Source organism: Myodes glareolus, chromosome 14 (assembly GCF_982192425.1).
Source record: "Myodes glareolus chromosome 14, mMyoGla1.1, whole genome shotgun sequence".
NCBI classification, from domain to species: Eukaryota; Metazoa; Chordata; class Mammalia; order Rodentia; family Cricetidae; genus Myodes; species Myodes glareolus.
In genome coordinates, this window is record NC_142039.1 from 70267761 (window position 1) to 70336858 (window position 69098).

At 51.1% G+C, this 69098-nt stretch overlaps 3 protein-coding genes across 6 annotated transcripts; 2 read left to right on the forward strand and 1 right to left on the reverse strand.

Moving 5' to 3' along the window:
• Positions 1-1230: 1230 nt before the first annotated feature.
• On the reverse strand, positions 1231-8967 carry Sncb (synuclein beta). 2 transcript variants are annotated; one of them, XM_048447823.3, is made up of 6 exons: positions 8713-8967; positions 7977-8106; positions 5347-5388; positions 5076-5194; positions 2219-2308; positions 1231-1861 (listed from the first exon to the last, which is right to left on the reverse strand). In XM_048447823.3, exons 2-6 carry the CDS (start codon positions 8095-8097, stop codon positions 1829-1831), a joined length of 405 nt encoding a protein of 134 aa, XP_048303780.1. In that variant the 5' UTR covers positions 8098-8106; positions 8713-8967; the 3' UTR covers positions 1231-1828. The 2 variants fall into 2 exon arrangements, with proteins under 2 accessions (XP_048303780.1, XP_048303779.1); XM_048447822.3 differs by lacking the exon at positions 8713-8967 and adding an exon at positions 8237-8347.
• A 9087-nt stretch (positions 8968-18054) lies between these two features.
• Eif4e1b (eukaryotic translation initiation factor 4E family member 1B) lies at positions 18055-24748 on the forward strand. Of its 2 annotated transcripts, XM_087896708.1 has the most exons (8): positions 18055-18381; positions 20053-20258; positions 21190-21356; positions 21786-21881; positions 22442-22505; positions 23087-23200; positions 23296-23435; positions 23725-24748. In XM_087896708.1, the coding sequence occupies exons 2-8, from the start codon at positions 20223-20225 to the stop codon at positions 23837-23839; spliced, it is 732 nt and encodes a 243-aa protein (XP_087752834.1). In that variant the 5' UTR covers positions 18055-18381; positions 20053-20222; the 3' UTR covers positions 23840-24748. The 2 variants fall into 2 exon arrangements, with proteins under 2 accessions (XP_087752834.1, XP_087752835.1); XM_087896709.1 differs by lacking the exons at positions 18055-18381; positions 20053-20258 and adding an exon at positions 20988-21065.
• An 853-nt stretch (positions 24749-25601) lies between these two features.
• On the forward strand, positions 25602-34155 carry Tspan17 (tetraspanin 17). Of its 2 annotated transcripts, XM_048447820.3 has the most exons (9): positions 25604-25861; positions 28526-28576; positions 28648-28794; positions 29156-29326; positions 31290-31415; positions 31543-31590; positions 32088-32204; positions 32278-32339; positions 32829-34155. In XM_048447820.3, exons 1-9 carry the CDS (start codon positions 25775-25777, stop codon positions 32971-32973), a joined length of 954 nt encoding a protein of 317 aa, XP_048303777.2. In that variant the 5' UTR covers positions 25604-25774; the 3' UTR covers positions 32974-34155. The 2 variants fall into 2 exon arrangements, with proteins under 2 accessions (XP_048303778.1, XP_048303777.2); XM_048447821.3 differs by lacking the exon at positions 32088-32204 and having other exon boundaries at positions 25602-25861.
• Positions 34156-69098: the final 34943 nt, after the last annotated feature.

A 69098-nucleotide genomic window follows, 5' to 3' on the forward strand; every position in this document is an offset into this window, starting at 1 on the left:
CTATATTAAAGGGCCGCAGCGTTAGGAAGGTTGAGAACCATTGTTCTAGAAGATAGCGGATTGTAAGTACTGTAACTGAGCCAGAAGGCGTCTCCAGCTCCTACCACTCTCAGTCATCCAAGCCCACCAGTTTGTTTCACGCGGTAATCTGTTAGCGGCTTCTTGCTTCCAGACATGAAGGCCCAGGTGACCACAACACACGGGTCTCCCACAGGGTTAATGGCCTTCCCAGACTTGCCATCTCCTCTCCCTCCAACGACTCTCGGGAAAGGGGAAAGGGGCTGACTAAATACGCAAACTGCTTTCAGCTACGTAGCTGGACTTCAAGGCGAGGTTGAGGGGGCTTCTCTGCTGTAAATCTGGCAGGCGTCTGCCAAGCGTACGCAGACAGGACCAGGTTTCTACAGCAAATGGGAACGCCACACAGATGGGGCGGAGCCTTGAGCCAGGCGCTCTGTGCCAATAAAGGCGGCGTTTTCCTACTTGCAGAGGCGGAGCCTCTACGCAATGCGGGTCTTTTTGAGGTTCTCTTCTTACTCTGAGTCGGCGGGGGCCCCCTAGTGCTGATCCTGGTTTGCTCCAGGTGTCTGGCGGGCTTCCCAGTTTCCTGCAGACCCTCTCCTACTCCAGCTGAAACTGGAAGCGAAAACTTTCAGTGGTGCTTCTGGGAGGGGAGAGTACCGCCTGCCGGGAGCTGTGCCCTCTACTAGGCCAATGTCTCCAACGGTTTTGTTTGCGTTGGGCAGGTGTGCGTGGATGTGTCTGTACAGGACTGGAGTGGGAGGGGTCTGCTAACGGCTAGCGACGTCTTTCTGCGACTCAGCTGCAACAGTAATAGAGAGCGCAGGTCTGCACGAGCGCTCTGTTTGCACTCTCGCCGGGTGCTGACACTCGGGCTCGCGCGCGTGCACGTGCGTGCATGCGTATTTACGATGCCAGTGCTTTTTTTTTTTTTTTTTTTTTTTTTTGCTTCTCTTGGCCTGCACCCCTTTTCCTGCCAGGAGGTGGCGCCCGATGCTAACTTCCCGCCTCCCAGTCAACTTTAGTCCCAGCACAAGTAGCGGTGGGGGCGATCACCCTCCCTCCGAGTCTTGGGCCTGCTTGCAATAGGAGATGGATAAACTGAGATCCCAGGTAGTCAGCGATGTGCCTGTGTTGAGTGTGCCAGACCCAAAGAGCGGAGGGGCAGTCCGGGGCCCTGAGGCCCAGCCCTGCCCATGCGGCGCTAGCTACAGACAGATTGGCTTTATTCATGGACACGCTGGGGGGCGGCTGGGCCGACCCACCCGGGACACGCTCACACGGTGGGTGGGGGGCTCTCCATGCCACAATCACAACACACGACGCCCGCGCTTGGACCGAGCGGGCTGAGGGAGGGGGCATGGCACGAACTGGCTCCTGGTTTGGGTTAAAAAAAAAATATTGTAGGGGTCGAAGTGGGGCTGCCCGGGGGGCCCCTCGGAGAACCTCTGTTGGGATGGGGAAGGAGCCATAGCTTTCCCATCTTGGTTTAAAAATACATAGAACATGCTACATCCGCGCAGACACTGGACCAGATGGAGGGTGAGGGGTATCACTGGTGAGGCAGAGCTCCCAGCCGGGCCTCTGCGCGACTCCAGTTCACTCCTCAGGGATGAATGCGGGCAAGTAAAACAGACGGAAGGGCAGGGCAGACTCTAACACAGGCCCGACGGCGGTGCCTCGGAGCCGAAGGAAGATCTTGTGTTTGGGGGGAAAAGGTAGAAGGACAGCCCTGGTTCTGGGGATGAGGGATGGAACAGGGGCAGGGAAGGAATTGTGCTGCTGGTGCCGGGGCCCTCCTGGACCCTTACGCCTCTGGTTCATATTCCTGATATTCCTCCTGCAGCGGGGGAGGGAGTGGAATAGAGAAGAGCATAAAGGAAGGGTTGGAGACTGAGTGGTCAAATGCAGCCCACCAGTTTCCTCCCCAGCAAGGAGGAACAATGTTTGCCCCACCCCCAGGGTAGGAAGAAACCTGGAGTTGGGTCCCGCTGCCGAGGTAGTCCAAGGCAGTTAGTTGTGCCTGGGTCCTAGTATTAGACACCATCTGCCATCTTTCCGCTCCTCTCTACTTCCACCTCCTGGAGCCTGAGTTATTGAAGCCCCCAGTTCAACTTCTTACATTGGGGACCTCCCACCCTGCTAGGGGTGACGTCATCTTCAGGGACGCCCCCTCCCAGCCCTGTGGCCCCCTCACCTGCGGTGTTCCCTCATAACTTTCCCCTTCAGGTTCCATCAGGGGTTCAATCAGTGGCTCTTCAGCGGCTTCTTGGGCCACCTCCTCTGGCTGTGGACAGAGGAGAGCAGGGCTGTGTGGGCAGCTGGACACTCCTTAAAATCTCATGCTAGCATGACATGGGTTGCTTGGAAGAGTGAGGTAGACTAGGGTAGCTTGGCAGTGCAAGGGATGTTTGGGCGAGGTGTCTATTTGGAGATCTTAAAAAGGAGAAGATGCAGGTGTGACTGGTGAATTCCCACCCGATCATCAGGGGAAGCTAGGAGTGTGGAGGGAGGGAGGGTTGAGCATTCTGCTGCTCAGCCCAGCACCTGACAGCCTCTACCTCTATCCCTGAGACTGACAGCTGATGGGTCTCCCGTTTAGGCTCAGTCAAACTGCTGGACTAACTATAGGACCCAGGAGAGAATTCCGGAAGCTCCCAGCTCAGGCAGAAGGGAGCTGCAGGCTCAGGTCTGGGGCTGGAGAGGGGCTCTGTGCCATTCCCTCCGCAGCCTTCCACCCATCCCTCCCTCCCCCAGGCTGAGCTTGGCCTGATTTCTTCACTGTAGCTATTTTAAGATAAGCTGGAAGCAACAGCTCATGGAGTTGCTTGGATGTGTGAGCTAAGACTCTCCCCTCCCCCCCTGCATCTGCTGCCCAGATGGGCACAGACCAATGAACATTCAGGTAGAGGTCTGCTAGACACATGGCCCGCCACCTGCAAATGAGCACACATATGTAAACACGTGATAACTTGGGGTGTATGCATGGCTGTAGAAGACCACATGTGGACCAGAACATGCCTAGGACCCTGGACCTGTGGGACTGAAAAGTTGGCGCTTCCAGTTGCCTTAGTCCCATGGGTGGCTTCAGCTCCTTGGAGTCCTGTCTACCTGCACCCTTTAGGGTTTTTCACCCCTTTGAGGGCTTCACGTCTCCTGTAAATAAGGATGGCGGCTCAGTCCTCTCTTTGTGGGGATGACCAGAGAGATGAGAAATATTAGTTTGTCTCAAGTTACCCAGACACGACTGGAATCCAGGAAAGACACAGCTCAAAGTCCCAGCTTGAGGCCTTCAGGGTATAGCTTCATGCTAGAACCTGTGTCTAGTGTGCTAAAGGCCTTGGCTCAAACTGCAGCACCCACATCCCAAATAAATCCCAGCTTGAGCCCTTTGTGTGGAAGCGAATACAGCAGGACAGTAGAAAAGGCTCAGCACCTAACCACAGTGGAACATGGATCCCTGGGAATGGAGAATGGGGGCACAGATCGTAGCAGGCTTAGAGGTCACACGGTGGATTAGGCAAAGCAGAATACAGAAGAGCTTGCCCTCTTCCTGATGACATACTCATGAGATTAAAAAAGCACCCCACAAGTCTGCAGTGATGGAAGTCAGGAGGCAGGTGCCTTGAGGGGGTAGGCAGGGCTTGGACTGAAGGGAGCTAAGGGAGTCCCTCCATGATCCAGGCACATCCTAATGCCTCATGTAGGCCTGGCTAGAAGGGACCCTAAAGGCAGCGTAGTGCAGGAATTCTGGAGGCTGGTGTTTTGTGTCTTGAGCCGACTGTTGGCTTCATTGGAGAGATCCCCTTCCAAAATGCCTTTCTTTTGGGGGTGTGTGTGTGTGTGTGTGTGTGTGTAGTTAAAGCCGCCTTTAAAAAAAGATTTTTTTTTTTGCTGGGCAGTGTTGGTGCACACCTTTAATCCCAGCACTCGGGAGGCAGAGGCACGTGGATCTCTGTGAGTTCGAGGCCAGCATGGTCTACAAGAACTAGTTCCAGGACAGGCTCCAAAGCTACAGAGAAACCCTGTCTCGAAAAACCAAATACATACATACATACATACATACATACATATATATATATATATAGTTATATAGTTATATAGTTATATGTATGAGTGCTTGTCTGCATGTATATCTTCTATATGCCATGTGTGGGCCTGGGTCCTAAAGAGGCCAGAAGAGGACATTGGATCCTTTGGAACTGGAGTTACAGATGGTTGTGAGTCACTATGTGGATGCTGGGAACCTAACTCAGTTCCTCTGCAAGAGCAACAAGTTCTTTTAGCTGCTGGGCCATCTCTTCAGTCCCACAAGAAAAAGTCTTACATACTCCTGCCAGGCCACATGTTCACTGCTGGCCTGGTCGTGAGCATTCACCGTTTGCCGGCCAGGCTTTCTATCATGGTGGCTCTCAAGGTGGGGTCTCTAGACCTATAGCGTTACAGTCACTTGTGTTTTTGTCTCCTGACTTCTGCCTCAGGACCTTTGTGTTTCCTGCTCAGAACAGCTTGAAATACAGCTCCGGCACATCTTCTTGGGGCTGTCCAATGGCACCTCCCCAGGGAAGCTCTCCTAGCTCAGGTAGTCCTGTCACAGTGCTTTGCCCCATCACAGCGTTCTCTTCACTGCGCATGCGTACCCCGTCTGACACGCGTGCGCACTGGCTGGTTTTGCGCTGTGATCTCTCACTATCTCAGTAGCGTGAATGCAGGGCCCCACCCACTGTGGAGCCACTAAGAACAGGTCTTCGCTGGCACGGACATCCATTCAATGAAAGGAAATGACTGAACAAGCCGAGGCATGTTCAGACATGCCCAGGAATATCTGAACTCATGCTGGTAAGCGGGCTATGCACTCACAGCCCCTTCTGGGTCCCTTCCCAGGGAGCATGGCATCTATGCACACCTCCCCACTGCTTCATTCTGAGCCCAGTGTAGCACAGACTTGTAGGAAAGGAGGCAAGCAAGCGTGTGCCCCAGGCTGGAGGACTAGAGGTGGATGGTGGCAGGCATGTGTGCCCAGCATGCCCATCATACGCTGGGGGATCACTTGCCTTCAGGTCTGTGGGGAACTCCTCCTTCTTCACCAGGCCTGTGGCTGCCGCAATGTTCCCAGCCCCAGAGAACACAGCTCCTCCCAGATGTGATGCCTGCTCCTTGGTTTTCTCAGCCACTGGAGCAGGGAGGTATTGGGGGAAGGGTTCAGTGCCAGGAGCCCCCGACATAGTGTCCCGAAGTCTTCCTTCCCCAGGGGCAACCCCACAAAGAAACCTCAGGAGCCACCATACCCCTCACCCCCCTAAAGTCCTAGGACTGGTCTGGTACCTGAGGCCACACCTTGTACCACTCCCTCTTTGGTCTTGCTTCCTATAGGAAGAAAGGAGCATATTTCAGAAGTCTGTGCATAGCGAGCAGAGATTCCAACCCAATGCAATGGGTCCCCTGAACTGCCTCCCTGAACCCCCACATCCCACAATTCTCACCCCCACGCTAATTACACTCAGTTCCTACACATATTTGCTCAGGCCTTCTGCTCCCCTGCCCCAACACCCACACTCCCCAGTGGAGGCTGTCTGAATGGCGGTGCAAAGCTTGTAACTTCTGGTCTGCAGCCTGGGCAGCGAGAGGAGGGGTGGTATAGCTCTCTCTCTTTACAGTTGGAAACCAGAAGCTCAGTAAGGGTCTGCAATTGGTTAGGAGCTGAGTGAGCAAGCATTCAAAGCCGACTTAAAACTCCTGCTCTCAGGTGCCGTGTATATGTGTAGTCCAAGATGGGAGGTGGTGCTGGGAGGAGCAGAGCCAGGTGTTTGGAAGATGCCCTTGGTGCCCCGTGTATGTCTCTCATGAGTGGCTCCTCCAAACAAGGGCCAGTTCTTCCTTTGGACTAAAGCGGAGAGTGTTAGGTGCAGGTGAGTCTAACGGTGATGTTCAGACTGTAGAAGGCACTCATGACACTGACTGGGTCTTTGTCAGATGCCGACATGGTACTGGAAGAGGCAAGAAGTTCCGACCATGGGGTGTGTATCCTCCTGGGCCTGGGCACCCTGCCATGTGAAGACTTAGCAGCCAGACAAAGGCTAGTAAATCTAGGCTAAGGGTCAATACGGAGAGGGCGAGACTAGGTTAGCCAGAGTCACGGGTGAGGCCCGGCTGGAATGAAGTGGACCCCAAACTAAGGCCAGCCAGAAGTTGGAGGTGGAAGGGACAGGAGTCATGCCACGCGTTATTTATTCCCTCCTCAACAAACTGTTTGTACATTTTATGTGCAAGGCCTGTCAGACTGTCTGACGGGCCAGTGGCCCATTGTCTCACCTGGAGTGGTAGGGAAAGAATATTTAGACTGCAGGGACTACAAGAGGTGGGGACACCGCCTGGGACTTGAGATACGGGGAGCACACTGATATTCTAAAAGGAGACTAGCGAGGGAGAACCAAAAACGTGGAACCAGGCAGGCAAAACACCACCCGAGGACCAGGAGCATTGGGCATGGTGAAAAACAATGCTGGAAATGCAGGCTGAGGAGGGCCACGAGGGGTACTGCATGCTAGGCTACAGGAGCCGGGGTCTTAAAGCAGAGGTTTCTGGGAAAGGGAAGACTAGAAAGTAAGTGTCTGCCGAGGAAAAAGCCTCCGTGGCTTGGAGAGGCAGAGCCTATTAGCAGAGAGACAATAGTGGGGTGCCAGGGGTTTAAGAAGCAAAAGACAAGGAAGGAGTAAAAGGGGGGCAGAACCTGGCTAGGCAGATGTGGGCTCACGGCTGGGCTTACCTACCGCTGCTCTTGCCTCTGGCGGCAATACTTCCTGGCCTCCCTGCAATTTACTCGTCCCTGTAGCTTGGAGGGACAACTGTGAACTGGTCAGATCATGTCAGTCTCTCACGTACAGCCTTTAATGGCAATTACAAGGATGCTCCAGCCTGACTCACAAGGTCTTCTTGTGAACTGGCTCTTGCCTAGCGACCTGAGCTCGTCCTTCGCCGTGACTCTCTACGGTCCTCGTCTCCCGCCTTTCTGCCTTCCCAGGCTTCTTGGTATTCAGGCCTGTTCCACACACACCACCCTCACAGGTAGCTCCCCTTTGGCTTTCTTTCCCCCAAATGATTCCCACACTTGATGCTTGATGCTAGATCCATCCCGGAAATGCTGTGCCTCGCCACGAGGAATTCGCAGTTTTGTCCCCTTGCCTCGTCACAGCTCAGCATCCACACAATGCTTGGCACAGAGTATGTTTTTAATGAGCATCCAAATTTGCTATGACCTTGGGCAAACTGTCCGGCTCTTTTATATCTTTTTCTACAAGAGCAAGCCCTGGCCCACCATATGAGCTCCAAAACAAGTCTGCTAGCTTCCATTCCCAGCCTTATGGAAAGACATTAACCTCCTGACCTTTGTCCTGATGCCAGCTGACCTCTGAGAGGAGGGTGAACTGGAGGAACAACGGGGTAAACCCACAGGCAGTGTGTGTGGGGGGAGCAGGTAGCTGGAGAGAGCCCGCCAATACCCAGGGAAGGTGGGGCTTCCCGGCTGGATTTACACCCCAGCTTTAGGCTTTCCCAGCTGTGTGACCTTGGGTAGAATGGTTGGCAGAGGGCCCCAGTGTCCCTGATCTGTAGAAAAAAGGCCAGGAGCATCAGATGCTGTGGCCTTTCACGGCCCTTGGCCTCAAGTAAAGGTTCCCCATCAGGTCACTATTAATAGTGATGTCAGGATAAGAAAAAGGAAACTTTGGTGAGCTCACTGCATTGTCCCAGGTCTTTCGTTTGAACACCATCTTCACTAGCTCCCACCCTGTTCCCACCTCCCTCTGGTCAATTCCATGAGCTGGCTGTGTCCCCAGTGACCCCTACTGACCTCGCCCATCTGCTGACTCATATTCTCACGCTCAGACCCCTCAATCTCTCTGAGGACCCTTCCTGGTACCCCCAGAAGACACCCAGCCCGGCAGCCCCTTGCCCACCGACGTAGAGGACGCCCTCCTTGGTCTTCTCTGCTGCCTCGGTGACCCCCTGTTTGGTTTTCTCAGCTGCAGCCACAACGCCCTCCTTGGCCATGGACAGGCCCTTCATGAACACGTCCATCCTGGCGGCCTGGGGAGGGCGAACACACAAGTGCCAGGTGCTGGCTCCACACGTTCACTCCGGCCCTCCCGGAGGACCTGGTGCCCCCTCCCTCCATCCCTGAGAATTGGCGCGCTTCTGGGCCCAGAGTCCCTCCTACCCACTCCACTCCAGCTCTAGGCCTCAGGGCCAGGCTGCGGCGAGTCCTAGCGTCCTTGAAACCCCGGGACGCGGGAGGGGCCACCATCTCGGTTATCCGGAGATCTGCAACCTGCAGGCCCGCAGAACCGGAAGCTGGGCTCGGCGCGAACACCCGGACCCGACACACGCACACGACAGTCACACGGTCAGCATGCAAACACACACCATGGACATGCTCACGTGCACACACAAGACACGGCCGTTCAGAAGCGCATGGACACTCTGACACACGGGCACGGACGCACGTCCGCACATCCACCCAGACTGTAGCAACGGAGAGGACAGACACACGCATCCTGCAGTGCACCTGCCCGCGCCTGCCCAGCGCTTTCTACCTTCGTGCCCACGTTTCCCCCCAGTGCAGTCTCCATTTCCCTCCTCACCGTCCCCTCGGTCCCTTTGGACCCCAGTTCGATCCGCTTCCCTGCGCCTCACCTAGGTTTCGGGGGCCGGGCTGGCGATGGAGCTGTGGTGGCGGCAGCGGCAAGCAGACGCCGAGGTTGGACTACGCGGGGCAGGGTTAGGATCGGAGCCAGTGGGGTCCAGCCGTGGTCAGGAGCTTGGGTCACTGGCCCTGAACAGGAGCGCAGCAGTGGTCCGGCCTCGGGTGCGCTACCACCAAAGGATGCTACTCGCACGCTCCGGCTCAGCTCCGGCTCCAGCTCTAGCGCTGCGGCAGCTCTGAGCTCAGCACCCCCCCTGGTGGCCGCGCCGCCCCTTCCGCCTGACTGACAGGGGGCGGGGAGGGTGACATCTCCTCAGAGCAGGCAAGCCTCCGGGGGCGGGCCTCTGACGTGTAGTCGGGGGACCCTGGTGCTTGAGACGCTAGTCTTTGGGGAGTATGGGAGGGGGCAATGCGGCGAGAGAGGAGTGGGAAAGAAATGATGCGGTTGGCTTGGGAGTTGAGATAGATTCGAATCCTAGCTGGGTTTGTCAGTGACTGTGGGATCTTGAACCGCTTAGCCAGTTCCCTCTTCTGTAGAACCAAGCAGGGAATCAATGCCTGTCTGGGCAGCGCTTTGATGTGTAGTGCAGGTTCGAGGGTGAAGAACCTCTGGGGGGGGGGGGGGAGCAACACAAGGATCTGACCTCAGGGAGATGCCGCGTGTATGCACTCATGCCCACGCAGAGATGAGAGGTAGGGAACAAAATAAATGTATCCACACTTAAACCAAACAGGGTTATTTCAGCTGCGAGAGGTGCTGGGAAGATAGTGAAACGCTGGTGTGAGAGACAGGGCTTGAGGCAGGGTCAGCAGACAGCAAAGCCCTCTGCAAAGAACCTTCCTGGAGTAGAGAGATCCCGAAGAAGCACCAAAGCACACTAAGAAAGGCGAGGGATCCACATAGCCGGACCTTCGAGTGCAAAGGTCAGAGACACTGCCATGCCAAGGGGCAGTCAGAAGGCAGAGCCACCTACAGTAGGAGCTAAAGAGAAGAGGACATGGACCTTCGCGTATAGTTATGGGCAGGGATTCTGGATGCACAATGGGACCTCAGTCAGCTCGATGACAGAATTGTGCCCATGCAGGTGTGGAATGGCAGGTGAAAGGGACCCTGTCAGTACAGGGAGTCAAGGGAGGAAGTAAAAAGGAGGTGGCACTTATTGCGGGCTTCACCGAATGGGTAAGATGTTCCCTCGGGAACAAGGTTGGAAGGGTGTTTTAGGCTGTGGCTATAACACAGGCAAAGGCAGTGGGCACAGAAGCGCGGGGTGTGTGAGAGATGAGTGATGAGCTAAGGTGTGCCAGCAGCAGACAGCAGGGCACAGGCAGGAAAACGCTCATGGCTGTAGCAGGACTGTTGAGTTGGCAGAGGCTGTTAGGAGGCCGGTTTGGCAGCATTTGTCAGGACTATGAGTGCATAGTCCTTTGGGATCAGAGGCTCCCCTTCCAGGAACTCGCTCTGCGGATCCCTAGTCACGTGTGTGCACACCGACACATGTGTGTGCACAGGTGCAGGCATGGCCATTGTAGACTACAACCAACAATGTCCTCTTAGAGGTCTGGTTACTTACTTCCTTACAGGATACCCACCCGATGGCACACTGTGATGTGGAAAGGAGCCAGGAGCCTGACCCCCATGTACCAACACACTAGTGAAACAAGACATGTTAGTGAGAAGCAGGCTGCAAAACTTGTAGGTACTGAACATGCTAATTCTGTTTCATAGAAAAATTATATTACATACTTATATATTTAATAAGTTATATGTAAGAACATAGTTTTTTGTACATCAATATGATTTTTATTTTATTAGTATCAGCATATATTAATATATAAATGTATATGTACATATTATATGTATTTATCACATGCAATATGTATTAAATATAGATATGTTCCATATGAATACACATACAGTTGACTTTCCCTGTCAAAGTGTTCTGCATCCTTAGGTTCAGCCAACAGCTGCAAGAAGACCATCCGGAGGGATGGCTCAGTGATTGAGTGTATTGCTCTTCCAGAAGACTAGAGTTTAATTCCCAGTAAACACGTAAGGCCACTCACCACCATTTGTAATTCCAGCTCTAGAGGATCTTCTGGCCTCTACAAGTAGTGTGTTCATGTGTGCAGAGCCACACACATATACACAGTAAAATGTTTTAGTCAAATCTTAAATAAGAAGAAAATTTGTGAGAACAAATGCTGTCTATGCTGAACACATACAATTTTCTTGCCGTTGTCTTTTAAGCAATAGTTACCTAACACTGAACTGTAGCAGGCCTTAGAAGTCTCCAGGATGATTAGCCTGTGGAGGTGGTGCAAAACCTGGATGTGGTGCCTTACCGATCCACATGAGGTCTTGAGCATCCCCTGACTGCAGTGCCTGCAGCGGGTTCTGAATCAGTCTCCGAGGATACCAAGGGTTGTTTGTGTACCTTCATAATAAGAGAAACACAGGACTCTGTGAAGACAGTCACAAAACCACTGACCAAGTTGGCCCTGGGAAGTGGGGGCCCAAAGGGAGCAGGTTCAGGAACAGGGACTTTGGTTGTTCCTTCACTTTTTTTTTTCCAGGCAGGATTTCACTGTGTAGCTCTGGCTGACCCTGGGACTGGTCCTGTAGACCAGCACAGCTTTGAATTCACGGAGATCTGCCTGCCTCTGCCTCCCGAGTGCTGGTATTAAAGGCATGCGCCACCACTGCCCAGCTTACCTGTGTGTGAGTCCTGTTTGATTATTTTCCATAGCTTTGGAGGTTTGTCCAAAACTCTGGTGTCTGGGAAGCCCTCATAGCCTGTTCAGCAATGGGCTCAGCCTCACTCCAGGCTGCACGGTCGCCTTCCCAGGGATGGAGCTGCCTGGTGTTTGGTCATAGGTGTCTCAGATGCTTAGATGAGCTGCAGGATTTCTGTGTCCCACATCCAGAACTCTGGATGCCAGAAAGAATAAGAATAAAGAAGGGTGGGCCAAGAGGGAGAAGAGAAAAAAAGCAGAAGGGTAGACAGAGACGAGCAGCTTGGGCCTCATACTGCAGGAAGTGGGAAGACATGGAACAATTTCAGGGTTTTGTGGTTTTGTTGTTTGTTCGTTACGAGACAAAGTCTCACTCTATAGCCCAGGCTGGATCGGACTCACAGAGAGTCACCTGCCTCTGTCCCACGAGTGCTAGGATTAGAGGGATGCACTACCATGCCTGACTAAAATTCTATTTTTGAAGTTAGTCTAAGGGTACAGTCCATCAAGGTGGGAAGGCACAGCAGTGGGCGCTTGAGGTGGCTAGTCACATTGTGTCCACAGCAAGGAGATGGACGTTGGTGCTGGACACCAGGCCATCAAATGGCGCTGCCCACATTTAGGGTGTGTCTCTCTACCTCGATGAACCAAACCTAGAAACTCCCTCACAGACACGCATGGAGGTTTGTCTCCCAAGTCGTTCCAGACTCTCTCAGTTGACGCTGAGTAAAAGGAGAGATGCCAGTGACATCTCAGTGTCTCCTGGCTGCCCATCGGGAGGTCGGTACAGAAGCTTCAGCTGAGAATGAGATCGCTGGAGATGGCCTTCCTAGCAGGGCAAGAGGAGATCACAGCAAGTGATCAGGGCTGCGTAGGGTGCTGGGACTGTGTTGGTCTTGTCAGCATCAGCGGTGACAGCCGCCTTGCTAAGTCTGTGTCAACTGTTCCCATCTCTGAGATTTTCCTACAAGTCAAGCGCTCGTCTACTGGAAGAGTGCAGACACTAAGAAAATTACATTAATTAAAGTGATAGTGTGTTGGGGGTACAAATGTGTGTGTGTGTGAATGAGAGAAAGAATAGGACACTGTGGTGACAGAGAAGCTTGCATCAGGCATGTCTGAGCAGGCCTGGGAAGCAATGGGATGGGGCTGGTGAAGCCTGGGAAGTAGAAGGGACTGGCAGACGGTGAGTGGCGACTGCCTGTCTTTAGGCCAGAATGGCTGGCACATAGCTAGAGAGAACATACTAGAAAAGGAGGGCCAGAAATGTGCTGTGACCACTGTAATGAGCACAGGAGACAGCAGTGATCCTTCTTTCTTCCTTTCTTTTGTTCCTTTCTCCTCCTACTGTTTTAAGATGGGATCTTGCTGTAGCCCAGGCTTTCCTGAATCTAGTGACATACATCTCTCCCAAATTCTGGGATCACAGGTCTGTGCCACTATGGCTGATCTTTGCTTTCATTTTTTAATTGTTGCTGTATTGGGGGAGCATGGCTCTTGGGCATAGGTGACAGCTGGGGTCTGGTTCAGAGTCACACAGGTGGTCAGACGTGCTTTTCTGGATTTCAGTTCAGGACCAGAGAGATCACCATTTGTATGACATTGATGCCTGGGCCTGGGGGAGGCTGTGAAGGGACAGATGGAGAGAGAATGGGAAGAAACCTTCCGGAGCAAAGAGGAGGTTTGAGGCTGTAGATTCCTGAGAGCCTGCTCAGCAGCGGGCACAGTGGAGCGGGCAGGTTGTGGTGGGGGGCAGATGGCTCTTGCCAGGACAGTCATTGTCATCTTAAGATCAGAGAGTGCTCGGAAGCCCCTCACAGCCTGGGCCTATTAACATTTCCTCCTGTAAGGGCAAGTGGGAGGTCATCAGACATAGTCACTGTGTCCCTGCTGTGTCCCCAGCTGCACATGATCTCTGAGTCTCCAGAGTCCTACAGTAATAGTAGGTATGTTGGTTGGGTGGGTGGTGTCACCCATGGTGGGGTGGGACTCTTCCGAAATGCAGCTGTGGGAGCTACCCACACTCCTGTTAAGAAAGCACAATAACGTCATCAGTTCAAAACCTGGGCTGGGCAGAATCGTTCCTTTGGTCTGTCATTGGTGCTCTGTCTGTCAGGCTCCATTTGGGATGAACGAGTGTGTATTATATCTGTTGAATGAGTAATTCAATGAGTGTTTCTCAGGGCTAAGAATGATATAAAAAAGAGGGGTGAGTTTAAGAGTACCTGGGGACAGCAAGCCTCTTTAGATAGGGTGGGCAGGAGGTGACGTTTGAACCCAGCCTGAAGGACAAAGAGGGAAAATCAGTTATCTAAAGAGATCGGGGGTCAGAGGTGTAAGTCAGTGGATAGAGGGCTGGTTTAGCACATATAGGGTCCTGGGATTCAACTTCAGTATCTTATAAAACAGGGTGGAGGCACACACCCCAAATCCCAGCACTCAGGTAGAAGCAGGAAGGTCAGAATTTGGGATAGCCTCAGCTACATATCAAGTCTGAATCTGAGGCCAGCACGGGCTATGAGCCAGGGAGGGAAGGAGAATGAGAGAAGTAGCTGCACACGCAAAGGCCGAGGCAGCCATGAACTTGGCCTGTTGGAGGAGCAGCATGCACAGGACACTGTGAGGCTGGATCATGCCAGCTCTGAGCCTGGGCTTTGGATCACATTCTGGTTGTCCGGGAAGACCTTAAACAGACAAGTTAAACTACCAGATCCACACTTCAGATGACCTCTCTGAGACGCAAAGAATGTTCTGGAAGGAGGCAGGATTCCAAGCAAGGAAAGACTCACACGGTGGCCAAGGCCGGAGCAAGAGGCAGAGAGATAAGCAGATTGGAAAGTTCAGAACAGGAAGTGGGGTTCACCCGACAGTGTCTCTCTCTCTGGGAGACCAGAATGAATAAAATAACGCAGACAACCCTTCTCCAGAAAGGCTATATCCCAGCACTGGAGTGCCTTTTGTTTAGAATAGTAGTAAATCCCAAAAAGGGTAAAATAAGCGACGGTGGGAACCCAGATGCAGAGTGTTCTTTGACCTTTTCTGATGAGGATGAGGCACAAGATGAAGAAAATGAAGTGGCATCAGTTGCAAGGAAAAAATAAACACAGAAAGATCCAAGCAAGTTGTTTCTTTGGTCCACTGGGAAGAATTATCTGGCTGCGGGACAGAGGTTACCGTCTGAGAATACTGCTCCTAAGGGTGAAGATGAGCATTGCCCTCTTCGTGGAGCAAAGTGGACACTTAGTCCATGAGCTGGCCTTGCAGAGGAATCTGGGCATCCTGCAGTAACATTCCTGCACAGTGTGTGAGGAAGAAAAACGAAGAGGAGCCTTCTTACTTCAGCATGGTGCACCTACCAGCACCCAAACGGGAGGCCTCTTGGCCTCCTTGTGTCCTGGTGCTGGGAACAGAAACACCTTGCAACCCCTGCTGATGAACCTGAAGAGCAACCTGGAAGAACGGCCTTCAGTATCGCCAGGTGCACAGACATCTGCCGCTACCTCTTTGGAAGTGTGGGAGCCTTGCAAGCTCTTCCTCTCTGTCTTCACAGTTCTAGTGATTTTCTTAAGTCTCTAGGTTCCAGGCGCTCCTCTGTGCGAGAGGCAAAGGAGTCCCATAGGACAGGGCCAGCCCAGGCGTTACTACAGACGTTCTGCTGCTGCTCACTGCAAAACTCTTCCGAGTGACTTGTCTGACCTTGATGTCACAATGCATTTAGAGTTGTTCAGAGCCATCTTTATTGATTTTTGTGGAGTTTGTGAATTTTACCAGATATTTTTAGACTTATTTATACTTCAAAACTTGAGAGAGGGACCACGCATGGTTGAGCAGGCAAAGGTGCTTGATGCCAAGTCTGATACCTTGAAAAGTTTGATCTCTAGCACCCACATGGTGGAAAGAGAGCGCTGACTGCCGCACGGTTTCCTCTGACCTCCACCTGTGTGTGGTGTGGTCACCCACTTACACTGCTCCCCACTACAAATAAATAAATTAATAAAAAATGTAGGGCCGGTGAGATGGCTCCATGGATAAAGGTGCTTGCTTGCCTGGCAGCTTGAATTCAATCTCTGAAATCCACATGGTAGAAAGGGAGCTGATTCCACCAATTTGTTCTGTGACCAACCTATGAGAGCACACATGCGTGCACACACACACACTCCCACACTCCCACACTGGTGGTTTGAATAAGAATGAACTCTATTAGCTCATATATTTGAATGCCAGCCTAAATTGGTGGGATTGTTTGGAAAGGAATCAGAGGTGTGGCCTTGTTGCAGAAGGTGTGGTCTTTTTTTTTAAATATTTATTTATTATATATACGGTGCAGGCCAGAAGAGGGTACCAAGATTCATTACAGGTGGCTGTACACCACCATATGGTTGCTGGGAATTGAACTCAGGACCTTTGGAAGAGCAGGCAAAGCTCTTAACCACTGAGCCATCTCTCCAGCCCAGAAGGTGTGGTCTTATTGGAGGAGGTGTGTCACGGAAGGTGGGCTTTGAGGTTTGAAAAGTCCAGACCATTTTAGCTAGCTCTCTCACTTTATGCTGTGGACTAGTTTTAAGCTCCCAGTTACTGCTGCAGCACCATGTCTGCCTGCTGCTCTGTTATCATGGACTCACCCTCTGGAAGGATAAGTTCCCACGAGATGTTTCCTTATATAAGTTGCCTTGGTCTTAGTGTCTCTTCATAGTAATATAAAAGTAAGCAAAACACGGCCAGGTGGTGGTGGTATACACTTTTAATCCCAGCACTTGAGAGGCAGAGGCAGGCGGATCTCTGTGAGTTCAAGGCCAGCCTGGTTTACAAGAGCTAGTTCCAGGACAGGCTCCAAAGCTACAGAGAAACCCTGTCTCGGACCCCCACCCAAAGTAACCAAAACACACATACACACACACCACCACCACCACTACCACCACCACCACCAACAACAACAACAACAAAGACCAATCAATAAAGGGTAAAATAATTTAAATAAATGTAATGTGATGTTTTTGTTTGTTTGATTGATTGTTTTTTTGAGACAGGATTTCTTTTTTTTGAGACATAAGTTCTGGCTGTCCTAGAACTCCCTCTGTAGACCAGGCTGGCCTCAAACTCATAGAGATCTACCTGCCTCTGCCTCCCAAGTGCTGGGATTAAAGGCATGTGCCCCCTTCCTAGTGTAAAGCAATTTTTTAATTAAAAAGCAGTTAAACATTTTAAAAAAGATTTACTTATTTGTTTATTATGTATACAGTGTTCTGCCTGCATTTCTGCCTGCAGACCAGAAGAGGGCATCAGATCTCAACCGGATGGTTGTGAACCATGATATGGGTGCTGGGAATTGAACTCAGGACCTTTGGAAGAAAAACCAGTGCTCTTAACCACTGAGCCATCTCTCCAGCCCTGGCAGTTAAACATATTTTAAAAATATACTTGATGCGTCTTTACAAAAAGATTTCTTTATATCTTATGTGTATGAGTGCTTTGCCTGCGTGTTTGCCTGTGCACCACAACATGCAGTGCCTGTGGAGGCCAGAAGAGGGCATTGGATCTCTTGGTACTGGAGTTACAGATGGTTGTTAGCTATGTGGGTGCTGGGAATCAAACCTTGGTCCTCTCCAAGAACATCAAGTGCTCTTAACTGTTGAGCCGTCCCCTAAACCCCTAATCCACCTCCCTTGCTCACTTCTCACAGGCCTGCAGGCAATCCTTTCTTGCCCTCACAAGGCACACGACCCACCTTTAGATGTTGGGTTAGTCACCCATGCAGATACGCAGGACTGTATTTTGGTCCTGGTCAGGTTTTCCCTACCTCCTCCTACTGGCTTGTGTACCGTCATATAGACCCTTGATTCTAGGACACGCTGCCCTGTCCCCAAGGTCCTTATTTACAAACTGCAACAAAGGCAAGCTGAGAAGGAACAAGGAAAGAGGGGCGTGGTTATCACAGAGTAACGGTTCTCAACCCTCCTTACTCTGCGATCCTCACGCTGTGGTGACCCCAGCCATAGAATTATTTAACTGCTACTTTATCACTGTAATTTTGCCGCTGTTAGGAGTCTTAATGTAAATATCCGACATACAGCATATCTGATACGCGATCCCGAACGGGTCATGACCCACGCAGGTTGGGAGCCGCTGCCATAGAGAGACTGGAATCCCAAGTGGCTCAAGCTTTCTAAACAAAAGCAAAACCAAAAAGCCCCATAGCACTACACTGGCTGGCCAAAGTGTAAACACAAATAAAGTAAAAGATTTAAAAAGAAAGGAAGAAAAATCTCAGAATAGTGTTGGGATTCAAGAGCCCCAGCTTGTCAACCCCACTTAGCTGCTCCCTAAAGACAAGCTGACCCTGGCAAAGAGCCAGATTCTCAACGGGCCCAGGGACTTGTTTTAAATGCCACCCCCTTCTTTCTCTCTCTCTCCACCACAAGCCCTGCCTCCAGGAACTGTAGAAGGTGCTATCAGGCCTGGAAGGCACCCTGTGCCAGGGAAGGGCCAGGGGTCTGATGCAGCCAAGACCACGCCCACCCCTGGAGAGTGCAGCAACTCCCTTGGTTCATCAAATACAGATCCATAGCATTGTCCCTGACTGGGCCTTCTCCAGAGCTGCCTGACGTGAACCTGAAGGCTCTGGCAGTGTCTACTTCCTGTCTTTGGGGAATGTTTGTCCTGGGAACCCATGGGAACCAAGCCACCACACTGTGAAAGCGGAGCAGCTGCACATGGAGATGCCACACACAGCTGAGGTTCCTGCTGACAGCTGCATTAACCACCCCATGTGAGTGACAGAGGCCTTCAGCCCAGACTGTGAGCCAGCCTAGCCTACCTGGCTTTGGAGCAGAGTTGAACTGACCCCACAGGAACTGCAGATCTGCAAGCACAGTGAATGATTCTTACTGTTGCGGGGCACCGGGACCAGCAATGCTACATGGCACTAGGTAAGTGGATGGTTGTCCTTCTCTGTCTTTCAGTATGTCTAGACATAACACCTCTTCCTCGTCTCGCCACCTCTGCCAAATGGCATACATTAACATCTCGGTGGGCACCCTCCCAATTATTTTCATGGTTACAGTCTGAGAACCTGGCTGTGGTGGTGAATTTCCCCACTCCAGACACACCAAACAGGGTCTCTCAGTGTAGCCCTGGCTCTCCTGGAACTCACTCCGTAGACCAGACTGACCTCAAACTCAGAGATCCTCCTCCTTTTGCTGAGTGCTGGGATTAAAGGCGTGTGCAGTCACACTCAGTTTTGGAGGTTAATTTTGATTGTCTGTTAAGCTCGATTAAAAAGCATCTAGGCCCAGGGCATTAGTGAACTGTATCTTTGGGTGTGACTGTGAAGTCATTGCCACAGATGCTTGACTGTGAGGGAAAGACAGACTGACTATGGGCAGCACCATTCTGTGGGTTAGCCTAGGGTCACAGGCTGAAGAAAAAGGGAAAATAAGGCCAGCTGAGTATTCATGTATAGACAGAAGTTTCTGTCACATCCAGTCCTGCAGCCTTTAAGTCCCAAATAAACACACAGAGGCTTATATTAATTATAAACTGCTTGGCCTACTGCTCAGGCTTATTACTAACTAGCTCTTATGACTTAAATTTACCCATAATTCTTGTCTATGTTTAGCCACGTGGCTTGGTACCTTTTCTCAGTAAGGCATCCTTATCTTTCTTCCTTTGCATCTGACTGGTGACTGCCTCTCTGCCTTTCCTCTTCCCAGAATTCTACTAGTTTGGTTGCTCCACCTATACTCCTGCCTGGCTACTGGTCAATCAGCATTTTATCAAACCAAAGGAGTGACAAATCTTTACAGTGTACAAGAGCATTATCCCACAGCACCCATGTTCCCCTTCCTCTGCTGCCAATCCATGAAAATGTGGGCCATGCCTTCCCAGATGCAAAGGTCTGGACCTTCTGAAGTGTGAGCCCAATGAACCAATCAGAAATGCAAACCTTCAGGTTGAACTTATATCTAAGCAACCGGAAACTTGGAGGACAAGATCCAATCATCTTTAAATAAAAATAAAGATGAAAGTGTGTATGTGCACGTGTGGGTGTGTGTGCATGTGTGCACCATCATGTAGAGATCAGAAGACAATTTAAGAGGGCTGACTTTCTCCCACCATGAAAGTTCCAAGGAATTATAAGTTCTCAGATTAGAGGCAAATGCTTTTACCTGCTGAGTCATGGTGTTAGCCCCTAACAGCCAGTTCTGATCCATGCATACAAACCCCACACCACTCTAAGGCCTGGGTCAGATCCTCCCAGCCCAGCTCTTGCTTCTTTCTGGCAGAAGCTTGCTGGTGTGGACTGAGGTCTGTACTCAAGGTCACAGATGGGTTCTGTTCCCACCAGACCCCAGCATAGAGGGTAAGCTTAAAAAAAAATAGTACTGGGGCTGGAACCCAGGGCTGCTCAGCTCCACCCACCCATTTGGTGCCCATTATTGCGTGCCAGGACCTAGCCTCGTGCCCCAAGTACCGTGTGTGGTTATAGGTGTGGGTTGTCAAGAGAGGATTGTCAGCCTCCAGCTGATCATCCCACCATCCCCTTCTGTGAGAGGAGAACATGGAGGTTGCAAAGCTTAGTCTAGTCTCTCTCTTCTCAGTTGGCCTCACCTGACATCAGTTGAGCAGTGAGCCAGGCATCATTCTCTGGAGCCTCACGTGCAAGCTCTGAGTCATGTATTGACTTCCTGATCTGCAAAGTGGAGGGAGATGAGGCTCCATGGCTTCAGTAACTTGGATCAGTGCAGGGAAGGACTTAAACACATGATGGATGACTGTGGCCCTGGGCCTCACCAGGGACGCCCAGGTGAGTGTTCTTGGCAGGAGGCAAGGAGGACATAGTGGATGGGGGCCCTACAAAGTGGAGTGCCTCAGGGTACCAAACCCTCCAACCACTCAGGACAAATCAGGGGTGTGGCTTTTAATACAAAAGTCTGCCAGTCTCTAAACATAAGCAAATGGCTACTCTTCTGTTGGGTTGGGGTAGGCTGTCTTATAGCTCGGGCGGGTCTCAGACTCCCTCAGTACTTGAGACTGGCCTTGAACTCCTGACCCCCCTGCTTCTACCACCCAGATGCTGGGATTGCAGGCATGTGCTACCCCGTTCAGTGATTACTGCTTTAAAAATCTCAGCTGCTTCTAGAGCCAGATAAATGTTACTGGGTGATACTGAAGGCACAAACTGAAGGTGCAAATGGAGCCAGTGTGTGTGTGTGTGTGTGTGTTTTGGGGGGTGTGTTATGGAAGTGTTGCTACCTCTGTCACCTGTACAACAGCCTGCTTCAGAGTCAGCTTTCCCTCAGTAGGTCCCAAATACCCTAAGAGCAGACCCCAAATATCCACTCTGACTTTCAATTAGTCCCACCTGCTGCCTGAGGACGGGTTTTTCTTGTCACAGCTGTGCAGAGTGGTGAGCACTTACCTTCTAAGAGAAGGATTCTGGTCAACCCCTATCCCATCCAACCCCCACCCCCCCACCCCCCACCCCCCACCCCCCAAGCTCCTCCACCCACCTGGCTGCCCAGGTGGGACTGGGCTCTCTGGTGGGTTAAAAGCAAGGCCCGGTGAGCCTCTTAGTTGCTGGTGGAGCCTTGCCATGGCTACCTCTGATGCTGTAAGTCTACCTACCTGCCTATTCCAGAGCCGTTGGCTAGCCTCTGCCTCCCGAGTGCTGGGATTAAAGGGGTGCAGCACCAGCTCCCCAGCTCTGGCTCACTGCCATTCTTTTCTCTGGTCAGACAATCAGCGCTGACGGTGAAGAGCACAAGAGGAAGGAGGAGGTGGAGAAAGAAAAGCCATCAGAGGCAGCGGTGGAGGTCCTTCCCAGAGAAGACACCGGAGACCCTCCTGGACTCCTGATTCCGAGGAAGAAGACCCGCAGACAGCAACACCCCCTGCATTATAGGTAGGGAGGCCACAGAGACCCCAGCATCTGTATCACTTGAGCTGCCTGAGACCCTTGGATCCTGCCTCCCACGCAGTGGGCTTTTTAAAAAAATATTAATTATTTATGTATATGAGTGTTCTGTCTTCCTGTAGGTCCGCACACCAGAAGAGAGCACCAGATTCCATTTCAGATGGTTGTGAGCCACCACGAGGGTGATGGGAATTGAACTCAGGACCTCTGGAAGAGCAACCAGTGCTCTTAACTACTGAGCCACCTCTCCAGCCCTTAGTGGATTTTTTAAATACCCTCTCACCCAGGCTGCAGGGATAATTGACTTCCCATACCTTTGTCCCAAGTTTCACCCCTATTTTACAAGCTTGTTAACCCAGTCAGGTACTGCAGGGGTGACATGTGGGGTCTTGACTCTCTCCTTTCCTCATTCCCCAGATGGGTTCTGTGGTTCTTCAAGAATGACCGAAGCCGGCCCTGGCAGGAAAATCTGCAGCCAGTCACCAGGTTTAACACCGTGGAGGACTTCTGGGCGTGAGTGCCCTCGGGGGCTCTGAACTGGGAGTCAGAGGAATCATAGTCTGCCACCTTCTCAGGCTGTCAACATTTGCTGGGAGCTGGGGCTTGGTAGGCTCTAGACAGACCATGCCCGTCCCAAAGCGTCTCAGGGTTTAGGGGGGAACCTCGGGCCAGGGAGAAGCAGGGGTGAAGCCTGCTACTCTGTGGCTTTGGGACCCTGACCAGGTTCCTTTCTATCTGGAAAGCTGGCTCAGTCATAGTAAGGATTAGGCTGATACTTTAGAATTTATGTGCCAGAGAAGAGAGTCGAGAAAGGCCACACAAACTCAAGAAGGAGACCAAGCTAGAAAGCCCTACTGGTGTGGACTTCCTCAGGCTTTCTCAGTGGGGTCAGGTTCCCAGAGAAAGGATTCTAGGCAGCAGGACCCTGGCAGTGTGTGTGGGGTAGGGAGGTCCCAGAGGGAGAGGAAGAAAGAAGCAGGTGGTGGGAAGTTAGGTCTGGTGAGGAGCTGGAGAGTCAGGTTCAGGTGAATTGTGTGCTGCAAAGCCTTGAACTCTGTGTGGGGTCTTTCCAGGACATACAGACACATCAAGCTGGCCAGCAAGCTCTCTTCGGGCTGTGACTATGCTCTGTTCAAGGTAGGCTCTGCTTAGGGGACGGAGTCCAGGGTTTTCCCTTCATGGATGACTGGGGCGTGGGCTGCTACAGATGCTCGAGTCTGGAGGGAAGAGAGTCTTGAAGATGGAGCCCAGGCTATTGGCCTGGCTTCTAAACTAACATGAACATCAACATTGTGTGTGTGGGGTGGGGGGTTCATTCCTTATGTCCAGTCCAGTCCAGTCCCATCTTGGAGGCATCAACATTTAGAAATTTCTCCGGGTGTCTTCTGCCCATCAAGGTCTGGGAACCACATAGCCAAGCCTGGGATGTTTACCCTAGTCCACAGAAATTCTGGCCCAGAGGCACCCTGTTCAGTAAAGGTGACAAGCAAACAGATAAGGTTGCAGAAGGTGGCAACAGTGAGGCTCAGCGGCTTGTGGGGTTTTGGAAGGGGCCTGTGTGATTGGTGGCGACACCTGCTTGTGCAGACACTATGTAGGTAAGAGAAGCAGGCCTGGTCAAGGCCTGGGTGTAGAGCAGACAAGGCTGGATGCCAAGGGAATTTGGTGCCCACTTCCCTTAAAACAAAAGGAGGCAGTTGATCTGCCATTCCTCACAGGATGGCATCCAGCCCATGTGGGAAGACTACAGGAACAAGCGGGGTGGCCGCTGGCTGCTCAGTCTTGCCAAACAACAGCGCCACACAGAACTGGACCGTCTGTGGTTGGAGACAGTGAGTGACGGAAAGGGTGCGGGTGTGGGGCCTTCAGGGGGATGTGGTCTCAAAGCTGGTAGGGTGGACCCTTACCATTCCCCCTCTGGGCCCAGCTGCTGTGTCTGCTGGGGGAGAGTTTCGAGGAATTCAGCCAGGAGGTGTGTGGAGCCGTTGTCAACATCCGCACCAAGGGGGACAAGATTGCTGTGTGGACAAGTGAGGCAGAGAACCAAGCAGGAGTCATGCACATCGGGTGAGAGAGCGAGCCCTCTCTGCGTGGGTTCTGGGGCCTGGGTGGCTGGTGGCTTGGCCTGCAAGGGAGACCTCTGGAACCCTCCGTACTAGGAGTGTAGACTCAAGCCATTTTAACTAAAGTCTTCGTGGTTCTTTTAACAGAACCCTTCGTGAAGGGTTCTGTGGGTGGCTGGTCTTATCTATGAGTAGGACCTGAAAAACAGGTGAGGCTGTGGCTGGAACCAGGATGGTCACTGAACTAGCTTGGCCTAGATGACGTCGGCCATCTTTCCCGTCTCCCACTCCAGGCACGTATACAAAGAGCGTCTGGGCCTCTCTGCAAAGACCATCATTGGGTACCAGGCCCACGCAGATACCGCTGCCAAGAGTAATTCTTTAGCCAAGAACAAGTTTGTGGTGTGAAGCAGACCTCAGCCACCGGTCCTGGGACACCCTCCTCCGGCTGTTTGGTGCACAGGGAAGACTACACTGCGGATCACGGGACAGCTTGGTTCTTTACCTGTCTCGGAATACACATATGCACCCCCACCCCTTAGATAAGCTCTCACTATGCTGCCCAGGTTAACCTCCTATTTATGAGCTTATGGCATCCTCCCACTCCAGCCTTAATAACCGGGGTTACAGTAGCTGAGCTCCCCATTGTGTCTGGGTTCATGAAAGATTCCTTCCCCATTTGTTAGGCCCAGGCCTGTGGCAGCTGTTCAATGCTTATAAATCACACTTGACCCCTAGCTCTCTGTGTGGCCATTTGGCAAAGGCAGGGTGAAGCCAAGTCCTGGCTCAACCCCGTCAAATGAGGACAGGAGAATCCTGTGGCCAACACTTCTCTGTGCCTGTCAGGAAAAGGGACTGGGTAAGCTGAGGCAGGCTCTTCTGTCTGGGAAAAAGGGTCCAGTCCACTGACGTTAAAAGTAGTGCAGTCTTTTTGTGAGCATTGCTTTGCAGTTTGGGTGCCCATCCTAAACCCTGTCCTTTCCCTAGACCAGCTGTGACTTGGTCCTTGGATCGGCTGCCCTTCCTACCCTCTGTACCCCCACTACTGGAGTAGGTTAGAGGGAAAACACTGGCATTTGTGGTGACAGGCAGGCTCTGGAGACTGAGAAAGCCTCCCAGTTCTCTCAAGACAGGATAAGAGTCCAGAGTGTCTCCTGCCGGAGGGCAGGCTGAAGTGGAGGAGTGGCTAAACCCTAACACCATGAAGAAATTACTGGTGGTGGTTGGGCCTCTCCATGGTTTAGAAGGGGTCCACTGGGGGCTAATGACACCTTTTGTATCTGTTCTCAATAAACTGGAATAAACGTGGAATCTAAATATTTAGGATCCAGGCTTCCCTAATCCCGGATCTGACCCATCCTGCTTCAACAGGACTCCAGTGAGTCCCAGGTACCAAGGAAACCAGAGAAAGCCCAAGTTGGTGTGGGAAGGAGCTGTGATAGGAACAGGCACTCCAGCCCCAGGGGCGCCATCCACTGTGTAGACTCTTGGCAGTATTCACTGGTGCTGCCATCTCCAACCACTCGTCCCTGGAGATGGACTCCACTGGTTCTGAGCCTTCGACTGGAGGCCAGGGTCTTCTCACTTGGGTCACCATTGCTGCGAAGGCAGGTTGGAGGGAGATGGAGAATGGGGGCTCCTCAGAGGTGGGGTTGGTCTGGCTGGAGGTGTAGCCGAAGCTTGGCCCAGAAACAGGGTCTTGGGGAGGGGTGAGGCCGGCTGGATGGAGGGGGCAGCGGTGAACGAAGTATGGGGCGTGGCTCCAAGAAGGAGAACCTAGGTTCAAAACTGAGGCTGACTAGGGTGGAGCTTGAAAAGGACTAAGGCCGGTTGGGGGCGGAGTCTAGGCAGGTCAGAGGCGGAACCCGGTTTAGAGGAGTGAGATCAGTGGCTGACTAGGGGCAGTCTTGGGCGTGGCGTGGGCGGGGCTTCTGGAGGACGGCGGCTGGGAATGGACAGAACCAGGGATCACTTAAGCTCGGCTGGGGGCGGAGTCGTGACTATGGGCGGGGCTCCGGGAGGACAGAACCTGGCTGGGACAGGGGCGTGGGCGGAGCTCCGTGAAGACTGAGCCCCGCTGAGGAGGGGCGTGGGCTGACTCCGTGGGCGGGGCCGAAACGCTGTAGGGAGGCGGGGTCGGATGAGGGCACCGCACTCCGGGTGTGGCGGTCCCAGAGCCGGGGGTGGCGCCACGGCGGGCGGGGCAGCCGGCTCGCTGTGTGGCCTTGGCCATGAAGCCGCAGCCGCCGGGCTAGGCCCGGGGCGGCTCCAGGCCTGGGCGGCCCGCAGAGGGCTGAGCCCGTCCCCGACTCCGGCTCTCGGGGCGGCGGGTCACCACTCACCATGCCCGGCAAGCACCGGCATTTCCAGGACCCTGAAGTCGGCTGCTGCGGGAAATACTTCCTGTTTGGCTTCAACATTGTCTTCTGGGTGAGCGCGGGGTCCGCTTCGCGCCCTGCGCTGGGGAGGGGGACGAGGCAGCCTCAGTTTCTTGGGCGGGGAGACCCTCCTCAGGAGCTTGCGACCGAGGACTGTCCCCGACCCCTTCCACCCCAATTTTCAGTCCCCAAGAACTACTCTCGGGGAACTAGGGGCGGGACCCAGTCCCAGAGGCGGGGGAGGGGGAGCGGGGGGTTTGGGAGTCTCGCGTTGCAGCCCCAAGTTGGGGCGAAAAAGGGGGCGGCGTTTGCCGGAAGACTGCAGGGGCGCGGTAGTTGCGGGATGAGCCCCGCCCAGCCCCGCCTCCTGGCCACTCCTGCTACCGGCGGGGTGCGTGAGGTTCCTGAGGGTCTACCTCCACGGACTAGAAGCTTGTGAACCAGGAGGGCAGGAAGTGACAAAAATCGGGGCCTCTGGGACTGCAGACAGAAGGAGCTCCGGTTGAGAGCAGGGAGCTGTCCCTTGGGAACAGAATTCAGCATTCCATTGCTGTGGGAACAGAGGCTTCCCTCCCGGGTGGCATCTGTATCCGGTCCCTGCCAAGTCATCTTTCTTTTCTTCCTCCCCCTCCTATTGCCAAAGCGGGCTCTGCATGCTCTCCTTCTCGCCAGGCCTTTCCGACTTGTTTCCAGCAGGATTCAAGGACTCTTCTCCACCCACGTGCTGCCGGTTTTGCCCTGTGGTGGGTGCCTTGGATCACAGCAGTCTTCTGCTCTGGAGGGTATGGGCAGCTGCAGGGTGCACTGCCCTGGAAGTCAGAGGGCCTGAGTGTAACAGGCCTTGTCCAGAGGCCTTGGGGCAAGCCAGCAAGCCACCTTTACTCTCTGGGCCTCCTCTTTCCAACCTGGGACTGGGTGGCATTGGAGTTTGTCCTTCTTGGTTGTTAAATTAAATAATAGTTTTTGTTGTTGGGACATCAACAGCAAAAGCCCATCCTGGCCCGGAATTTGCTGCAATTTTCCCGTGTGAGCTTCCTGAGTGCTGTGATTTACGGTGTGAGCCATCACAGCGAGTTTCATGTTGAAGGAGTTCTAATGAGGCACAGTCTCCCAACTACCTTATTATTATCTGTAGTTTACAGATGGGGGCGCTGAATGACTAGATGCCAAGAGGTTAAGTCATTTGCTGAGAGTGACAGATGCCTATCAGTGATTGGAGAGGCGGAGGCTCACACTGCAGTAACCCTGAGTGTGTGCCTGTTGACTGACAAATGTGATAGTCCTGGCTTTGTTCTGAGGTCTGGGCAGGGGAGTGGAGGTGGGCAGAACATTGAGGTCCTGTGCTTGGGCAGCGTGGAGCAATCGATGCTTCAGAGCAGAACTGGATCAGATCTAGCTAACTGTGGGTATATGGAAGGGTGACAGAGGACCTGGAAATGGGAAGGGGTCTGGGCCCTTGAATTCCTGATGTTCCGCCTACCAAGTGTGGGGATTATAGGTCTGTACCACTCTTCTGGCTCCACCTATGCCATCTGGACACCAGCTACAGGTTCTTCATCTGGGCAGCCTGTGTTCCCTTCATCACCTCACTCTTTTTCATTATCTTGCCTCAATTCCTGGCTTGGAGAGCCCTGTCAAGGCCAACTACCCTCTCATCCCTGACCCTGGGCCACTCCCTGGACACAGCGGTCTTTGAGGAGGACACACCATTAGAGTAGAGTGAGACTATCCACTCTCCACCTCTGTCCACCCTTTCCTTCCCTGGTCCTGAGTTCTGTCCACCGCTGGATTCTCCCTGGAAATGCCTTTCCAGTGCTGTGTCTGGGGACGTGCAACCAACATCACTTCTCTGGCCCCTTCCCATCTGATCTGTCTCATCTTTGGACAAGAGAGCAGCTACTGTTTTGTTCCCCCAATCATCTCCTTGTTCAAACCCCATTTTTCCTCTTGCTCCTTTTCTGACTCCCCGCCTCCTGCTTGGTCTCCATCTGCCCCAATTTGCCCTTCGCACTGGGCTCCAGCCTTAACCTCTTGTTTTCCTTCCTCTCCACAGTCATTTCAGCTTGTTGGGACACTGGCATCCCCCTGGCTCCAGATCCTCACATTGCCCCTCCTGTATCAGACACCTCAGGGTCCCAGGCAGTTGTTAGCCCTGTGAGCACACCGGAAAAAAGGCTCTGGGCCCCATGTTGCTGATCCCTATAGAGAGGAAATATTGAACAAATAAACAGATATTCAGATGGCTGGAGAGAGTGATGTGATTTGACTGTGGTTTGAGTGGCAAGGAGGAATGAGACGGAGAGAAGGTTCTGGATAGAACACCCAGAAAAGGCTAAGATCCTGTGGTCATCTTCAGCTACATTGTGAATTGGAGGCCAATCTTGACTATGTTGAGACCCTTTCTTAAAAACACCAAAACCAAAACAAAGGCACAAGTATACCTGAGACCAGATGCTTTCTGAGCCAGAGGGATCTCTCAATGTGGAGAGAGTCCAGGAAGGGGCTGATGTCCAGTCTGAGGCTTGGGGTGGTGTCAGTTCCTCTAACCAGCCTATGGGAAAGACTCCCTGAACAGTGTCCTAGGTAGATGTACCACCAAGTCCCATTCGCAGCCTGGACACGTCTTCCCCAGTTTCCTGATGCTCTTCAAGGATGGGATGTAAGGGAATCAGTCCTGGTACCGGTGTCCAGTTCTGACCTCTTGCTGCCTTTGCAGGTGCTGGGAGCCCTGTTCCTGGCCATCGGCCTCTGGGCCTGGGGAGAGAAGGTAAGAGAGTGGGGCCTAGGGGCAAGCTGAGAGGGTGGTCACTCCCTCATTGGTCCACTCCCCTGTTGCAGGGTGTTCTCTCCAACATCTCGGCGCTGACAGATCTAGGTGGCCTTGACCCTGTGTGGCTCTTTGTGGTGGTTGGGGGTGTCATGTCGGTGCTGGGCTTCGCTGGCTGTATTGGGGCCCTCCGGGAAAACACCTTCCTGCTTCAGTTTGTAAGTGTCTCTCCACCCCAGCCAACACTGGAGACCCCTGACCTCTTTCCATTCAGTTCTTGCCTAGGCATGGTGGCCAGACAAGGCACAGGGAAAACCACACTGTCTTTTGTCAATAAAAAACAGTGTTTATAAAGGGAGGGAGCAAGCTCGGTGATAGATCACTTGCCTAGCACACACAGGGCCCTCTCTGGGTTCCATGCTGCAGGATTGGGAGGAGGCAGCACCCAAACACTAGTGGGTAGAGACTGGAGACTGCGGCTCCCTTGGGTCTAGCAGAGCGAGTGGGGAGTTCTTGCCTGTGGAGTCCCCGGAGCCCTGCCTCTCCAATGCCTACCATCTGTATGCTCCTCCAACCCAGTTCTCTGTGTTCCTCGGCCTCATCTTCTTCCTGGAGCTGGCGACAGGGATCCTGGCCTTTGTCTTCAAGGACTGGATTCGAGACCAACTCAATCTCTTCATCAACAGCAATGTCAAAGCCTACCGGGATGATATTGACCTTCAGAACCTTATCGACTTTGCTCAGGAATACGTGAGTGTGATATCCATCACGGGTCCCGTGCAAGCAATCCCTGACGGGCACACAAGAGAGGGAGCAAATTCTCTGCGTGCATGGACAACTTCCTCAGCTACCCAGGCCAGCAGATGCCAGGGAAGGAACCTAGGAGAGCCCCTGTCCCAGGAGAAGCCAGTTCCTGCTTATTCCCCAGGCTTCCCTGTGCCTAACCCTGTAGAGACGCAGGCGCAAGAAACTGCGGCCAGAGGAGGAAGTGGAACATACAGTGCAGGTCTCTTTCTTCTCAGTCTGGGCCCAGACTATCCACGGAGGCTGTGTTGCTGGTGCCCCATTACTGAGCCTCAGAGTTTGCATGACATAAAGCTGCCAGCCCCCTTTCACTTCCAGTGTAGCCACTTAGGTTCAGTGACAGGCACTCTGAGAAACGCATTGCTGGATGGTTTTGTCCTTGTGCAGACATCAGAGCAAAATTTAGCAACGTAGTTGCTTAGTTTCTTTTTTCAGTGTTATTTATTTTATGTGTATGGGTGTTTTGCCTGTACATGTATGTATTGCACCATGTGTGTGCCTGATACCTGTAGAGGCTGGGAGATGGGATTAGATCCTTGGAACTAGAGTTACAGTTAGTTGTGAGTCACCACATTGGTGCTGGGAATTGAACCTGGGTTCTGGGGAAGAGCAGCCTGTGCTCTAACCACTGATCTGTCCCTCCAGTTGGAGCATAGCTGCGTATGTTCACCCGGTGCTGTGCACTGTCTATAATGGCGAGTTCTGTACATCCCAGTCCTCACAGTTCCTTAGGGCGCACACTGTCACACACAGTCACCTTCATCAAGATTTGGTTCTGGGACTCAGCCGTACCTTGGAGCTGCCCAAGGGCAGAAGCAGTCATATAGCCCAAAGTTTCTGTGTTCGTTCTTTTTCTATTCAGTATGGAACTGGGACAGGCAGGCCCTGAGCCAGGTGCAGGGAGAGTCAGGGTTTTTAAAATGTGCAGCCTGTTCTCTTCGTGATGGCAGTGTGGTGGGGGAGGTGATGGTGAACATACAAAACAGGACTCATGGGGGCAGGGCAGGGAAGAGGGCAGGGAGAATATGCTGTGGCAAGAGCTGAAACGGAGAAAGTGGAGCGAGGACGTCCCTGAATGGTGACCTCGCCGCCTCCCTGGAGAGGGGAAGGAGTCGGTGGGTGGTGTGAAGGACAAGACTGTTCCCCAGCAGGGACAGCAGGCACTTAGCAGGTGATGGGACAGGTGCTGGCTCGGCTATGTCTGAGAGCTGCACACACAGCCACATGGCCAGGTGTCATGAGAGCCTGTGTCTGTCACTAGAGCCGTCTCTTGCTCATCCTGGAGCTTCCCCAGCCCCCACAGCCAGCTTCTCAGCAGCTGGTACCGTTCACTTAGGGCTGCACTGCTATGCGGTGCAGGCCTGTGGTGGCCATGGCCACATCTGGGAAGGTTAGCAAGGATATCCTGGGGAGGGACCTAAGTCTCCAGCATGAGGCCAGCAGGCTTTTGTGGAGTGGGTTGGGATGGAAAAGCTGGCTGGGTTCCTCTCCTGTCCCTGCAGTGAAGGTTTTGCAAAGTCTCTGAGGCAAGTGTGGAGGGATCCAGTGTGTAGACATAAGGGTCTATAGTGCCTCCCAGTGTAGACATAAGGGTCTATAGTGCCTCCCAGTGTAGACACGAGGGTCTATGGTGCCTCCCAGTGTAGACACGAGGGTCTATAGTGCCTCCCAGTGTAGACACGAGGGTCTATAGTGCCTTGTCCCCTCAGGACTTGGTCTTGCTCCTGCCCCCATGAGGAAGCCACAGCCTTTAAGCTGTGTCCCACCTTTCAGAGTTACCTCCCCACTCCAAGTCTTGTGGACTCCAGTCTGTCTGCTTTGGGGATTGAAGGAGTTGCCTCAGACGAGAAGGGGTTAGGCCTGGTCACCGCTGTGTGCCCCTGAATAGCACACTCTCCTGTTTTCCTAGTGGTCTTGCTGTGGTGCCCGAGGGCCCAATGACTGGAACCTCAATATCTACTTCAACTGCACTGACTCGAACCCGAGCCGCGAGCGCTGTGGGGTGCCCTTCTCCTGCTGTGTTAGGGACCCTGCGGTGAGTGGGCACGGCAAAACCCAAGCTTCTGTTTGCTTTTCTGTGGAGGAGGAGTGTCGTAGTTCAGGACCCAGGGAGACCATGGCAGTCCCCTTAGCAGATTACTAACGGTCCATCTCCCCCTCAGGAAGATGTCCTCAATACCCAGTGTGGCTATGACATCCGACTCAAACTGGTGAGAGAGGCGGGGACAGGGTTGAAGGTACCTGGGATACATGGGTGGCATAGGGGCCTCTCATAAGCTCCCTTGGTAGATCTTAGGGCTTCTATGGGGGTGGAACTGACCCCAGATGGGTCTGAGGTCTTGGATGCTCATCCATCTCTGTGGAGCACCTGTTGTGGTTGGCATTGCTCTAGACCTTGGTGACCCAGTGCTAATGCCTGGTCTCTGTACTCAAGGGGAGGAGGGAGAAAGACAGTAAACATGTAGACATGTTAATATGGGCAGTCATGAGAGCTCGGGAGGTTGATAAGGAGGGTCTGTGTGCTCAGGGGAAGCCTCTTCAGACCAGAGGCAGGATAAGATCCTAGGAGAAGGCCCTGTGGCAGAGTTCCAGGAAACAGACATTGTCAGGGAGGACACTGGAGTGGGGACGGGCTTGGGAAGAGGGATAGACCGGAGCCAAGGCTCACAGCGGCAGGCAGGCTGAGCCCTGTCCTGTGTTTCCGCAGGAGCTCGAGCAACAGGGCTCCATCCACACCAAAGGCTGTGTGGGCCAGTTTGAGAAGTGGCTGCAGGACAACTTGATTGTGGTGGCTGGGGTCTTGGTGGGCATCGCCCTCCTGCAGGTACACCCTTGGCTCGCTTACCTCCTCTTGCCCAAAGCCTTCTGCTCTCCCTTACCTGCTGTTTGTCTTACAGATATTTGGCATCTGCTTGGCCCAGAACCTCGTGAGTGACATCAAGGCAGTGAAGGCCAACTGGTGAGGCTGCCAGGGGTGATGGCCACGCGCCCAGTCTAATGGGCCTCTGGCGGGAGCCGCTAGGTTGCACGGCCTCGCTCACAATGGCAAACCTGCGGGGCGTCTGTTATGATCTGAGTCCCGAGGCTTTGTGAGCAGGTGCGCTGCCCGCTGGGGGAGCCACCGGGCTGTTTGCCACAGAGCTCAGTGTGTGGGGAGTGTACTGTGTGTGTGCGTGCACACTCAGGAGTGCACCTGGAGTCACCACCCCACGGCTGTGAGGCCATGGTCTTTCCAGGGCTCTTTGGGAAGATGTAGCCAGGTGGGTAGGGAACTCACACTGATCTCCTGTGTGATGTATCTGTGTGGTTGTGGGATGGGTTTAGGAACCTGCTGTTTCCAGCCTCTCCTTACTGACCGTGATCTTGAGCCCGCCAGGCGCACGCCTTGGTTTCAGTGTCCAGGCCTCTTAAAGGAGTCCAAGAATTTTCTCTCTCCCTTGTCTCTCAGGATCACCCATGGTGATGGCTACAAACTACTCAATAAACAGCACTTGGAAAAACAGTGGCTTATCCTCACCATCTCCGAAGGGTCTGTTGGCAGCGCAGCCTCAGAGCTCTCCAGGGAGGGCCCTGGCCTGAACCCAACTGCCTAGCCAGGTCTCCTAGGTCCGGGTGACTTATGCACCCGAGATAGCCTTTTCAGTGGGTGTGTTGCCTTAAAGACCGCCTCCCCTGCTTCTCCCGAAGAATGGCTGTGTGACCACACCAGCTTCTCAGTGTCATGTCATCTGCAGGAGGACATAGAGACAGACACCTCACCTGGGGTGCCTGACCCCAGCACCCGAGAGTTGAACATTCCAACCTGGCAAACACCTCAGGGCTTCTCTCTTTCAGCCTCAAGAAAGACATAAAGATCTGAAGAACGGGGTGCTGGAGATCACCCCTAAGAGAGTGTAGCTTGGTGGATCACAGTTGTGCTGGGCACCGAGGTGGGCGTCAGAATGTCCAGGAGAATGGCTGAGCGGTGGGAGCAAGGGCCAGGGGGAGTGTCTGTGAGGGCGACCCTCTCCATGGCCTGCAGTGGTGCCTTGAGGCCACCAGAGGGCACCTCAACACCATAGTCTCTGCCGCTGGCTTTCCTTTACACCCTCACCTCAGTACCTACCTGGCTTAAACTGGGCGGCTTGCAAACGTCTAAAGAAGCAAACCAGCTCAGCCCTAGGCAGTCTGAGCCCAAAGGGATAGCACGTGTGAAACAACCCTTCTCTGCCTTTTCCCTGTGCCTGACGAAAGGAGGGGTGGGCAGGTCCAAAGGTCACAGCTCTGGTGCCCGAGTTAAACTGAGTGGGATAGAGTAGTGGGACCTGCTTTGCCTTGACCTTGATCAGTGCTGGAGACCAGACAGAAAAACACAGGTTCTGTGATGTCGAACTATCTGTGTGCAAGCCAGGTGATGATGGCAGTCTGCTCGGGAGTGCAGGGGGGTACGGTGGGAGCTGTGTCGAGACAGGCCCTCACCCACAGGAGCCGACTGCTGCTCCGTTGTAGCTAACCGCTGTGGTGTGGGAATGTGGGACTGACAGCAGAACTCTCCGAGAGTCTGTAGGCTCTTGTAAGACAGCCAGATTTTAACTCAGCCCGGGGCCCAGCTTCAGCTCCTGTGTCAGCATCACTCATGACGACTGAGCCATGTGGGGTGCTGGGAGCTGCAGCCATGTAGGCTGACCAGGCGGTGTGCACCTGGTAGCTTTGACTCCTGGCACAGGCTGCACAGAGCTCTTGGTGGCCCTGGCTGTGGTGGTATGTACACTGCAATAAATACAGCTCCAAAAGCATCGATTTTCTCGTTTCAGATGGTTTCATTTCTCCCTCAAAGCTCACATCACCCTTGTGAATTGCAATTTCTTTTTCTGATGAGGAAGCGGACTCAGAGGGGAGGGAGGCTGCCTAGAGCACAGGAAGCACAGAGCCTCCCACCCCCTTGTGCTGGAGCTTGGCATTGCATGTGTCTTCTTAGCAACCAATGAAGGGTGTAAAGTTATCTTTATTCCCCAAAGGTGACATCCAAATCTACTTAGGTACTAGTGACACAGGAGGGAGAAAGGCAGGGGTCCCTGCCCGGCGCTGCCTCCTCACGGGGGACAGATGGTGAGGAGGCAAATCATTTTGTTGGTAATATGTGCTATGAGGGTGAGTGACAGCTGGGGAGCCTGGGTGGAGGCTCGGGAAGGGTGCCATCTCTGGGGAACAGTTGTCTAAGTTTTGGCGACAGTTTCTGTAGGGCCTCCAAGACCGTGGTGGGGTTGGTGTGAGGGAGCTGGGCTGGCAGGAACGGTGTGTAAAGGGCGGAGAGCATGGGCACAGGAAGCGGAGGTGCCAGGTCTAGAACCCAAGTCGATGAGATGGTGTAGGAGACCAGAGGTCTCCATCTACTCATTCATGCTGACTAGCCACTCGTCTGCCTACCCATCCTTCCACGCATGCACCCCCCATTGCTTATCAGACTCTCCAGCCATCACCACACAGGAGGCCCCAGCCAGAGACTGGGGTTTCTGCAGCAGAGGCTGGCAGGGAGCAGTCACTGGTGGTGCGAGGTGCTGAGAAACACGTGATTATCACTGAGTCAGCTTCTTGCTCTGACAAGATGCCTCAGAAAAATCAGAGGAGGAGCGGTTTCTTTTGGCTCACAGTTTCAGAGGATCTGGTCCATCATTGCTTGGTTCCATCCCATGGTTAGGGTTAGGGTTAGTGCCAGGGAGGGCATGGTGGAAAAACTGCTTGACTCAGGACAGCCAGAAAGCCCAAGGGGAGGGGCCTGGGACAAGGCATAACTCCCAGGGACGTGCGCCAGACCACTCCCTCCGGCTGGTCCTTCTTCTTATCCTCACCTCTCTTCAAGTTACGAAGCCACCAGTGGGTTAGTCCATCAGTGAAGCCAGAGTCCTTATGAGTCTGTCATTTCCCAAAAGTCTTGCCTCTAGACACTGCTGTATAAGAACCAAGCCTTCAAATGCATGAGTCTTTGGGAGGGTATCCAAACCACAAACCACTTCTCAGTGCACTTTGGGGTTGATCAGGGACCTACTTCCCATTCCCACGACGGTTCGTGGAGCGGTTCCTGCACCAAGCGGTCCTCACCATCAGAGGGGCCTTTGCAGTTATGCTGAAAACACAAGGGAGCGGACAAGGCTTCCATCATGCATCCCTCTAGGTTGGTCCCCGGTCAGTAGGGAGCAAGGATGCTTTCCAGCTCTGTCAGGATGGAGTACACACGAGTGTGCCAAGTGTGGTGTCCTTCAGAGCCCTAGGAAAGGGAGCTAGGATCTCAGGTTAGCCAGAGGACTCCCTCACTCCTGATTCCCCCAAGGGAGGACGTGAGTAGGGACCTGCGAGGGACAGAGCCCAGGCTGACAAGTCCCTGCGTTTTTTGGGATTGAAGGAAGGTGTCCTAGGAAAACGAAATCATGTGTTCTTTGGTGACAGCTTCTCCAAGTGACCACCAGAGAGCAGCAAACCACACAGCATAGTTCGTCAACACTGGCCAACAGCAGTTAACTAGCAATCCCTTTGAATAAGCCAGGTAAGCCAGATAGGCCACTATCCCAGAGACACAGAGGCCTACCGTACTGGTGCCAAGTACACCCCCCAGGGAACCTCTCCCCATGCTCAAGGAGACTGGCAGAATTGGAGAATGTGATGGTGGTGGTGGTGTGTGTCATTGCCCACATTCTTTAGGAGACCGAAGCAGCAGTCTTCTGCATGCACCTCTGTTAATTCAGGTAGGGTTGCTAAGCACCTACTGTGTGCTGGCAGTGTTCTTGGGACTGGGAATGCAGAAGGAAAGTGACCCCCTCCATTCCCATGTCCAGACCTAAGGGGCAGTGGGCTTTGTCTGCAAGGAACCGAATATTCTGAGCCAGTCACATAGTTCCATAGCCACTCAGTTCTGCCTCCATCGCAGAAGGCAGCCCGAGACAGGATGTAAACAAGTGTCCATGGCTAGGGGCCAGGGACATGATCTGCGGATGCAGTAGCTGGGATGTGATCTAATTTTCAGCTGTCATAAATCTTTGCCTTCCTTTTGATTTCTCTAACATTAAAGCATGGGAAATTATCTTTAGCTCTGGAGCTGGGTTAAAAAAAGGCTATAGGTTGGATCTGCCTCACAGGCTGGAGTTTTCTGTCTCCTGGTCTGAGGACAGGGACAAAGCATCGCCACCAGGAACCAAACTGTGGGAGCCTGAGATGCAGCTGGTGGGTGGGAGTGTGGAGGATTGCCTCAGCGAGGGCTGGAGTGTGGTTGGTGATGAAGCCCTTGCACAGCTTTGGGGTTCCTCCCCAGCACCAATAAAGAAATCAGAGTGGGCCTCACTGCATAGGCAAGATGTAGTAAAGACTTTGGATTTTAAGATATTTTTGATAGCACAGATAAAGCAGGTACTCATTTTAGCTACAAACACACAAACAGATGAAACTAAAGTCTCTTTAGGTCTCCTCTGTCTTCCAACCCCCTGAGTCTGCAAGGTCATCCCTCAGCGTCCGTGCAATATCCATGGTGCTCGTGTAAAGCGAAAATAGCTGCAGAGAACCTACATGTGTCCTCTCCAGTCCTTTCTTCTCTTTTTAAACGTGTATGGGAGTTTTGCCTGCATGTGTGTATGTGCACCGTGTACATGCCTGGTGCCTGCAGAGGCCAGAAGAGGGGGTCAGATTCCCTGGTACTGGAGTTACAGATGCCTGTGAGCCGCCACGTGAGTGTTGGGAATTGAACCCAGGGATCCTGCAAGAGCAGCCAGTCCTCTTAACTGTTGACCACAGTTTACTCACTTTTAGCTTATTTTAACTAATATATAAAGGCACAAGATTGAATATATTAGTGGAGTACTGGAGGTGTAAAGTCACAGACAATCCCACACCAGTTTGGAATTATGATTAATAGAATGGTTATTTATTCAAAGGGGAAAAACTTACAGATCACCGTCCCAGACAACAGCCCTCTGTACGATCAGGAAAGGACTCTAGGATCTGGAAGAGAGAGAATGGAGGACAGCTGCTGCTTTTTTAAAGAGAGAGAGACCACGCCCCAATGGGCTAGTTTCTCAGTGGCTATTGGCTGAAGGAGCGGAAGGAGCTCCCGCAGCAGAGTACTATATAATATTGAATTTTTTAATTAGATTTTTACAATTTTATTTTATGTGTGTTTTGTCTGTGTGTATGTATGTTTACCATGTGTGTGCGTGGTCCCTGTGGTAGTCAGAAGAGAGGGTTGGATTCCCTAGAACTGGAGTTATAGATGGTTTTGAGCCATCATGTGGGTGCTATGAATCAAACCCAAGTCTTCTTCAAGACCAACAAGCGCCCTTAACCCGCCCAGCCTTCTCGCCAGCCATGGTGTTTGGATACATATGTACATTACGTTGAGTGTTTGAAGAGTGGCATAGTTATTTGTTCAAATATTTGTCATTTAGGTTGAAAATTTTAAAATCCCTTTTTATATGTTTAAAAAAAGATTTATTATTTTAACGTGTGTGTGTGCATGCGTGCATGTGTGTGTGTGTGTGTGTGTGTGTGTGTTTACATGCCTCTGAGTGCCCAGAAGAGAGTACAGATTGTCTGGAGTTGTCATTACAGGAGGTGAGCTGCCCACATAGATGCTGGGAACTGAACTCAGGTCCTCTGAGCAGAGTCCTAGTGAGGTTCTGTTATTGGCATAGAACTGTGAACAGAGTAACTTGGGGGAGGAAAGGGCTTCTCTGGCTTACAAGTTACAGCCCATCACAGAGGGAAGCCAAGGCAGAAACCGGGAGGGAGAACGGAAGCAGAGACCACGGAGAATGCTGCTTCCTGGCTTGACCACTATGACTCGTTCAGCCCATTTTATTCTCCTTTCCTTTCCTTTCCTTTCCTTTCCTTTCCTTTCCTTTCCTTTCCTTTCCTTTCCTTTCCTTTCCTTTCCTTTCCTTTCCTTTCCTTTCCTTTCCTTTCCTTTCCTTTCCCTTCCCTTCCCTTCCCTTCCCTTCCCTTCCCTTCCCTTCCCTTCCCTTCCCTTCCCTTCCCTTCCCTCTCTCTTTTTTCCTTCCTTTCACCTCTCTCTTCTCTCTTTTTCTTCCTTCCTTCCTTCCTTCCTTCCTTCCTTCCTTCCTTCCTTCCTTCCTTCCTTCCTTCCTTCCCCTCCTCTCCTTCCTTCCTTCCTTTCTTTCTTCAGGGTTTTTCTGTGTAGCCCTGGCTGTCGTGGAATTCACTCTGTAGATCAGGCTGGCCTTGAACTCAGAGATCTGCCAGCTTCTGCCTCTTGAGTTCTGAGGTAGCTTATTTCTTATACAGTCGGAACTACCACCCACAGTGAGCTGGGCCCTCCCATATCAATCAGTAACCAGGAAAATGCCCCACAGATATGCCCATAGGACAATCTAGTGGATGGATTTTCTCAGTTGAGGGTCCCTCTTCCCAAGAATGTTTAGGTTGTGTCAAGATGAAAACCTAGTGGGTGTAAACGACAAACACTCTAAACCACCGAGCAGTCTCTCTGGCTCCTCCTACAGCTCTCGGAGGAAATGTACACCGCATGACCTTGCTGGGTAGAACTCCCTGCTCCTGTGTAACTATAACTTAGCACCTTCGATCATCCTTCCCATCACCCCTTTCTGACTCTCCCAGGCTCTGGGAATCACCTATCCACTGTCAACACCAGGAAACAAACTTTGTAAACTTCCACACGGGAGTGAGAATGTGTTCTGATTCTAGTTTCTTTCACTTAACATCCATGTTGCTACAAACAAAAAGGGTTTGTTCTCTGTTTCCCTGCTAGGCCGGTAAATACTCTAAATTTAATTCTTTCAAAAGATTTGTTTACTTTTTAAAATATGTATTGGTGTTTTGCCTGTACGTATGTATTAAGGGCGCTGGATTCCCAGGAACTAGAATTACCCCGTGGATGCTGGGAATTGAGTCTGGGTCCTCAGCAAGAGCAGCAAGTGTTCTCTTTTTACTGATCTTGCTGAGATATACATTTTTCTCTGCTCCCCTTTCTTCCTCCGCCTCCCCTTCTACCCTCTCCTGTCACTCCCATGCTCCCAATTTACTCAGGAGACCTTGTCTTTTTCTCCTTCCTATGCAGATCCATGTATGTCTCTCTTAGATTCCTCTTTGTTGTCTAGGTTGTCTGGGATTGTGGACTGTAGGTTGTTTTTCTTTTCTTTATGTCTGGAAGCAACTTAGAGTGAGTACCAAACTCAATATGTTTTTTTTCCAGATCCATCCATTTGCCTGCAAATTTCAAGATGTCATTTTTTCCCATTGTTTAATACTTCATTGTGTAAATGTACCATATTTTCTCTATCATTTCTTTGGCTGAGGGGCATCCAGGTCGTTTCCAGGTTCTGGCTATGACAACGCTGCTATGTACATGGTTGAGCACATGTCTTTGTGGTATGATTGAGCATCCTTTGGGTATATACCCAACAGCAGTACTTCTGGGTCTTGAGGTAGATTGTTTCCTAATTTTCTGAGAAACGCACTCCCACCAGCAATGCAGGAGTGTTCCCCTTACCTCACATCCTCTCCAGCATAAGTTGTCATCAGTGTTTTCGATCTTGGCCATTGCACAAGTGCTCTTAACCGCTGAGTCATCTCTCCAGCTCCTCCCTTCTATTTCAAATCATCATCTCCTGATTCGTTGTAAAATAGATGTAGATGCGATGCAAATGGCTGCTTTGCTTGAGGAATCATGAAAAGGAAAAAAGTCTGCGGAATGGCTCGGTCGATAAGGGTGCTTGCCTTCAAGCCTGACGACCTGAGTTCAGTTCCTGGAGCTCACAGGGTGAGAGGAGCAAATGGACTCCTGCAGATTGGACTCTGACCTCCACACAAGAGCACACCCACTCCCACACTAAATAAACGTTTAAAGGGGGGGTGACTTTAGTGTAGATGCGGCCACCATAGGCCTGACTTCGGAGCACATGTTGACAGCAGAGGATTTTCACCTGTGGTCGGCTGGATCCTTACATGCAGAACCTAAGGGTGCAAGTGCACAGGGCCGGATGTCGCTCTTGTCAGACCTGTCACACATGGCCTTTCACATACTTTAAACTTTGCTTTCGTTTTACACACCCATCGAGAATGCTTAATCTCACCCCCGGTGTTATGAACGCCAGGACACTGTCCCCAACTCACTGCCACTTGCGTTCTGTCCCAACCCGTGATCACGTGGTATGTGGCAGGCAGTTGGTGGTGTGTCTGCAGGGTTTGCCTCTCAGCAAATGGCAGCGCGGGGCTCTTCCAGCCTGGGCTCTTTCCAGGAGGTTAGTCTGCGGGGAGGTGTGATCAAACCTCATCTGAGGCTCACACCTGGAGCAGCGACTGTGTCACTGTATAGGAGGGACAGGGGAGACAGGTGGCCCCAAGTCCTTGCTGATGGCAGAGGTGATTCCAGCAGAGGCCAGCTAGGGTCTCACTTCTGCTTCTCACTCTGATATCCACCCAGCATTATCTGAGCCCTGAAGAATGTGCATAAGCCACACAATTAACCCAAAGGCTCTTACCACAATGATGTCTCCTGTCTCCTTTGTAGATATACAGAGATGAGGACATCACTACCCCCTGCATGCAGAGGGGCCTTTGCTGTGGCCCAAGTGTCACTGGCGGTTTCCTTAGGTGCCTGGGGACTTGGGCACATCTGTATTGCCTGGGTCCTGCCGCAGCAGTTGTGCGGTGTGTGGATTAGCTGTCCAGGTTGACTGGCTACCTGGAGAAAGGCAGCTGACGGCAAGCTCAGCCTTTCCCAGGCCAGGCCAGCACACCCATATACCCTGAGGGAAATGCGCTGTAATCATACTGGAGCTGGAACTCAGGTGCGGTTCTTCCCTGTCCATGGGAGCTCACAATTAGGGCTCGCAGACTCGCCACGGGTCTTTAGAAGTGATTTATGATTTACATGTTCAAATACATGGTGTTCAGGTCACCCAAACCCAAAAACTGCCTGGAAAGCACCCCCCCTCGCTGTCTCCTAATCTTCCTGTGGGAGGGGTTGGGGGGGTTGGGGGGGGCTACTGTTGCCAGCTCTGTTTGTGCCACTCCCCCACCCAGAGATGGCATAGTTACTAGAAAGCAAATCTCAAGAAACGAAGCAGGGCAGACCCGGACCCTCACTGCTGATTTTGCGCTGCCCAGCAGCTCTGGGAGGTAACTGCCCACCAGGACGTGGAGATGGTCCTGATCCCTTCAGCAGCAGCAACGACCGAGAACTTGGCCGTATGCGCATCGGCTGCTCCCCGTGGCATTTTCTTTACATAAACTGGCCCACTTGGCACAGCTCAAGGAGCTAGTTCTGTTTGCCCGGTGATGCAGGTGTCCGCAGAGCCCAATCGCCTGCTGGATTCCTGCAGGTTGCGTGTGCAGGTAGCCATGATCCTTGCACGCTCAGACGCCAATATAATGAATGGTTGGAAGCGGATCGCTGGGTTAGTGTACATGGGTGGCTTTTGTTTACATAATATCACTGCCTTGCCCTCTGGAGCAGTCACTGCCATTTACAGTCCCACAAACAATGCAAGGTGACACCTTGTCCTGTCACTAGTGGCCCTTTATCTGTTCTTTCTGTCTTTGCCAGTGTGATGGGGAAGGCTGCCTTCCTCATAGCGTCCCCACCCCCCACCACCCCCCCCCCGGTGAGTATAGTTGAGTGTCTTTTTTCTGCGGAACATGGCATGGACAGAACGGTGCAGCCGGAAGCCCCAGGGCAGGGGAGCCCAGTGCTGCAGTAGTGTTTCTGCCTGGCGGAAGGCTTCAGAGTGCTGAGGTCCCTGTTGTCGGGGGGAATAGACGCAGGGAGGGCATGGCCGGCAGAGGAAAGGGCCTGAGCAAAGGCACACAGGGATGGGAGGTGGGGATGCTTCTGAGTCCCTGACGCCCAGCTCCAGGCAGGCTGTTTCCTCCGCACTGCCCCCCAGCTGCAGTTATAATGCAACCCTAGATAGAGAGGTGCACTCCTCACACATCAAAGAAGGCATCTCATAGAGGGATTCTATCCCAAAGCCTCCAGTGAGGAAAGGCTGGGGGCCCCTCGCTGCCTCTCTTGACCTTCCTGCCCCTCCTACCCTGCTCTATCAGCCAGGAGCGTACATCCTCATTAACACGGTTCAGTGGTCAGCCTGGTAATTGATCTCCCTCTGGCCCAGTGTGGACGTCGGCTAATGGGGATGAATGGGGCGGGAGGTGCCGTGAGGGATGATCACTTGGAGGCCCACACAGGGAGCAGAGGCAGGCAGGAGATGGAGATGCTGAGTTGGTTGGCTTGAAAGTCTGGTTCCATGGCTGCTTCTGCTCACCCTGCCCCCGACTCCAGGCCCTGCAGCAGGACAAGCTGACAGATGGATAGTTAGGTAGAGAGTGGCCCTGGATTCAGCTGCCACTGGCCCTAGGGACAGAGCCCCGTCCTGGAAGCAGGACTCCAGTTCTAGAGAAGTGCTGGGGAGGCTGTGAGCACTGCAGCCTCAAGGTTAGGCAGGTAATGTCTCCAGCTTCTCAGTGTGGGGATCCTCCAGGATAGGCCAGCAATGGGGGCAGACCGGAAACGAGGGTCTTTTGCTTAGTCAACCGACAAGTATTTATTGAGTGCTCACAGCAAGCCAGGCGCTGTGCGAGGAGTTGGGGTAGACATGAGGTGGGGGAGAAAGATAGGAGGGAACATTCAGAAGCGCGCAGAGGAGGTTCGGTGCCGGGAACTATTTAGAAAGGGATCCGGAAGGTACATGTGCTGAAACCTGAATGAAGATCAAGAAAAGATTCCGAGCCAAGAAGACAGGCCTGCGGTAGGAATGGGCTGGGTACACGTGAGAGATGGGAAGGGGGCCCTGCAGATGAGATACAGCCACGAGGAAGAGATGAGATCAGAAACTCGCTGAAATAAAGCGAGGAGCGATTCACGGCGAAGGCCAAAAGGCCAGTTGCCAGGTTTAAGGGGTCACATCTTTCTGATGTGACACTGGCCAATCACAAAGGCAGAAGACGACATCATCAGGGTCAGCTGTGCCTGAAAATTCCAGGGAAGCCAGTCTAGGGGAGCCACGGTGCCAGCAATGGTGGAAAAGAGACCCTCTGGGCATTTGGGCTAGCCTCAGACAGCTTTAGAGGTATAAAGGAGTCCTCTCTGACCCTTCAGGTAGAAGTCACACACAGGGCAGGCTTTCTGCCTTGTCCAGCCTCCACCTCACTTGTGAGCCTGACTCAGACAGTCCTCCCAACAGCCAGAATGCCTATAAATGTGTGTGAAGGAGGCCCGGTAAAGTCTCACACTGGAGCAGGGTGCAGTCAGCTGGCAGGCAAGCAGGAGCATTCTAGAATTCTTTCCGGATCTCAGACATTAAACCCACGTATGCTTTTTATGGGCAATTTAAGTGGCTTTCAAGGGTAATGTTGACTGTTCTCTTGATTTTTGCCATATGTACTGATTTTGCTGTTGAATACCCAAGTTGGATGCTGTTGTCATGGTTCTTGTGGGGCTAAGAGGTGCCGCAGACCTGTTGTGAGCAAGTGCTGTAAACCCGGGGGGGAGGCCTCATATGAAAGGATCATAGTGACTCATCCCTGCCTCACGGCATGCCAACACCCCCATATCCTTGCTGAGTTTGACCCTCATCCCATGGTGCTACATCTCCCCTGAGGCCTGGTTAGTCCCTTCTTGTCTCGGTTCCTCCCGTTGTCCTCTTCCACCCTTCTACCCTTTCTTTCTTCCTCTCTTTCTTTCTCTGAGATAGTCTTAGTATGTAGCCCAGGCTGGCCCTAAACTTGTGATCCTTTTGCTACAATACAGGTGTGTGTCACCCTGCCCAGTTTACTCTCTTGAAGGTCCTGGTGTATGCAGTGCCCTGTTGCCGTAACAACACCATTGAGAATTGACCTAAGGGACTAGGGCTTATTTGGCTCATGGTTTCAGAGATTTCAGGATAAAGTCTCCTGGTTCCATCATTGCTGGCCTGAGATGAGGCAGAAGGTCTTGGTCATTGGCCCAAGTGATAGAGGAAGCTGCTCACTTTATAACCTCTAGAAAGCAGAGAGAAGAAGGGTCCATACTCTTAGAAGGCACACTCCCAATGACCCCCTTCCTCCAATGGGTTAATCCATTGATGTGGTCATCACCCTCCTGGCCCAAGCATCTCTAAGGAGTGCCACGAGCTAGGGATACCTGTGGGGGACATTTTATAACTAGATTGTAACCATCCTCCTCAAATGTTCCTTCCTGTCCCTTCCTGGCCCTCCTTTAGGCTTCTCCACACCCTCACCTAAGGAAAATGACAGTCCAGTAGGCCCTCTGTATTGGTGGGTTCTGTAGCTGTTCATGCAACCAGTCATGGCTCAAACATTTTAAAAATTATGTCTGCACTGAGCCTGGGCAGATTCCCTCCTTGTCATTATTCTCTAAACAATACAGTGTAATAACTATCTACGTAGTGTTTGTTAAGTATAATAACTAATCTGGAGATGATTAGCTGACATTTATGGGTGCTGTCGTTGGAACGTGAAATGCCTCCCACATGCTCATGTGGGTGATCTTGGTCCCCAGCTGCTGGTGTTGAGTTGGAAGACTATAAAATTTTGAGCACCTACCTGACAAGGGTCACGGGGGTGGCCTTGAAAAGTCTACCTACTTCCTGTTCTGGCCTGAGCATTCTGCTTTCTGATCTGCCTAGATGCACACAGTCTTGTTACAACGTTACCCACTCCTGCAGCCAAGCCTCCCACATCATAGTGGAGGGATGCTTGCTAAAACGATGAGACAGAATGCTCCTTTCCTACCCTTTGATCACAACACTTGGGAAGTAGAGGCAGCTGGTCAGGAGTCTGAGGCCAGAATTGGCTGCAGAGGGCTTGCAAGGCCAGCCTGAGCCGCATGATACTTCATTTCAAAAAACAAAAATAGAAACATCAAAAATCCTTCCCCTCCTTAAGGTGCATTTTTTTTTTTGTAACAGTGATGGGAAAAGCCGTACAATGGAGGTTCTGGACCAATTCCCTAATAATGCACTCAGGGAGAAGTCTATGACTTTTGAATTATAGATCTTAGCAGATTTTGATCTAGGAAAAGCATTTGTTTAATTTCATCAAGTTATGATTTTTAGAGATCATAGTTTCTTAGTAAACAAAAGTAAAAAAGAATGCTTTTAACCTGATGAGAGCCAGCTAAGAAACATGTGGAAGAGAGATCTGGTAAAAGGCAACTAATGGACACTTAGAACAGAATCTATTTATTTATTTAAAGACTGGATCTCACTAAATAACTCTGACTATCCTGGAACTCACTATGTAGACCAGGCTGGCCTCAAACTCGCAGAGACCCACCTGCCTCTGACTCCCAAGTGCTGGGATTAAAGCTGTGCACCACTGCACCTGGCTGACCTTTTTTCTTAACGTTGGGACATTAGTAGAGGATGAGGATGGGGCACCGGCTCTCAGGACTTCATTGCCAAAGCAATAACGTAAGAAATAATCATAAAAAAGAAAGAAGCATGAAGATTAGAAGAGACAAGGGCAAGAACTATCTTCCATTTCCAACCTAACAGATACGTAATGCTTATTAAATTCAGTGAAAATTCAGCAAGTCCACAAAGACCATTCTAAAGGGCTTAAGGAAACCTTTTAATACCAAGAGCCCGAGAAAGTTCGTATATTCGGCAGGTTCAAATGGGTTTTCCAGAAAGATGGGTGACATCGTTTCCTTAAGACCAGAAGGGAATCGGTTGGTCTAGAAGGCAGATAAGATGCTCTGGTCAGTGGAATCTCTGTGGAAAGGCAAGAGGTGGCACCTGAGTTCCAGACTGGGAGCACGGAGCTGAGCACAGCCAGACAGTGTACTTTAGCCAGGAGAAATTACAGTGGTTAGAGGCTGCAGTTCAGGAGATTTTTACTCCTTTTCCTGAGTCATATGGAGTCAGACTATTCTACCGTTTTCTACACGGCTCAAAAATAGAGTCAATTTCCTGTCTCACATCCATTTCCTGGCAGGTTTGGGTTCTTCGGTTATCTGTGATACACTCAGCAAAATGTCGGTGGCTCGTGTTGGGAATCTGCTGTTTCTGCCTGGTCCCCACCTCTTCCTCATCCTCTGGGTATTCCTTTGTGGGGACCTCACCAATGCTCTCTCAGGGAAGGATGCATAGAACCCATGCTTGCAACAGCGCATTCCAGTTTCCTGGCCAAGGAGATCGGGCAAATGACTGTTGCTGCAGGGTCTTTGCTGAGATGAATATGCTCCTTCTTGAAGTTCCAGATCTTCCCATGACTGCTTTCCTGCCCTTGGTCCTCTGTAAGAAACGACACAGAGAACACAAGGTCAGTAAAACACGGCCAACCTTGGCAACCGCGCTTGAGCCCTTAGATCTAGCTGTGTTCGATGGCAGAGCTGTTTCTTCCTTTCTTTTTTCCCTTTCTTTCTTTCTTTCTTTCTTTCTTTCTTTCTTTCTTTCTTTCTTTCTTTCTTTCTTTCTGTTCCCCCTTTTGTTTGTTTTGTTTTCTACCACCTACAATCAAGAGTCTTGATTAAGGGCCAAGAAGATGGCTCAAAGGGCAAAGACAGTTGCAACCAGACCTGAAGACCGGACTTTGAGTCCCCGAATCCCCGTGTTGAAAGGAGATAGCCAACTCTCGAATTGTCCTCCGACCTCTATATAGACACTGTGGTAACCCTTCCCACCAATAAATACATATATAAGTAAAATAAAAAATAAAAGACTCTTGATTGGTGAAATAGGAAATGGGAATGTTGAGGCCTGACTTGGACCTGCCCTCTCGTATGGAAACAGGTACAAACAGAGCCTCCTGAATGGATTCCAAGCTGGCAATCCCTGCCTCTTCCTCTGAACAGAGAAATGAAGGCATGGCCAAAGCTTGGATCGCGTGCTAGTTTTTGTAAAGTTAGCTTGGTACATAAATTACAAGTGGTAAAATGTGCCCATTTTAAGTATGTATGTCAGTGCATTTTATACATGCATTTGTCGCTCTGTTAGCTACCACCACAATCAGGATGGAGAGGACCGAGAACTTCCCATCGCCCAGAAGGACAGAGACGCTCCTGTTCCCCAGAAGGCGCCCTGTGGTGCCTCAGCAGAACCTCGGTTCTTCCTCTCTTGCCACATGCCATCAGACTGCTTTCTGCCACCGTGGGTTGATCTTGCTTTCTTTAGAATTTAATATACAATTGGATCTCTCTATATCTGCCAGTTTCTGAGCCTCAGATTCAGCCAACTTCTCATCAAAAACGTTTAAAAAATTACACCTATCTTGAACATGTACACACATTTTTCATTGCCATTATTCTCTAAAAGATCCAACTATTTACATAACATGTACATCAACTATTTACATAACATGTACATTGTATCAGGGATTATGAGTCATCGAGAGGTGGCTGAATCACAGGGGAGGATGTGAGTCAGTTCTATGCAAATCCAGACCACTGTTTAGGATGCTAGAGCATCTTCCAATGTTGGTGTCTGTTGTGGGGCGAGGGTCTGGAACCAGTCTGCCTTGGCGGTGGACGATCAACTGCATAATTAATTCTCAGGATTTTGGGTGTCCTATATTTTCAAATTTGCCTACCAGTAACAAAGTATTTGTAATTCCAAATCGGTGTTTGCAGTGCTTCTGCGGTCCTCTGTGGACATTAGCGACGACAACGTCCAAGTCAGTGTTTGCTGTGGTCCTCTGTGGACATTAGCGACGACAATGCCAGCTGCCCTTGTGTGCTTGTTTCCAGCTGTGGTTGAACCAAACAATGTTGCACCCATACACAACAACTTCAGGGACTGGATAGATGGCTCAGTGGTTAACAGCACCTAAAGCTTTTGAAAAGAATCCAGGTCAGTTCCCTGCACTCACAACAGATGGGTCACAACCTTCAGTAACTCTGGTTCCAGGGGAGGACACCCTCTGACCTTCTGAGGCACCTTGCCTGCATGCCGAAGACATGAGCTCATGTAATCAGAACTAGACACATAAATAAAGAAGCAAATTCTTAAAAAAACAACAACAAAGTACTTTCAAATGAATGGTGACTTTATAATGAGACATATGAATACTTAAACAACTCAAACCAACACTCACACCAAACAAGCGACTCTTTTACAATTTACTTAGCGCTATCTCTGTAGCCATTTGGTGCTCTTTCTTGGCATTTTCTTTGTTTTAAATAGCCCAGAATGTAAGGGAGAAATGCTAGTGGGTGGTCCTAATCATAACAAGGCTGCTTTGTATCTCACAGGGACTACATGTTAAATAAACCTCATTCAGGTGTGATCTGCGGTCTTGGGGACACAAGTTCAATGCTAAGTCTCTCTCTCTCTCTCTCTCTCTCTCTCTCTCTCTCTCTCTCTCTCACACACACACACACACACACGAAAGTGTTATACCTTTCAATCGAAAACACACATCACTAAGTTACATTCTGATCAATTGACAAAAATGTAATCAGAGGCCTACAGGACCCTAACCCCATTTTCTGTAGGAGTAATGGATCAATTGGACTTGTGACTTGTCTCTTCAGGACTTCCAAGGCCATTATTACAAAAAGTGGGACGTGACTATTCATGAATCCACCACCTTTTGAGCTTTTGTGTTCTCACGATGTTTTGGAGGTGGGCGTATGCTCCCAGGAGCCCCTGAGGTGTTTTCTTTTTATTGGTAGTGATGGTCCTATGGCTGCACCTTTGTTTATCCATCTGCCATTGATGCAGCATTCGGGATGTTTGAGCAGTTACAAAAAGCTGCTATTAACTTTTGTGTACAAATTGTTATGTGGACACATGTTCCCACTTCTAGTCTGTGTATTTTCTTATAAGTAAATACGGTATTTGTTTAATCCTATAACAGGGTGAAGTAGCCTAATACAATGTACAAGATGGGGTTCAGAGCTATAGGGACAGGCGGAATGTCACACAGCTCACAGCAGTCAGTGGTGCACACTACTTTGGTGGCACCTGAGTGTCTTTGTTCAGTCAGCCCTTGTAGTGACCTAGGGAGGGTCTTGTCTCTGTCAGTGTGCTTTTGCTGGTCATATGGTCTGAATGTGCCAAAAGTTTGTGCATTGGGAGTTTGGCTGCCAATGTCATGGTGTTGAGAGATGGGGCCTTTGAGAGATGATTGGGACACGGTAATTGCCCTTCTGAATGGATCAGCCCATCGGAGACGGGTGGGGTACCTGTGGAGTGGCTGTTTTCATCAAAGTGAACTCTGTCCTGCTGTGAGGCCTCCACTACCTTGTGTGGGAACAGGCCCTTGCCAGATGCCTGAGCTGTGCTCCAGCATTCCAGCTCTCAGAACTTGGAGCTGAGCACTCTTCTCTGTGCGTCTCCTAGTCGACAGCATCCACTTAGGGACTAGACAGTTGTCTTTAAGTTCCCTGGATGCAAAGTGTGCCATTCAGTCCATCTAAGAACTGCTCATCTGTCCAGATCTGTGATTGCAGGCCTGCTGCATGTCTGAGCAGGGGCGTCAGGCTGTACCACAGCCTCTAGAAGCCGGGCTGCAGCAGAATCTTTCCCAATTCATCTGTGCCAGGGTCAGCACGAGAGCTCATGCTTGCTTTGGGGCCCCTCCTCCATCGTACACTGTAGTGGGACTGTCCCTCAAGGCTTCCCAAGGCCCCTTAAGGGACCACATGCCCATTATGCTAATGGACACATCCCTGCTGGGGATGCTTGGGTTCTGAGCTCACAGAGAATGAGAAACAGCTGGAGAAGGCTCTCAACACCCTGCCCTGCCTCCCCCCTTCACCCAGCCCCACCTGCTGTCTTCCCAGGCCAGGAGTTTCAGCAGGCTCTCAGACATACTGTCAATAAATCTGGAAGTCTCTATGACTTAGTTAAGTCTCCCAGTACCTCCAAAAGTTTCTGTGGCTTGTAATCAGCTACCCTGTATATGGTAGCGTACATCCCCTTCCCTCATGGACTGGCATCTTTAGTGACAGTTGTCCCATGGAAATTCCCTCTGACCTCTGCTTGCTGTCCATTTCTTGGCCCCAGGAAACTCTGGGAGAAGGAGCCAGGAGCCTGGTACCCATGTTTAGGATGAGCCAAGGGTACAGGGAGCCAGGGTAAGGATCTGAACTCTGAGAAAACGAATGCTACAAATATAAGGCAGAAAACGGATGCTACAAATATAAGGCAGAGTGACTGTGATTGTGTCAGGTCCGCAGGTGACATGGGGAGTCCCAATACCTTGAGGCCAGCTTGGGTACTGTCCGTACCTTGGTCAGTCTCTGGCCAGGAACTCGGCCACCTTAATTAAGCAAAGTACGTGGAAGAACGCTGCAAAAGTTAGGCCAGAATGGGGAGCCCAAGTCTGGGACTTGCCTTGAGACTCATTGTACATTGAGAATATTGTTAAGTGAAAACACGCTAACTTCCCAAGACCCGCAGACTGGTTCACTCAGTCTAGGGTGCTGTCCTCAGCAGCATTCATTAGCATCACTGGGCAAATCATTAACACAAGCCTATTTAAAATAAAGTGCTGAACATCACAGGTAATTTATTGAACATCACGCTGAAAGTGAGAAACAGCACGGTTGTCTGGATAGGCTCGATCTCCATTGTAAAACTGAAAAATTCTAAGCTAAACCATTGACATAAAGGACCGTCTTCCATGACAAGTTAAAAGGCGGTCTCTTTAGTGTTGCCACTGGGATGAGAAATTCTGCCAAAGACCGAAAGAGCAAAGAGGGTTCAGGCCGGCTTCTCTGGCCAGGGTTAGTACCACCAGGGCAGAGGGTGGGGCTGCAGGTTTAACTTTGATCCATGGTGGCCTGCAGTAGGAGAGGGGTTCTGAGGTGTTACCCCATGATGAGGTGGAGGGAGTGAAAGGGAGGCAGAAGTCGTAAGCATCTCCTCATTGGCTGAGGGCAGGGGGTTAGCACCGATGCTTACAGTTTATAGGAGGCACCTGAGACAAAGGGGAAGACGTGCCGTGGAAGGGCCCTCCCTGAGTACGCCAGGCTCAGAGGGGAGGTGGTCTCGGTCCTATCAGGAATGACTGAGGACAACTTTGCACCAGTTCTTCCTCTGACTCCGTGGGCAGGAGGGCTGCATGCCCGTTCTCAAAATATACATGGGATGAACGAAACGGCATAGACACCCTGCGCAGCATCAGACCGCCAGGAATTTAGAGTTGAGCAGTAACACGGAAGTAACACATCCACGATAGGCTATATCCTAGCATGGATGGGGCTTGTGGCACTGCCCAGGTGGGGTAATAGGCCTAGACAGGCAGATAGCCAGGGTCTTTCTGAGGAGGCCGTTGGAAAGCCTGAGACCCTAAGTAACAGGCTTGTCAGGGAGAAGTGCATTCTCTGGTGACTCTGGCTTCTGAGTCTACCCTGTGGACCTTGGAGAATGCTGGGGGTTGAGCAAATGGGTGTGCCACAGCCCAGTGCTTTCCAGTTCAGGACAGGAAAGGGAGGAGGAGGGTTGTATGTGAAGAGGGGGACTCCTTGTTGGGGGAGGTGGAGACTAGGGGAATGGGAAGGAGTCAAATGCTGGCCTCTGCGGAGGACACCCCAAGGTTACCTTGGCCTGTGGCTCGCCACCGGAGCAGCTAGCAGCGGTGACAACAGTGCACGGCAGCCTCTCCGAGTTTTATTATCATTCAAATGAGGATGTGGAGAGGTATTTCATTTGATTGGTAGAATAATAGGAGCCATTTATCTACCTTCTCTCAACCTTTCATATCTGTTTCACTATTTTATGGGATCACATACATCATAGTAAAGGCAAAAATGTATTTTTTTCCCTTGACTTGGGGGCTGGGGAGGGGTGAGGCTGGGATGGGAAGGAAGCTCTGGCGGTGGCTGGCGGGAGCTGAAGGAAATGAAATCGAAAGAGACTATTACTGCTGACAGACAGCTACATCTGAGAGGGAATAAGAAACTCCCCAGTGCAGCAAGCTTGTGCTTTAAATGGAAGACCTAACAGCTCTGGGTCCACAAAGCCGCGGAGGACGGAGGGAGGGCTGGAGGGTGGGGATAGGGAGCGGAGGGGGGCAGTGCAGGACAGCCGGGAGGGTCCGTGAGAGGGCCAGCAGATGGAATTCTCCATCTTTTGATGAATTACACACATCATACAAGGAAAAAGTTAGACCCCCTACAGAGGAGCTCCTTGTGTTCATTTGTCCCTAGTCCCAACTCCTCGGCCCCATCCCAGGGGCAACAACTTTGTCTCTTGATTTTATAATTACACAGGTGCTTGTAAAAAGCAGTTCTGTTTCTGAGGGTATCCTCCTTTTCTTATACTGTGTCATCCAACCTGTCTTCACTCAGCACGCTTCCAAGTTCTTCATAGGTGCATGTGGTTCTAGGCTGTTCCCAGGACTGTCATGCAGGGTTCCTGCCTGTGGATATCCCGTCTCCTCAATGCACACTTGGGGAATTTCCAATCACAACTTCAGAAAATTCTTTGTCCTCCTTCAGGTACAAGGACAGGGTTTTCTCCAGAGGGGGTGAGTAGCAGACTTGCTGACTCGTGTGTGTGTGTGTGTGTGTGTGTGTGTGTGTGAGAGAGAGAGAGAGAGAGAGAGAGAGTTGTGAGTGAGTGTATAAGTGTGTGTGTGAGAGTTGTGTGTGTGAGAGTGTATATGTGAGAGAGTTGTGTGTGAGTGTATGAGTGTGAAAGAGTGTGTGTAAGTGTGTGTGTGTGAGAGAGTGTGAATGAGAGTGTGTGTGTGTGAGTGTGTGCTCCCACTTGCTCTCACTGACCAAAGTGTCTCTCTCTGGTAAGTGGAAGCAGTTCTGGAGTATGCCTGAGGCCTCGTGGGCAGGAGATGGGTGGCCAGAAGGAAGCACCAAAGCGTTGTCGGAACTTGAGAACTCCCCAGGAAGGGCAAGCCTTTGCCATTCCCCTGGATTGGCTTTGTTTCTGGTGGACTATCCCAGCAGCTCCCAGTCACCTCCTGATCTAACCTTAGCTCTTAGTCCCTCCTGAAAAGCTCAGAAGGGCCAAGGTGTGCCCTCTTGACCTTCAGCTACCAGCCAGTACTTTTCTCCTGCAACGAGACAGTCATGGGAGCTTTGGTCACTTGGAAAAATGGTTGACTGATTCCAATGCTACTTCCGAGTCTTCAGAGACCAGGAGCGTACCAGGGGCCAGGGGATGGCATAATGGACCCAGGGTCTGGAATCTGCTAGCCCTTCCTCTGAGGTGAGTGCCCTGTGAGACTCCTGCTCCCCCTGACAGCCTGGATGCTGCAGCCCTCAGCATCTCATTCCCTGGGGGTCCGTCCTTCTGATTCCATATTCACTCACCCCTCAGGGACACCTTCAGAGACCTACCCCAGAGATGCCCCCGCCTGCAGCCCCTCCCTTCCTTCAATCTGGGGCTGGACCATACTCCGACTCTACCCTACCACAGCATCTAGTCCTTGCTCTGCCCCTCCCACCACTCCCCACCCCAGCAACCAGAGCTGAGGTTTGAGGTACAGAGCGGAGAAGATGAGAAAGCAACACCGTCACATCCAAAGCTCAGATCCCATCGTTGATGGCAGGTTTGGGGGCTGTCTGGTCATATCTAAACCTGTCACAGAGACGTAAAGAACAGGGTTAAAACTCTGGCAGGAACGAGAAAGCATGCCCGTGACAAACTGCTCCAGCTGGAGCTCTCTCGAGTTACGGGGATGTGGTGGGGGTCACTGCACACTTAGGGAGGGTAAATCCCTCATGTGCAGCTGTGGATCTGACGGAAGGGAATCTCCCACCAGGGTTAGGGTGAGGCCTCATGGACCCTGCCGCTGTGGTGTACTGTGACAGTTGTGGGTGGGGTGGAGGATAGGGGGCGCAGCCAGGGCCCTGGAGAGAGCAGTCCAGTTCCCAGAGAGGGCCTTCAGGGATCTCTAAGTTGTTGCTGAGATGAGGCCACAGCCAACTGCCTTGGCCCTTACAAACCAGCTGGGTTCACAGACACCTCATCGCCTGCCAATGCAGGAGATGGCATCCGGGAGCCGGCTGTCCTAGTGTGTGTCTTGGGGAGCCAGTGGGAGACAAGGCTGACTGGTGACCCATCTGTCACTCTACCCCTGTTCTCTGGGGATCCAGGGCCAACGAGATGGGATGAAGGGATCCCGATCAACCGAGTCTAAAGCAGAAGTGTTCCGGTAACCTAAGCTTAAAGTACAGAAGCAAATGGGTAGTGGGAAGACAAGGCTGTTGTGGGTTCAGTCCATGGCTGGACTCGACAGGGATTGGAGCCCTCCTGGATCTTCAGGGCTCTTTGCTTCACACTGTGAAGGGTGCTGGACACGCCCTCCCGTGCTCCTGGACGTGCCGCGCTCCTGTACTCCAGCTTCGGGATCCTTCTTTCTGGTAGTACTGGTTCAGGGCTTGGTGAAAAAGAGGGCAGGCTCATTGGTGAGCAGAGTCACCCTTTTCCTGTGCCCTGGGTGGTTCATAATTGGTGAGTGACAGGGAAAGGAAGGACATGGAAAGGAAGGCATTGAGGAGGTGGAGGGAGCCAGGGTGACCCAAGGAAGGCCGGGACCTAAGCTGTCTCCGCATGTTTTCCGGACAGAGGGAAGCCCAGGGAAGAGAGGCACTAACACACAGCAGCAGGCCCAGGAGGAAATCAGCTCTGGGGATTCAGGTCAAATGCCTGGGCCTCCGATCCTGCCATCAGACAAGGTGGGATCAGCTGTGAGCTTTGGAGTTCTCATACTGGAAACACGAAGAGTCAGCTCTCCCTCCCAGACTCAGGCATGGTGCTGTGGGTATTCAGGCGAGCGTCCGCAGAGGTCCCATGGTAAAGGTGAGTTCCCTGAGACCAACCTTTCAGGAAGAGATCTGAGAGAGGAAGTGCCTCCTGGGAAGGCTGTAGGTCAGTGGGGGTGTCCCCCCCTCCCAAAGAGACTGAGGGGCCCTTGGCTGGTCTTCTCTTTGCTTCCTAGTTCATGATGTGTATGAGTGGACACTACAAAACCCCTGTCCAGATGAATTCTCCACACAAGAATCCCAGGGTTAGGGTTGTTCCCAGGGCCTCGAACACACTAAGCAGGTGCTCACTCACTGAGCAATGTTCCCAGACCTTTTTTCACTTTTTATTTTGAGATAGGATCTTGCCTAGACTGGCCTTGAACTTGCTCTGTAGCTCAAGCAGGCCTAAAACTGTCAAGCCTCCTGCCTCAGCATTCAGGATGGTTGGAATTAGATGTGTACCATGTGCTCCAGTTCTTGCCTATTTCCCCCCCCCCTCCCTTCTTTCTCTCTCTCTCTCTCTCTCTCTCTCTCTCTCTCTCTCTGTATGCCAGTGCTCACGCAGAAGGTCTCTGCCAGCCCAGCAATTACGAGTGATCCATCACCACACTTAGTCTTTTAAATTAATTAATTAATTAAAAACTGTTATTAGATGTATTTGTTTTATGTGTATTGCATATGTGTGTGTGTCACGTGCATCCCTGGTGCTTATGAAGTCAGAGGAGATTGTTGGATCTCCTAGAACTGCCCTTTTAGATGGCTGTGAGGGGGGCGGGCAGTGCTCTTAACCTCTGAGCCACCTCTCTAGCCTCCATGCCTAGTCATTTTTTGGGAAGTGCTGGGTGTTGAACTGAGGTCCTCTTAGAAACAGACTGAGTTCTTTCCCCAGCCCTGCTTGCCTGCTGTTCTTCACAACCCTTACCACCATCTAAAATAATCATTTGAACATCTCTGTCAACTGTCTCCCTCTCCCTCCTCCCCTGTCCATGTCCAAGGGCAGTTGAAGGGGACAGTCTGCTGACTCTAGCGCCCTCAGTCTCAGGGCCCAGCCAGCACGGACGGCTGAGTGTAGAGGCTTCATCTCGATTTAAGAGGGGTCAGGAAAGAGCTGGACATGGTGGCTCACTCCTGAATTCTGGTCTTCAGGAGACTGAACTAGGAGGGTCAGCATGAGGCAGAGGCCATTCTGGCCTATAATCGTGGGTTCCAGGCCAGCTTAGGTCCAGAGTGAGACCCTTTCACCTTCCTACCCCAAGATGGAAGTACAGGACCAACTAGATTCTTGGTTTAGACCCATGGGAGCAGTATGACCGACCTGCTTCAGGCCTGGAAGCTTGTGCTTGGGTACCAAGCCTAGACCAGCCCTGCAGCCTCTCACTTCCCTGAATCTCTGCGAATTTACCATGGCAGTCTGCGGCTCTGTCCTCTTGCTTTCTCCCTGATCTGCATTGCTTCCTCCCAGTTTGCCAGCAATTTATTATTTTAAGTAGATAGGGGCAGTGTTCCTGGGAGGCCCACTTTCTTTGGCCTAAGGCAGCCAGCCCCATGTCTGTGTGTGTGTGTCCTGAAGGACCCTCAGGCACTCTGCTTGCTCTGGAGCTCCAAACTGGGATGTCCTAGCTTGCTGTGCCAAGCTGGCTCCAGGGACAGGCCATCTGGTCACACATCTCTTGCCAACGGTGGCTCCAACTCTGCACTCTTGGAAGCCTTGAGACTTAGTGGAAGCAGAGGATACAGCGCTTGGGATGAGGATGGGAGTGTGTTGGGGGAGAGAGTATGGACTACCTGGAGGGTTGATTTAAAGCAAACTGCAAGCCAGAGCCACCTTTAAAAAACGGAGCAGAGTCAGCGGTTAAGAACACTGGCTGCTCTTCCAGAGGACCCAGGTTCAATTCCCAGCACCCACGTGGCAGCTCACAACCGTCTGTAACTCCAGTTCCAGGGGATCCAACGTCCTCACACAGGCATACATGCAGGTAAACCACCAATCAATGCTCATAAAAACAAATAAACCACGAAAAACAAGCAAACAAACAAAAACAAATGCTGCAGAGCGGTGTACATGGGCCGGAGCAGCGGTGGCGGCGGGGGAGCCGGGCAGTGGGTAGGGGGATGGTGGTAGTACGGCTCTTAGAGATACAGGAACCTTTGGCTTTTGAAGGCTATCTATCTGTGGGATGGCATATTACAAGGCACACTTGGGCAGTAGACCCAATTAGAAAACACAAGCCTATTTCCTGTTTCACCTAGGCACTTGCTGGATCCTACAGTGGTTTGAGAACCCCACTGTATTGCCACAGTGGTGGTGAAGCCTGTGGGCCAGGTGTTCTGTGGGGGATGGAGTCTCCTTTTCTCTGTGTATTTGGTCATTGCTTATTGACTTCCTCGTGCGGTACCTGGCCCCCGAAGGTGTGACTATACACCTGTCCAACAAATCCCAGTGTATGAATGGATGGTGATGACCGCCCACAGTTTTCAGGCTGACTGAACTTTGCCTCTTCAGGGGAACTTGAGCTCCAGGCAGACCCAGGAAGCAGAGGCCAGCATCTAGGAGGTTCTGGAGACTGGCCTGGGTGACAGGAAGGCTGGGCTGAGGAGCTGGGCTTGGAGCCTGATTGCTGTTGTTATTTAAACTGGGGACTCAGCTCAGCTCCCAGAACCAAACTCCAAAAGGGGGACTGGACATCTGAAGAAACACAGCCCCATCCCTTGTCCCACCCCTCCCCCGGGCTATGCACCTCTCTAGAGTCACTTGTGACCGTGGCGGTCAGGCCTGTGGTCTAGCTCAGCCACTTACCATGTTTCAAGCAAGCTAAGAGGGAAGGGTGTGAAATGACTGTTGGTTTTGCCCAAGCAAAATCCATTTATTAAGCACTGCACTTGTTTAAGAAAAAAACAACAGCTATTGACAAAATATAAGAAAATAAATTAAAGCAGCGACTCCTTTAAAGGACCCCGTCCAATAATTTGATTTTTTCCCCCTTTCTTCCCTTAAAGGCCGTAGTGACACAATCAATCTTGCTGTTCCATGGGCTTGTCTCATTACAGCTTTTTCCTAAGTGGGGAAAAAAAGGAAGAAAGAAAAGAACAGGAAAAGCAAGACAGGTGTTTGCTGCCAGAGTGGTGTCACATCCCCGGAGATCTGCCCTGCCCCGTGGGACCAAACACCTACTCTGGTCAGCTGCTCCCGGCAGCAGTGGCTCTCTGATTGCCCTCTGTCCCTCTGGTCCTCGGTATCCAGCCTTCCCCAGCTGTGCTCTCTGGATGCAGCCATAAAGCCTGGTTGGCTCAGGTCTCCTCCTAAGGCTCGTGACCTCAGACCCTGGGACCCTATCTTAGCCCCTAGGCACAGTTTTAACAGCATTCTTGAAAAACAGTTGACATTCTTCATAAGAAAAGCACAGAGCCAGTATGGGCAGTGTGGTGCGTGCCTTTAATCCCAGCATTTGGGAGGCACAGGCCGGTGAATCTCAGTGAGTTTGAGGCCAGCCTGATCTACAGAGCGAGTTCTAAGACAGGCTCCAAAGCTACACAGAGAAACCCTGTTTCGAAAAACAAAACAAGACAAAACAAACAAACAAAAAAGCCCAAAACCAACAACGAAAAGAAGAGACGCACAGAGCAAGGTACGTGTGTGCTGAGAGCAGACACATTTTGCAAGCACAAGGGGACTTGCTCAGTATACAGTGCCTTGCTCAACATAGGGAAAATCTCAGGCAGAGGTCCCATATCCTCTTCTTTATGAGACCTTTTATCCCCACACCTGTTCTATTCTGGGCAGCTGCTCACACTGAGTGCCTCCCACAACAGGAGGGCACCCTTGCCACCCTCCCCACCTTGATAATGCATCAGGCCTGTGAGGAAGCAAACGACCTTTCAAGCAAGTGTTTGGAACCTCAGCCCTGTTGTGTCCTTGGCTAAATCGATGAGCCCCTGTAAGTTTCTCTATCTGGACAGCAAGGTCAATAACACCCAGGGGTGGGCATGAGGACTGAAAGAGCAGTCGTGTGTAATAATAATAATAATATTTTATAATCGAGCACTAGCTCAGGGTCCCAGTCCAATTTATATTTCTTTCTTTACATCATTGGCTGAAGTCTTCAGTCCCTACCACTCATGGCCTTAATTTAAAGCTGAGAAGACTGAGAGACTGAGAGAGTGGGAGACTGCTTATGGTCGTAGCTGTAAGAAAGAAGACCTTTTATCTGGGAGGGGGGGCTTTGGAGAATCCTCACCTCATCCCTCCCTTGCCTGTATCCATTGCTCTCTGGAAAGACCCCTCTCCCAGTGGGTGTGGTCTTGACGATGGAACCTACTTCCCTCGTCCCAGTATGAGATGTCCAAGGGCAGCTTGTCTCATACTTCAGGGCAGGGAGTGACCTCACCTGAGAACCTCGCGGCAGCCTTCAACCCCTGGCGTTCTCTTACCTGATCCCACAATTACCTGGGAATCTGAGGAACCCAGATAGAATCTTCCCATTACATTTAACATGAGCAGAATCTGAACTCTGTAGCTGGACAGCTCAGAACTCTGCAGATGAACACGTAATTGATCATGACAGCGTCAAGAGCAGCTACAGGTTCTTCTCATTTTTTAAAAAAAATTTATTTTTAATTATATGAGCATTCTGTATGTATGCATGTCTGTGTGAAGGTGTCAGATTCCCTGAAATGGAGTTACAGACAGTTATGAGCTGCCATGTGGGTGCTGGGAAATTGAACCGAGGTCCTTCGGAAGAGCAGCCAGTGCTCTTAACTGCTCCAGCCCCCGCAGCGATGGCTTCTTGAGCATTTACCATGTATGTTTCATCCCGAGAGAAAGAACTCTCTAGACACGGTTGCACCTCATTCCCCACCACACTCCTGTCTCACAGACAAGCAAAGCTGGGGTTTAGACATTGAGATTTCTGCCTTTGTCACATAGCTAGAAAGAGGGCCAGCAGCTTGAAGCTCAGCTGCTTGAACACAAAACACTCTTTCCTTAGAGTACCCGGTGGAGCAGGAGTGAGAGGCCATTTCAAAGCTCCTGCTGCTCAGGGCTCAGCAGTCAGAGATCCTCTGAAGCGCTCTTGAGAAACCCAGAACAAGTGCCATGGAACCAAATGCTGAAGCCTGGCCAGCAGGGCGCTAGTAGACTGTGGGAAGGAACTTTGACCCAGCTGGAAACCTGGTGGGAAGCAAAGCCTGCGAGGGAACTAACTGTCCTATGAGCTCCAGGCAGCACAGGGTGGGGTCAACACTGGCCACTAGATTGCTAATGGAAATTGGAACCTTGAAGGGCCAGCTGGGCCAGCATCAGTAATCTGATCACCCCAAGGAAGTTTCACAGAAGAGAACAGGGTCATCCACTGCCCATGGTCTACTGCCGGGGAATGCTCTAGGGGTGGGGCAGGCTTTTGGGAGCCAGGCAAGGAATGCCAAGAGATGTGAGACTGAATCCTAGCAACCGGGTCAGTCAGTGTCTACATCCTGCATCCCCCATCTTTCCACTCTACATCAATTCCTTCTTTCCTGAATACCCAATGCCAAGCTGGGATGCCAACCCTATCCTGCCTATATCGCTTCGGTTTTTCTTCCTTACCCTCCCAAAGAACAGAGATCGGCCTGGTTTTCAAGGTCTTGGAGACTGCTCTCCCTTATCTGATTGTGTATCTTCACCTCTCTCTATCCAGCCTATCTTTAGCTCAGACTCCCTCATCTCCTCTACCCCCTGCCACCTTTCATCCACACAACTTTCCCTTTGATTTTTGTCTCCCTCCTCCACATTTTGACTCTTTAAACAGTTTTTAAAAATAGATTTATGTATTTTATTTGAGGCATGTGAGTGTTTTGTTTGCATGTATGTGTGCACCATGTGCATGCCTGGTGGTCAGAAAAGGACACTGGATTCCTTAGAATGGGAGTTATAGATGGAGAGCTGGGGCTGTGTGGGTTCTGGGAACCAAACCTGGGTCTTAACCAGTGAGCCATCTCAGCCTCTGGAATAATATGCCTCAAGTGCTGAAGGAAAAGAACTGTGACCTCAGACCTCATGGAAGGGTGTGAAGGCTTTCAGATGGAGGAAGGTCATGAGGACCTGTTGCTGGAGCTGCCCTAGGGCTTCTGGGAGGAGTTGCTTAGCAGCAAGTGCCTGATTTTATCAGGCAGAAACCTGAAGCAAGTGCAACAGAAATGGCCGTTATCTGGGTGAGTATCGCAGACTGCTCTCCTCTTGTTACTATGTATCTGACGGTTGAAAATATAACATTATCTTTCGGAGTTTTCAATGGTAACAGTGTTATCTAGAAGACAGACGCAGTGTAAAGGGGGCAGGGTGAAGGGAAATGGCAGATTGGAACTTTAAACAGACAAAGAAAAGTTAACAAGTCTATTGTAAAACTCAAAAATGTTCAAAGAGATATAGGAAAAAATTATAAGCCAAGCCTGGTGACTAAACCTGAGTTTAGTTTGATCCTCAGAACCCACACAGTGGAAGGACAGAAGGGTTTACCAGGCTTTTTATTTTGGGCCACCAACCAGCTCCCAAATCATGACACGGAGATGTATTATTAGTTTTGAATGCTCAGGCTAGCTTGGGCTCATTTCTGGCTAACTCTTTTAATTGAAATTTACCTATTTCTCTTTATATATCTTTTGCCTCAGGGATTTTTACTTTTCTTTTCTTCTGTGTATCTTTCACTCCTTCTCACATCTGGCTGGCTGCTGCCTGACTTCTGGCCCAGGTGTCTTCCTCATTCTCTCTTCCTTCCTTTTACTCTCGTTCCTCTCCTAAGTCTAGGTTCTACTCCTATTTATTCTCTCTGCCTGCCAGCTCCACCTATTCCTCTTCTGCTCAACTATTGGCTGTTCAGCTTTTTATTAGACCAATCAGGTGCCTTAGGCAGGCAAGGTGAAACAGCAACACATCTTTACATAAGTAAGCACACATCTTTATATCATGAAACAAATGCAGCATAAATAAAGGTAGCACAACTTTACATAGTTAAAGTAATATCTCACAGCATAAACAAACGTAACACATCTTTGCCTAGTTAAAACAATATTCCAAAAACAGAAGAGATGCTTGTAAGTTGTCCTTTGACTTCCACACACACATTGTAGTATGTGCATACACACATAAATAAATAAATAAATAAATAAATAAATAAATAAATAAAACAGAGCCAGAAGTGATAGCTCATGGCCCGAATCCCAGCAACTTGGGAGAAAGAGGCAGGAGGAGTGTTGTGAGTTCAAAGTCAGCCTAGGATTACGTAAGGAGAAACTGTCAAAAGAAAATAAAAGAATCCAAAGAATGGCATGAGCAAGCAAACAAACAACAACAAAAGCTGAAGCAGGCGTTGTGCATATGGTTCAGCTGATAGAGTCTTTGCCAAGCATGCATGAAGCCCCGGGTTTAATTCCTAGTGCCACACACAGCAAGCATGACTGTGCACACAGGTGACCTAGCACTTGGGAGGTAGAAACAGAGGGTTTATTAATTCATAGCCATCTTTGATTATATAGTGATTATGAGGCCAGCCAGGGATACAAAAGACTTTGTCTCAAAATAAGCAAACCCAAAGTAGATAAAATGCACTAATAGGCAAAAAGAATCTTACATTAAATCTTTATAAAAATGAACTCTAATAGATTATAAGTTAAAAACCATTGGAATAATGTAGGAGAAAACCTTCGTGACTAGGGCACAGCCACGGACTTCTTAGACAGCATTCAAAGCACAATACCACAAGGGCAGCTGGGCCTCCTCACACTGAAACTTCTGCTGAGATGGAAGACAAGCTCTGGGCCTGAATAAATGTGTGAAACCCATATCCAGTGCATGTATGATTAGAGTATAAAAGACCCTCAAAACGCAATGGGAGCTGGGAGAGGTGGCGCACATCCTTAATCCCAGCACTAGGGAGGCAGGAACAGGTGGATCTCTGAGTCTGAGACTGGCCTGGTCTACTGAGTGAGTTCTAGGACAGCCAGGGCTACACAGAAAAATCAGCTATCAATCAGTCAATCAAATAAAAACTGTGCAAAAGATTTGAGCAGACGCTTTGTCAAAGAGGATCTGTAGGCCTGCTAATGAGCACATGAAATATGCTTAATGCCATCAGCCTCAGGGGAGATAAGTTATAATCACACACCGTTAGAATGAATCACACAAATATCTTGCCAGTACCAAGTGCTGACAAGGATACAGAGCAACTGGGATGCCTATATATTGCTGATGGGAATTCAAGACAATCCTCAAGCTTCCTGTACCATTAACTACATAGTTACCATACGACCTGGCAACCCCAGATTGTAGATTTTTATGAAAACTAGAATTGCAAATATCTGGAATAGCCTAACTATCCATTTGTCCACTGGATACTACTCTGTAACAAAAAGCAACAGACTATTAATTCATAGGCCCTTAATGGATTTTCAATGTCATTGTGCAGATAGAAACCAGTCTCCCAGGCTACCTGGGTCAGTGCGTCTGAGGTCCGTGCATTTGCCTTCAAAGCAAAGCTCCCAAGAGGAACCAATGGTGTCAGGTTGAGGGTGGGGAGAGCCCATGGACACTGGCACTATTATCTGTCTTGTATCTACCACTGTGGTGGCTACACACATCTAAGTGTGCATGGATCTAAATGGACATGTATCACAGGAAGACAAGTATACTTTAGGGTTTTTTTTTTAAATTTAATTTTTATGTTACACATTGGGTATTTTGCCTGCTTGTATCTGTGCACCACATGTGTGCTGTGCCCATAGAGTCCAGAGGAAGGCATCAGCCCCTCTGGAACTATAATTAAATCTGGTTTCGAGCAGCCTTGAGGGTCTTCTGGGAGACAGGAAGAGCAGCTATGTGGATAGCTGCTGAGCCATTTCTCCAACCCCCTTACAATAATGTTTAAATAAATAAAGCAGATACCGTATCTGGAAGGAGACCAGTCAGGATATCACCGCTCACTTTGGTGAGCTGAGATAGTTAAAGTTCACGCTTCCAAGGGTCCTATAGATAGAACCAGTGACAACGTGACTTCCTTCCGAGACGTTTGTCATCTTGTCACCTTATGCACATGCCTTCCTTGACCCTTTCTGGGTGAAATAATCCCCCTCTATCTATTCCCTACTGAAAAACAAACAATCCTACCACAATAGCCAGTGAGATACACATGTTAAGTAAATGGAAAATTAAAACTTGAAACCACTACACCTTGTTTAGGAGAGCACAGGTTTGTCCTGGAAGCCGGGAGTTTAGAGTTTGGCTTCTCTCAGACTAAATGAGAGCTGTGTTCCCTTTGGAGGTCTGGGAATATTCCTAGCCTCCAACCTTATGAATCCTTAAAGCCAGCATCCCGGATTGAGTCCTTCCCATAATATCTGGTTCTTTCTCTTTTGCCTCCCTCCAACAAGCTCCTTGTCCACCCTCTTCCCTTCTTTCCTCCCCCTCCTTCTCCAGGGATAGGTTATTACTAACTGGGTGCTGACCACGCTAGGTGTGCGTACTTCCATTCTGAAGGAGCCGCGTGAGAAGGGTGGAGCAGCAGAGCCCTCAGGGTCATGGCTCTACCCAGAGGCACTGAGTAGCAAGCTACAATAACTTCTGACACCAACCACCCGGAATCAAGGTAGACTGCATGGATTGAAGCTAAGCCCTCCTCCTCACAGGTCTGTCATGTGCCCTGGTGCCCCAGTGTCACCCTTGACAGGCCAGCTACAAATTCGGGAGTTGCCCGGCCACCCACTCAAGTTTGATAATTGTTGGGAAGGCTTGGAAAGCTCGGCAAGGGTTGTACTTACAAACGCAAAAAGATACAAATCAGAATCAAGAAAAGAGAGTCAGCCATACAGGAGGCCTGGGGTGGGGGTGGGGTCCTCAGCACGAAGCTTTGCTTGTCTTCCGAACAGCAAGAATACGGTTCTGGGCATCCATGGGTGGCAGTACCGAGCGCTGCTAGGCAAGAAGGCGTTCTTGAGTTTGCGGCAGGGTTTCTTTTCTCTGGGGTCAGTGACTCACTAGCCTCTCTTCTCCTCTGGAGATTGGGACGATACCTTTTGACTTAAACCTCCAACCTCCAATCACATAATTGGTTTTCCTCACACATCCAGCCCTGGCCCTGACCTCATTAGCATAAAACATGGGAATTTCATCTCAGAACAGAGATGCCTGCAGATTCCAAGCCTTTAGATAAGGAACCAAACATGAAGCCAATCCAATTCTCTGTACACACCCTTAATTCCAGCTTCAGACTAACTTCCCTTTGGCCAGGTAATACACCTAGAGTTTGGGGAATAGGATGTGAATATCTTTGGGGTGCCATTCTGCCACCACAATCTCTTAGCCAGGTTTTCCTGAATGTGGCCTGTTGCTTTTGGTCACAGCATTGATCCTGCTGTGTGTGGTCCGATTTCCTTGGTCGTTTGTATATCGTCTTTCCCCACCTCTGGAGTTGTCCCGGGCACACTGTTGGTATCACATGACTGTGGGGAAAAGGGAGTTAGAGGACTTGGTCTCTAGGTTGAGTTCAGAGGGCGAGCAGAATGGTGCAGAGTGGGCAGGGACTCTGCACAAAGAAAAGCCAGCACATATGGGCAGAGGAGGACAAATGGGTGGGTTCAGGTCCTGAGTGGGCTAACTGCCTGTGGGAGGAAGGGGCAGAGAGATGAGCAGGAGAGGCCAGCATAGATCCAACCAAACACGCAGGCTCTACTGCTGGCTTGCTACACCTGAGTGACTTGCCTTTTTCTCTCCTGTTGGGGGCCACGATGCTAACACCAGGATGTGGCAAATGGGCACAGACCCATACTGGAGTCAGACAGACATGGGTTCAAGTCTCATTTCTGCCGCTAGTAGTCAAGGCCTTGAGTAAGACACCACACCTCTCTGGGGGCCATCATTGCGATTCTTTATTCAACAGTGTGGTCCAACCCACCCAATCTTCTTTGCTTTCACCTGTGTGAAACCTGAGACCTTGGTTGCCAGTCTGCCTTGCAGCGGGTGGCACGGAGCTGGCTAATGAGCCAGAGACAGAATCTCTGAATGATGCCCTGGTAATAGAAAAGGTCCTATTAAAAAAGGGGGCCTAAGGTGAGATAGACAGAATTTGATTTTTGTTTTTTTCCCTCTCCTTGCTTTGAATGCCAAATGATCACAAGGGAAGCAGCAGCCACCTCGTGTACGTGACAATCTCCACGTAATCCCAAGGAAAGCCTTTGAGATTACCACAGAGCAGGGCGTCTGTAGCCAACCACTCTTGGGGCAGTAGATGGTATTTTGTGGGTATTTGGCTACATTCTCTGAACCTCACTCTCTGCTATTAACCAGGCTAGGCATTTTTATCCAGTTTGTGTGCCAAGAGTTTCTTTGCCAAGAACAGAGAGTGAGGCCCCTGTGCCTATCGCCTTTGGAGGGGCAGAGACAACTGTGTAAGCAGACAGAGATTTCTGACTGGAGACGCTAGAAAGTGAAGGTGACGGGATGCAGACAGTTGGCACGTGTGACGTGGGTCTTCATGAGAGCACTCTGAGGAGGTGGCTCCTGGTAGAGACCTGAGTGTGTAGCTACAAACAGAGTAGAGGGTGGGGGCAGCACGGGCAGAGGGAACAGTGGCAGTAAAGAAAGGCCTTGGCACAGAGGCAAATGGGCAGTGAACGAAGGGGGAATGGGAGGTGAACCAGATGGTGCATGCAGAGTGGATCTGTTTTAGATGCAGACAGGAAGCCACTGGGAGGCTGGTATAGGGGGCAGTGGGGGGTGCGGCGGACAAGGATGGAGTACTTGGTATACCACAGGCACCTAATAAATGCTCCATGGTCGCGAAAGAGGGTGCACTGAGCCTTCCCTTTCTCAGGTTCCAGCAGCCCTTCCACTCCCCAGCTCCTGATCAGGAGACCCCTTGGGCTGCCTTTTAAGTCCTCCCCCGGGGCCATTTGCTCCCTCCGGAGCAGACAACTATAATTGCTGCTTTCCACAATGACATAAAAATCTAAAAGGCACAATCAATACAGCGGCACACACATCATGGTTTTCATTGCAAACGATAAAAGTGTAAACAGCAGGGGTGGTGGGCTCCCGGGCTGCAGTGGGGGTGGGATACCGCCCTGGTCTCCCTGCCCATCCTTTTGCTTCTGGGGCACTGGATCCTCCCCAGCCTGGGCTTGACTCCCGCCTTGACAGTCTGCCGGAGCATGGGCTTTTCTTCTTCCTGCCAGTGTAGCAACCTCTCTTTCTAACCCTGATTTCTGAATTCTGGCCTGTTCCTGCTTGCCTGAGATGTCTGTCTGCCCAAATACGAAGTTCCAAGTGACTTCCTAGATGCAGGTCTTGGGACAAGGGTGTCTCTGGAGTATGAATTGACCTTGACCCTGTTTCTAGCCCAGCCCTTGGCGATCAACTTCTTTCCCTCCCGTCCAGCCTGCCACCCACAGCTTGTGTGGCAACGTGCACAGAAACATTTATGTCTACAGCTTTCACATCCTCCCGGCGACGACTTCCTCAAACTGGTTACTTAATGAACGTCATCCAATTCCGCTTCTGTCTTGCCACAGCCTCATTTGCGAAAGCCAATCTGCTTTATGATTTTAACCTCTGGCTAGAAACTGCTCCCAATTTCATGTCATCCATAAACTTGATGAACGATTAGCTTGCTTCTCTGCAGTCATTCATTTGCTCTGCCAGCATTTAGTGAGCGCCTACTGGATGTTAGGTGCTGGCTACCCAATGGCAGGAGGAGCTGGCTTTGCGGGCCTCGTGTGCAGGTGGTGTGCCAACCTGTTAGGGTTCCTGTTCCTGAGATCTGGGCTTCTTTGGAGAGGAGGAAGTCTAAATTTACTTGAAAATGCTGCAAGGGGGGTTTTACAGCGTAGAAAGCCGTGGCTTTCCCGCACATGTTCCTATTCAGGCGCTCAGGGCCTCGCAGTGTCAGGCCTGAAGCCATCTAGAGTCAGAGGCTTTGCTGTCTCCCAGTGATGTTCATTTTCACTGTGGTTTCATCCTGAGACTTGTGTGGTAGCAAACGGGAAGAGGAAAGTCTGCCTCTTCCTCAACAAATGCAGCAAACGCTGTGTGAGACTTGGTGGTGGGTCTCCTACTGGGTCACGGCGTCCAATCGTGCTCCATCAACACACCAGAAGGATGGCAAACCCTCTGGTTTGGCCATGCCTGAGTCACATGGCATTGAGCCCTGGCATTGGGGTGGGGTCAGCCGCATTTTCATAAAGCTATAGACTGAAAGAGATTCTCAGAGGTAGACCTCCTGAGTGATGAGAGGGGGGAATGGATGCTGGTCTTTGTCAACTACGCGGTCTTCTCCTACCTGCTCGGGTACAAGGAGACCGTCCAAATCCTCTGGTGATGTGAGTGGAGCCCTGAGCCCTCCCTGGCCCCATCATGCCTTCTTGCCCTGGTTGGCTTTTGGCTTTCTGCCTTCCTAGACACCAGCAAGTCATTCTCGTCCTTTGGTCATTTTGCTCTTCCTGTCCCCAAATCCAACTTCTTAGCATTTCCAGAACTTGCTAGGCATCCACAGCACCTTTCAGCTCACCTCAACTTACTGGGTTATGGTAGCCTCCACCCATTGTCCCCTTCCTTGGAGACAGATGAAGCAGTGGATCACAGAGGGTGGGGCTTCTGTGACAGACAGATCAAATGTCTGTTTTTTTCTTTTTTTCTTTTTTTCTTACCAGGACTGGGGTTAGGTTTGCCTGCAAATGACTTGAAAGAGGACAACCCTGCTGCAGTGAGAGCAAGAGTGGTTTTATCTTTCAGATGGTTGGGAGTCTGGAGATGCGAGCCAGGAGCAGCACATTCCTTCCCTCAGCAGCATCAGTGGCCTGGCTCTGCTGCTTACCTGCCTTCTTGTTCTGGCTGTTAATTGGCTATCAACTGACTGCATCTGGAATCAACTAGAACCCAAGCCTCAGGTGCCCCTGTGAGGTAGGGGCTTTCTTAGTCAGATTATTTGAAGCAGGAAGACTCGATCCTAAATGTAGGTACCACCTTGTGCTTGCAGCCCAGATGAAAGGTCTTGGATGAAGGAAACTTTGCTCTTTGCCTGCTTGTTCTCACCCTCTCTGGCA

Bases quoted from the DNA above. Each gene is read 5' to 3' on its own strand.
- Sncb (XM_048447822.3), bottom strand. From the start codon at position 8,323: ATGGTGGCCCCTCCCGCGTCCCGGGGTTTCAAGGACGCTAGGACTCGC. The intron at 8,107-8,236 runs GTAGGAGGGACT...CGCCCTCCCCAG, and splicing joins CTAGAGCTGGAGTGGAGTGG to GCCGCCAGGATGGACGTGTT. The intron at 5,389-7,976 runs GTGGGCAAGGGG...TTCTTCCTATAG, and splicing joins GGAGGGCGTCCTCTACGTCG to GAAGCAAGACCAAAGAGGGA.
- Eif4e1b (XM_087896708.1), top strand. From the start codon at position 20,223: ATGACTGTGGCCCTGGGCCTCACCAGGGACGCCCAG. The intron at 20,259-21,189 runs GTGAGTGTTCTT...TTCTCTGGTCAG, and splicing joins GCCTCACCAGGGACGCCCAG to ACAATCAGCGCTGACGGTGA. The intron at 23,201-23,295 runs GTGAGTGACGGA...CTCTGGGCCCAG, and splicing joins ACCGTCTGTGGTTGGAGACA to CTGCTGTGTCTGCTGGGGGA.
- Tspan17 (XM_048447820.3), top strand. From the start codon at position 25,775: ATGCCCGGCAAGCACCGGCATTTCCAGGACCCTGAAGTCGGCTGCTGC. The intron at 25,862-28,525 runs GTGAGCGCGGGG...CTGCCTTTGCAG, and splicing joins GCTTCAACATTGTCTTCTGG to GTGCTGGGAGCCCTGTTCCT. The intron at 28,795-29,155 runs GTAAGTGTCTCT...CCTCCAACCCAG, and splicing joins ACACCTTCCTGCTTCAGTTT to TTCTCTGTGTTCCTCGGCCT.